The sequence below is a fragment of the Mercenaria mercenaria genome, chromosome 18 (assembly GCF_021730395.1).
Source record: "Mercenaria mercenaria strain notata chromosome 18, MADL_Memer_1, whole genome shotgun sequence".
Classification (NCBI taxonomy): domain Eukaryota; kingdom Metazoa; phylum Mollusca; class Bivalvia; order Venerida; family Veneridae; genus Mercenaria; species Mercenaria mercenaria.
The window spans coordinates 54,185,686-54,246,633 of record NC_069378.1 but is presented as its reverse complement, the minus strand read 5'-3'; the positions used below and the strand labels follow the sequence as shown (position 1 = coordinate 54,246,633).

Below are 60,948 nucleotides of genomic sequence, written 5' to 3'. Positions count from 1 at the left end.
TAGGATTAAAAATTTAAAAAGACACTTACTTTATTCCCCCCATCAACCCCGGGGCTCACGTTTTAATCCGATGGGTGATTGTCATGGTCATTTGTTACCCTGCTGTCAAAACCCAAAGTTCAAAGGATTTTTAAGCAAAAAACTTTAAAAAAAGCTTAACATTGTGATATTTATTTACAGTTTGAACATGACCAATACCATGACTGGGGAAATTCAGCAAAAAAAAAAAAGGGGTTTTAAATGTTTTGAAATTTTAATAAAAACATTTGAATAAAAATTGTAGAAAGTTGAATTTTGCAAATTGAAATTTCTTATACTGCGCATGCAAAAAATTAAATTTTAACCGTTGAAAGTCATACAATTTCTTGAAAACTCTTTGTAACACAGATTAAGGGGAAAACCTCTGGGAAACATTTTTGCAATAAATTTTTGTTTTCATGTTCCATTTTAAAAAAGGAAACCCTAGGAAATCCTTTTAAAAGAAATCATACGACAGTGTGGTCCCCATTATGACACGTCCCCACCAAAAACAACCCCAAAAGGAAAAGTTCTTTAAGTCTTCCCCCGACCATTTTTCAGAAAATGCCGGGTACTGTCAAACATTTAATTTCGGGGGCCCAAAAATTTCAGGTTTTAAATTTCATAGGAAAACTACGAATTCGCAAAATTTAGTCCCCATAAATTAAGATTTCACGTACATTCCCTAATTAAGAATTTTTTTTATTTCAAGTATTTCTTTTTGATATTGGGCATGAAAAAAAGGATGCCAATTAAGCGGGCTTTTTATACACCCGCTATACAGAGTGGGGGATATAATGGAACACCCGGGGCGGGGGCGGTCGGGATCCAAAAGAAAGTCAGCCTCAAAGTCACAAGTTTTCATCCAATCCACCAAAGCGTAACAATGTTTGGGGGAAAAATACCTGCCAAGTTGGATAACCAAAAAATCGCCCCAGGCACAAAAGAATTACATAGCCCGTGAATTACTCAAAAACTGCTTTTATAAAAAATGTCCACTCCTTAAGTCAAACAATTTTCCATCAATCTTCCACAAACCTGCAAAAAATGTTTTCCAAAAAACTCCCCCAATTTCAATAACCACCAAATCGCCCGGGCACTCTTGAGTTATGGCCGTGAATTGCCAAAATCTGCGAATTTAGCCTTGTCCTTCCTAAGTTAAAAAAGTTTTCATCCGACTTCACCAAACTTGCTGACAATTTTGTGGGCAAATTTGCCAAGTTTTGAAAACCAGTCAAATTGCCCGGGAAACCGGGTTAGGGCCCCCTTAAATTTAGGCCAAGTTTGATGACGGCGTTTTTTGGACAGTCTCCACCAAGTTTTTCAGGGTTAATGTAGTTAAAACATTTGGGAAAAAATTTTACGTTAGACTTGTCGAACAATCCCCTTTAAAATTTTTAAACATGAATTTTCTTAGAATTTTTCAGACCTTAAAATAATTAAATTGATACAACTGTAAAGGTCCAAGGTGAATTTTTTTTCTGCAGTAAAATGATTATTATTGTATCTTGTATCTGTTGTTAATATGTACATGTATGCCAATTTTGATTGTTTTAGTATTAACAAAATCTTTTAACAAAAAACCCGTACAACCTTTTATCTGCTGTTGGCAAGTGATTCGGGGCCATTTCTCAAACTTTAACAGGCGAAAAAGCAACATTGTTTAACTTTTTAGGGCGTTTTCGACAGTTTAGAAAATTTAAAAAAAAAATGTAGGAGTTAATTATCATGAACACAAAAATGTCTCTGCAGTAAAATTAAAACATCGTACTGGTGTTTCCCGCTAAGACTAATATTTTGAATCAAAATTTAACAGGCGGTTAGTTTAACAGCCTGTTAAAGTTTTGAACAACGGGCCCATGAGCCCAGAACTTTGCTACACTGTTCGCTATTCACATAATTTTCATTGAAATCCCTTTCTAAAATAAGGGACTGCCCAACTTGAAAGGATCGTCCATTTTAAAATTTTACAGGCCAGCTCTAGGTTAAAGACCACCTACAACAGAGAACATGGGGCCATCGACTGCAAGAACATTTATTTTTTAAAAAATAGGTAATTTTGCATAATGCAGTTTGATGCAAAAAAATTTTTCGGCAAGAAAAAAAACTGTAAAATTAACTAAAAAATGAGACCACTAAGGTAGTGGTAGTGTAACCCAATTTTTTCCATACAATTTTAATGCACTATTTCATGAGAAAAGTTTCCCTCAAATTTAAGTCTATCATGTGATATCAGAAAAAAATGCAATGAAAAACAAAGGTTTTTAAAAAATCGAAGACAAAAACACTGAGAACAAAATTTGAATCACCATTATGTGACTAAAATTTTTTTTTTTAGCTTCTTTGCCTAGTATAAATTTCTGTAACATTGTTTATCTCCCCTTGTTTTTTTCAAATTTAGAGGTCCAACAAAAAGAGGCCCCAAATTGGGAGAAGAAGCTCGAGTTTCGAGGAAGTTAACAGATTCTATGGATTCTGGTTTGTATGCTTTTGCAAACATCTTTTTTATTACAGACATGTAATCGATTGCCTATCCAAAAGAAAACCTCATGTTTCTAGTGTTAGAATCTATTCGCTTATCAATTTAGGTAGAATGTTGTTTGATGTAATATTCAAGAGGGGTCTGTCCTTATTTGCAAAGGTCTAACACATTTAAGCATTATGCCATGTGTAAGCGCACTGAGTTTCTACAAGCGTAAGAAAAATCATTCTGTTAGGCTTTTGTATACTGATCTGTTAGTATAAACATCCATTTTTTAGACATTTTTTCGCATACATGTGCTACACATTATATCCATTTATTTATGTTTGCATGAATAGGCCAACTAATACAGGCGAGTTTTATGTATACACATTCAAAACAAGTTCAGGTTTTTTTAAGTGTTTTATCTTAAACAGTAATTATTCAATGTAAAATTGTTATGCAAATATCCAATACGGGAAATTTTTTTTTTAAAAATAACGGAAATTCCAAATTGTAACAAAATACTTACCAAATATCTTAAAGTTGAAATTACCTATATTGTAGCATAAACAAAATTTCAAGTCCAAATTTTGGGGGAAATTTTTTGATTCTTGGAGAGGTTTCTTACTTAGAAAAGAGGAAAAAAAGAAAGGGGAAAAGTAAGAAAGGTGGTTCTTTTAAACTTTTGCACATTTTCTTTACTTTTACATTTAGTCAAAAGCACAAAAAGAAAAAAAGAGCATAAAAATAAATAATCAGAAACTTGAAAGCATATAGAGCAAATCTCCCCAACTCCAGTATAACTGAATGAATCTCGTTTACCGAAGGAAACTTTCTCCACGGCCATTTTGTATGTGAAAGCAAATTCATGGGAAAATTTAATTATCACCGATGAGCAGCTCTTGGATGGCAAGAAAACTAAAACTTGTGTCTAAAGACTTTTTATTTTAAACTAAGTTGTTTTAGAACTAACATTATTTTTTTTAAATGTATTTTAAAGGACAGATTTTACCCTGCTCCCGATGTTGTTTTTTACAAATAAAGCGATTCACTCTCTACACGAGTCACGCGAGAATACGCCATTTTGCCTTCTGTTTTTTTAAATACTTCTTTGATTAGAAAACAAAAATATAAGAGGACGACTTATTTTGACTTATTTTTTCAGTCGCGATGAGAGAAGATGAAAAAAAAAAAACAAAGCAGCAAGACAAAAGAAAAAAGAAGAAATGGCAAGAAAAAACAGCTGGGGTATTTTGAGGATTGTGTTTTAAAAATTTAAAAAAGAAAAAATAATTGTCAACTTTGATATTTCTTCAGGGTTTAACAATTGATAAAAGGGAAACTTACCTTTGGCATTGTGTTTTAACCTTTAATTTTAAAAAATTTTAAAAAATGGTTAAATTAACATTTCAGTTTGGGCAAAACCATTTATTTTTAAAGGGGGTTTTCACTAAAAATTTACTGACTGAATACCAGCCCTTTTTGGGTTAATGCTACGTCGTTTTCGAAATTTAAAAGATAAAAAAAGAAAAATTTGGGTTTTAAAACCCCCAAAAAAAAATTTGAGTTTTTGTAAAATTTATTTTTAAATTTTTTTTTTAATTTTTGAGTCCAAAAAAAAAATAAGTTCAAATTTTATTGTTTTTAAATTTTGGAAACCCAAAAAAATTACCCAAAAGGGTAAATTTCAATATTTTTGTATGAGTAGGAACCTTCTGAAAGAAAAATGGAAAAAAATCATACAGCAACGCAGTTCCAGCAGCAAACACTATTTCTCTTCCCAAAAGAAAAAAAATTCACTTAAACAGAAACTTTTATGAGAACTTTTAAAATTTTGGAATAATATGGGACAAAAAACTAGTTTATTGACAGAAAATCATATGCTGCATCCAAAAAAACAAAGTTTAAGGATGGGAAAGAGAAAAAAAAAGGCTCAAAAAAAACAAAACAAAACGCAAAACAAGACAAGAGGGGGAAGAAAAGGTACATTTTTCCAGTTTTCAATTCTTTTTAATTTTTCCTTTAGCCATAAATCAACAAGAACGGGACGAATTTTTAACATTTATTGACTTACACAAATTGACCAAAACAAATCTAAAATTTTTTTATTTTTTTTTATAGCCCTTCTAAAAATTCATCATTTGACGGCCCAAAAATTTCCTACATGAAAAAAAGTGATATCACAAGATATCTTAAAAATTTCTTTTCGGGTCAATGTCATTTTTCGGACCCCATTGCCCCCCTTTTTCAACCAATCAAATGAGGGAAATTGAGAAGGTATATAAATTTAAAAATTCTAAAACTGTCAGCACTGGTAAAAAACAAAGAACACGGTAAAAAAAATTGTTAAAAAAATTTAAAAAATGGTGTTAAAAACCCTCACAAAAAAAAAATAAATTAAAAATGCAGAAAAAATACACAGAAAATGTTTAAATTTCTTACATGGGGGGACACGTTGTTCGGGCCTTTGAAACCCATGAGACGACACCAGTCAGTCTGACATATCGCACTGTTTGCTGTCCAGTCAGATCTGCACTTTTGTTATTCAGCAGTTACCCCTTTTAACGTTAAGGTATTTCCCAAAATTAAAAATGGAAAAAGTTCATTGTAAAAATTTAGCTGGGTAAGGGTTATTTTCTAGAAAAGACGGAAGCAAAAGAAGAAGAAAAAAAAATACGAAACAAAGAGGAAAAACAAAAGCGGCGGTAAGAAATATATTGTTTCATGTCGTGTTTTTGTTCGCACCAAAAATTTTCGTAAGATTCGTAACAATTAAATCCAGGCTTTTGCTTATATTTTTGTATAGAAAACACATAAAATATTTCTTGTTGGTATTAAATTTTTGGTCAATTTTTTACAAAAGAGAAATTTTATCAGACAAGGTATCTGCATGGGTTTAGCTTCAAATAAAATGGCAAAACACTATCAGACACCCAGTAAATGGCTTGCCACAATAGCAAAACTATAGCAGAAGGACTGGGGGTCCAGTTTTGACACAAACCCCAAAAGCCATCAATAAGGAGGGGACAACCATAAGCGATATAGCTTTCTGCCAATTCCTTAATTTTTGTTCGTAAATTTTCATGTATTACTGAAATAAAGATGTTTAAACAAAGCCTTTTCAAAAAGGGTTTTCAAAGAAAAAAATCATTTTTTTACTGACATTCATAGAGGGAAATTGGGGTGACATTTTCATTTTTTTTGAAGCTGTGGCAACGAATGCAATTGACCACCAAAAAATATGAAAATGAAATGCATTCAGCAATAACTTTAATGCACTTTATTTTATTTTCTCAATTTATCCATCATTTGATATACCTGACAATCCTTCTCACAGCACAAATGGTTCAATTGCATTCCTGCCACGCTACAAAAAAAAAAACCCCCCCCTCTTCATTTTTTTATAACTTTTTAAAATTACAATGTTTTCCCACTTCGAAAAGAGGGGTATATTGTTTTGCAGATTCGGTCAGTCAGTCGTTGGGTCGGTCATTTGGCAACAAATATGACAAGCCCTTTCCGTCAGGGGACTTTATTGTTGGGTAATAGTCTTGTTGGAAATTTAACTGAAAGTTTTGTATTCATACATATCAGGCTGCTGCAGCAAAGAAGGAGAAAGAAGCTCAGAAGAAATTACTGAAGAAAGAAAGAAAAACTCTGAGAACAACAGTAAAGGTACAGTTTATTTTACCTGTAAACACTTAAGGGCCTACAGATTAATAAACCTGTGGAAGCTGGCATTTTTGAAGACTGGTTGTTCCACCAAGTTACTATAATTGTTAAACTAGTACCCTGAAATAATAACAAGATCTTCTCCTCATGAAAGTGGTCATAATGACCGTGGGAGAATACATCGGCATGCACGGGAAAAAGAAAAAAAATGAGCTATTTTTTATGCCCCTGGGATCTCTAATCGGTAGGCAAATATTGTCCCCGTCCATTGTCCTTCGTCCGTACAGGTGGGTTTAACCAAATGGGACCGTTTCGTCTAGCCAATACCCCTTTCTAAATGACTTTATACAAAGCAGATTAACCTGTGACCATTTTTCCCCATCTTCAAAACACCTGGCCTCAGTTTGACCTTACCTTGACCTCATTTGGGCTTAGATTACCCGAACTATAAGGGCAAAAACATGACAAGGGTGCCACGGGGGGAAGGATGCCACCGGGGGGGATCAGTGTTTATTGAACCAACCCTTTTTCCTTTTTTCCTTTTTTTTTGTTTTATGGTGAAAAAACCTGGAACCTACAATTTTTACTTCTATTTCTTCCTACTTTTACTACAGAATAAAAACTTTTTTATGCAAAGAACCAAAAACAGAAGTCTTATTTTAAATAAAAACTCTTGTACAACTGTTTTTACATTGTTTTCAAATTTTTTCATTGTTTTATAAAACTGAAAAATTAGTAAATATTGTTGTTGACTTAAAAACAAACAAGATTTTCGTTTTTCTTCCATTGTTAAATTCAAAGGGGAAAAGAGTTCTTTACCACGAGGGGGGAAAGAGTTAACAAATGGCTGAGCTTTATAAGCTGGCAAGCTTTTAAACTTACAAAAAAAGGATAAAAAAAATTTTCATTTTTACATTTATTTTTATGTAAATAAAGAAATATTAGGGTGAAATGTACTGGGATTTTCACATGAAAAAAAAATCAAAACATTTTTTCACTGGTAAAAAAACCAGAAATTATGATTAATCAAAAAAAGGAAAAAAAAAAGAACTTTTGACTTACATGAAGATCAAAATATCTTCACTCAGAAGCCAATCTACATTTTCACCCCAGGCTAGCCACACGTGAAAAAATTTGCATCTTGTATTCACATGGAAAGATATTTTAATCTTAACTGAAACAACCGATATCCCTATATCATTTGGGATTGCCAAATTTTTTAATTTAAGTGGAAAAATTTGTGAGTAGAAATTTTTGGGAAAATTTTGTGTGCAAAAAATTAATATAAGCTGTTTAAAATGCCCAGTTCACCAAGACACATCATTGTAGCCAAGGAAAATTTAAAAAAACTTTGCTTTGAAAGGGGGAAAAAAAAAACAACTTGTTTGACATTCAGTTTCGAGTTGCATATTTCTACTCCGGGAAACCTCTAAATCTGCAATAAAAAACCTTTTTTTACCTACAACATGTTTATCCCCTATATTTTTGTTCTTTATTATACAATTACAAACTCTAAAGAGGCCCTGCACAGGAGACAAGGACAAGGCAAAAGTCTTCCAGTCACAGGGAAAAATTTTTTTAGGTGTTATGAAGGGTATTTTTTAACCCTTTCCACTGGACAAGGGTTTATTCGCCTTGGGGACCAGTGAGAACGTATCAACCGCACACTGGGGCTTTTATCATATCTGCACTGTTTGCATTCAATCAGTACATTTTAACATTTTATTCACTGCCAAATTGAAAGATGTAAAAGTTATTATAGAAATTTTGCAGGGAAGGGTTTAAATCTTTTCATCTGATGGCATTAAAGTTTGAGACATTCTTTTATCTACATTTCCCCTAGTGGTTTTGTCAAATAAGAAGTAAAGCCCGCATTAATTTATAACAGGCAGACTCACGATTTTGATAATTTATTGTTTGGAAACTGTGATTTAACCGATCTCAAAAAAATTTCCTGGAGGTTTAAAACTGTATTCAAGGTTATTACCCCCCCCACAACAAAGTTGTAGGGGGTTATACTGGTTTTTGGTTGTCGTCTGTCTGCTGTCCCGTCCCGTCTTTTGCCCGTCCGGCCTTTCCGAGACGCAAACTTGTGCGCACCCTCTCCCAAAAACCCCTTTACAGAAAATTTTAAAAACTTCACACAAGTGCATACCAAAATAGTTGGGGCAGGGGCAAGAAAAGGGTTTTTTTAAAAAAAAAATTTGCAGAGTTTTGGACTTGTTTTTTGTTAACATACTAAAATACAAAAATACAATCTGTGCGCACCTCCTCCCCATCCCCTGCACAATTAATAAACTTTTCACAAGGATCAGTACCCAAAATATTTTTTGCATGGGGCAGTTTGATTCTTTTAAAAAAAAAAAAGCAGAGTTATGGGGGCTTTGTTTTTTTTGTTATAAAACAAAAACTAGACCAATCTGTGCACACCACCTCCTTACCCCTTGACACAGTTTAATGAAACTTTAACAAGTTTATCAAACCCAGTATTGTTCAAGGGCATGTTAGGGGCTTTCAGAAAAAAAATTTGCAGAGTTAGGACTTTGTTTTTTGTTTCTAACAAATCCTAGACCCAAACCGTGCGCACCATCCCCTCATCCCTTGACCAGTTTAAGAAACCACACAAGGATCATCCAACATATTGGCAGGGGGTTTAGGTTTTTTCGCGACAAAAATTCAGAGTTATGGGGCTTTGTTTTTTTGTTAACAACTAGTTTCATACAGTCTGCATAGCAATCTTGTGCGTGCCTAACACCAAACCCTTGCACACAATTTTAAGAAAATTCACACAAGTGACAGTACAACCCTATTGTCATGGGGGCGTTACATTTTTTAAAAATATCGCATATTATGGGACTTTTTTTTTTGTTACTATCTTTAACATACAGCGTAACATACAGTCCACATAATTAGCAATCTAATTTGCGTCAAAGCAATGTACGAAATCATTTTGGGGGTACATTTATCACCTTTATGATAGCTCATTATAACTTTGTATCACAAATTTTGTGGGAGTCAGGGTTTAAAAAAAAACCTTTGATGCGGGGGGTCGCGGGTTTGGGCCCCGGCCGCGTCATACCAAAGACGAAAAAAAAGGGACTAGACTCTTTGCTTGCGCCAGCATTTAAAAGATAGTCAGGCTGCACCCGGTCAGATAATTGACTGGGTGGGGATCAGCCACTGCTAGGCGGATATTCCATGAGGGGGCACTATAAAGTTGGGCAGGCTACTGCTCAAGCAAAACCCCGCGTTTAAGCTGAAAAATCGTTGAAAAAGGTTAAAAACCCCAACACATACACACATGAGGAAAACATGGGTAGTTTCTACAGCTGGATTTTATATACCCAGTGTGATCATCAATCACTGTAGGTTTGAAACCCTGAAAGTGGTGTAGAACCCTTTCATAAAAGGAAGCTGTAAAATGCCTTGGACATCTATGTTTTCTCTGCAATAAATGTAAAAAAAACCAGTGCCTAACCTTTTTGCTCGACAAAATCCCCAAATTTAATCAAATTGTTAAAAAAAACTCTGGAAAATTTTAAACTTTTATTTGTTTTTTTAAAGGTTAAAGAATTAAAAGACCAATTAAAGCAAGAAAAAAAACCAGGAAATGACTACAAAAAATTCAGGTAAAAATCTTCCAAGGGGGAAACAATGGGCAAGATGGATTCAGACCTGACAAGGGAGTTAATGTCTTCCCAGCAGGAACTAAAGATAGGTTAGAGTTGTTCCCCTTATAGATATTGTGTTTGCCAGTATTCTATCCAAAAACATATAACAATTCCAAGTCGCAAGTTCCTTTCATTTAAACCTGAAAGGATGATATCCAAGAATTTGCGTCCCCACAGAACAGCCTTTTTTTTTCAAAACACAAATTTCTTCCCCCTTGAAATTTAGTGATTTAAAGAAATTGTAAAAAAAAACAAGAAGAGCATATGACGCCATGAAACTTTTAGCATGCCTTAAAGGGGGTCAATCACATTTAAGCAAAAATTTTGTGACATTTTTTAACTTTTTGTATATTCTGTTAGAGATTTATTTTTAAGAAACAAAAAATACCCATTACTAAGTTTTGATCCCGTTAGAAATGTAACTTTTTGATTTTTATAAAAATTTGTAATTTCTCCCCCTTTAATGAAAATATTTTTAAAATGCTTGGGATTTCTTTTATTTCCAAAATTCCGGTTTTTCATTCGCATTGGATAGATATACCAAATATTTAAAAACTGAATCAAAAGGGGGTTTTAAAATCAAACTTCTGAATTTCAAATTTTTTTTATTCATCTTTGTTTCCAACCAAGATAGACAAAGGGAGGTAATAAAAATTTTTCAAACTTGCATTTCTAATGAAAATTTAATCAAATATGTAATTGTTTAAGCAAATTTTACGAAAAATACAATTTTAAAAATTTTTAATCGGTTATTTTTACTTTTCTTTTGGTAAAAATGTTTAACACATTTATACTTGTAAAAAAAACTCGATCTGGTTGGGCAAATGCAAAAAGGGAAAAACCCAAATTTAATAAAAAACCCAGGAAACCAAAATTTTTATTAAGCGCTAACGAACATAAATAGGTAAAAAACAGATGTTAAAGTTTAAAAACAAATCCGTTACTTTCCAAAACATTAACCCCTTTTAAAACAATATTTTACTTAAATGGATATGAAAAAAACCAGATTTGGGAAAAGTTTTCCCAGAAAACTTTATAACATAGTCTAAGAAGAAAAACTGCTTTGTATGTTTAAAGTAGATGTTTTTTGGCCCAATGCATTACTTCTAAAACACTTCTCATACACATTCGCTTTTCCCCACCATTTAATCTGAAAAGCATGATTTTGACAAATTCCCTTTTTTTTTAATGTATACAGAAAAACCTTAAGCCCGGGGGGCAAATTTTTGGAAAACATAGTCCACAAAATTCAATCCTAAAGAAAAAGTAAAAATTCCCATCTATTTCATGTGTGGGAAGCTGAAAACCATAAATTCTTATTCCCACAAAAAAAGACTTCTGGCAGAAATCACAGTTCATTTTCCGCCACAGAATTAATAATTTACATAATATGATATTCATATCATTTGTGACTTTTTTTCAAGGTGGGTTTTTATTTTCCAACCACAAGCAACATGTTTCTACCAGACAAAAAGCAAAATTTTCTTAACAAAAGCTAAAGAACTGCAGAAAAAAGGTTTGTAGACCATCTCATAACTTTGTTTACCAACAACAAAATCTCTTTCAACAAAACAAAAGAAACCAAATACTTCAAAAATGCAGAAATTATTTCTGTCCAGAGATGGTTGCATTCTTTCTTATGTAGAGAAGTTGTATTCATAGCTATCCAATTGCAATTGCAAGAACCAGTCAGTGTACTTTTATCATTAATACCATAGATATGGAGGCTATATTAGAGGTCCAGTCATCAGTCAGTTGGTCAGTCGTCCGTCTGTTATTCCATTTTGTCATACTTCTGAAACCATTCACTGGATTTTGAAATTACTACATGTAACTGATCATAATACAATGAGAAACACATGCACCAGGTTCAGAGTCATGTGTAAGGATTCAGGGTTCAAATAGATTTATTTTGTGTCTGCTCTGCAACTTCTGCACTATTAAATAGATAAGGCAGTTGTCCAATAAACAGTATGAGCCGTGCTATGAGAAAACCAACATAGTGGGTTTGCGACCAGCATCCGCGCAGTCTGGTCAGGATCCATTCTGTTCGCTTTCAAAAGGCCAAAGGAAAAAGAAAACTGTTAGCGAAAAAGCATGGACCGACCAGATTGCGCGGGATGCCAGGGGGCGGATCCATGCGGTTTTCAAACCCCTAGTTTTTTTTTCTCATGCATTGCTCATATCATAACTGCATGGTTAAAAAATGACACTTTTTAAAATTGCACTAACTTATTTTTCCAGTTTTCCAAAAAGGGGGGTAATAAAAAAATGGATTTTAAAATTTCTTTTTATGATGTTTATTTAAAAATTCAAACTTTTTCCAAAACTTTAATAACAAATAAAGAAAATATGAAATAAGAGAAATTGAATTCCCGCAAGGAAAACCAACAAGTGGGGGTTTTCGACCAGCATGGATCCAACCCGCCTGCCATCCGCCACTGTCGGGCCTGCTGTCGCTTCAGAGCCTATAGCAAGAGAAAACCATAGCGAAAACAGGATCCTGACCAGACTGCACGGGTGCCAGCTGGTCTGGATCCATGCTACGTAAACCCACTATTTGGTTTTCTCATGGCCAGCTCAGTTCTGAACAAAAAATATGTGGCAGGAGATTAAACAAAGATTTTTTCCTTTACCAATACAACATTGAAAAGCAAGGCAACAGAACAGGCTTTCCAGAACTTTGAAAAAGAACAGAAGAGGATAAACCAAGCGAAGCCAAAGGAAGGGGTGCTCAGTGAAAGGATGGAAAGTAATCAAACCTATACATAAATTTTGTTAATTTTGTTTTAATTTCAAACCTATCCTGTTTTTTAATGAAAAAGAAAATGATGTCATATTTTTAAATCTAAACCAAAGCTATTCTTAGAATTTGTTCTTTAGACCAAAAAAACTTTTTTGTCCCTCAATTTTCCAAAAAAAAAATACATGGTAGTGGGGGCAAGAAATAGAATCATCCCATGTGTCCTTCTCACTTTGGGTACAGCCAAAACTCATCCATCAAGAGATTTTAAAACTTCCCTACATGAAAGATTTTTAGAGCAATATCCTGACCCCCACCCAAGGTCAAGGCACATTTTTGGGAAAATGTGAAAAGGGGGCCTTACGTTCGGTCAAAAACTCAGTTTTTTTAGGGGATTTTAAAAATAAAGGGCATAAAAGGCGCATGATAAGACAAATGTGAGGCACAGACACATGTCCATGTCTCAAAGTTCAAGTTTACATTAGAGGTCAAAGATTTTAGGTAATTTATTTATATGCACAAATGTATATTCAAATTACTTGCACGAACACCACTGGAGAAAAAAATTGTCACCCCTTTAAACACAGTCCCAAAAAACCAAAATAAAAAATCAGTTGAAAAAATTTAAAATTTGGCTTAAACCCCAAACCCAAACCATTTTGGGAAAGACTTATTTTTTATCCACTCTGCCATCAATCCCTTTAGGTAATTAATTCAGTTGAAATGAGAAAACGAAAAAGAAATTTTTTTTTTTTTTAATTAAAATAATAGACTTCATTATTATAATGTACCTTTTCAGAAATTATGAAAAACCCGACTAAAACCCTATGCCTTTTTCTTTCATTAAAATTAAAAAAATCTTAAGTAAAAACAGATCTTACCCCAAAAATTGGTCCCACTTTTCTTTAAAATTAGAAAGTCGTAACAATAATTCAGCTGTGGCCCGAGCAGCAGATAGAGAAATGGGGGCAAATCCGCCCCTTGGACGACAGAGACAGAAAAATGTTGAAAAGTCTCAAGACTTACCCTGCTAACTCCTAAGGTGGGAAAGAATACTGGGCTTTCCAACAAGGATAAAAAGACGTAGAAACGATATAAGGTACATTTTGCACACACAGTTTTTTGGGTGAAAAAAAGGCAGCTCAATACATCATGCAAGGGTTCTTCAGAACAACATTGAACGAATGTAAAGATTATTAAAGGAAAGAAAAAAACGAATTTATTCACAGGTTAAGATCGCAAATGTTTCTGGCAAAACCCGTTACCAAAAAAAAAAGTTTCCATTAAAAATTGAGTTTCCCCTCTCATCACAACCGTAACAGATTATTAAAATACTCAACAATGACACTGAAAGTTTAAGAGCCAGGTGTGGTCTTTGTTTCAAGTTATCTTACTATAAAGGTCTTGGAATATCAGAGTAGATAATAAAGGTTGAGATTTTATAGGGCTATGTGCAGCAAATTTTATATATATATATATATATATTAAAGTGGACATTCTTCAAGTAAAAATCTAGCTGAAATAGATGTGTGTGTAAAAAGGGCAGAGAAAATTATAGCTTTTACACCAGTATGCCAAACTCTTCATCAGGACGAAATAATAAGTTTCCAAATATGACTTTTCTTATTTTGACTGAGGCAGCCTTTTTAAGAAAAGTCAAACTACATATAGGAGTTGCTTCCCTTCAACTTCAGAAATCTCTATCTATAGGTAAGGGAAATCACTGCATAGAAGATTGAAGAAAAGAACTATTATTTTATTAGTCAGATTTCTTTATTTGTAAAGCATTAACTTCAAATACTTACATGTATACGGCATTATCGTTAATTTAACACATTTAAATGCACAGCAACCGAAAATTGCTTTTATGAAACATTCACCAAAAAACACACTATGTGCAGTAAGATGAGCATTATAATGCCACTTTAATAAGCATCTGCTAAAAGTGTCAGGTAAAATAATCTGAAATTTCACTTTTTGAAATGTATATAGATAAAATCCTATTTCTCTAAATAGAAACACATTTACATTTTCAGGAATTGGTTGAGTTAATCCGAGCCAAGAAGGCAGCACAAGAAGCTGCCAAAGCAAAGAAATGATGACAGGAACAGCCAAAAATAACCTACTTTAAAGACTCTTTCAAGTGTAGAATTATTGAAAAACAGAAATTTTTTCATTGAAGTTGCACACTAGTATTTAAAATTTGTTATACCCCCTCCTGGACATGTTGAGCAATATATTTGTCGTGTTGTTAGTATGACATATGTTTCGTTTCTGGACTCCATTGAGGGATCATGAAACGTGTATCATATATTCACCTCTCTAAGATGATATGAAAAGCTGGTGTTGTATTGTGCAAGCCAAAGGTGAAGGTCACAGGTAAAGGTTTGAGACTTCAATGTTGTGCACAACACATTTATCCTTTAACACTGGCATGATTTCAAGGTCAATACTCAGTTGTCCATATAATGTACATTGTATATTGTACATTATATATGTTTGTATATGTTTAATATTTCTTGTACCTCCATAGAATTTTAAAATCCATTTGTTCCGTGGTGCCCAGAAATCATTCATGGAGTGTATCTTTCCAAAACCTTGACAACACTGGACAGACAGAATTTGTTAACAGGGAAGACTAATTTGTAATGCTATTAAATTATGTTTTTTTAAATTAGTGATTCAACTGCGAACTATGTACGACCTATTGCAGTAAAATATGTTGAGTGTTAAAATTGATTTGTGCAGAATAGTTAATTTTCCATTGATAATAAAAAGAAAAAAGTGTATATGCATCTTTTCCTTAAGTAACTAACAGAAAATTCCATTGAAAAAAGCCTGTGACAAATTAAATATATGTGTATGTTAGCTTGTTTTGGAACAGCTGCCATCTGCAGAAATGACCTCTACATGCTGTCATCCAGCATCGAAATTATATTACAGAGATTAAGAAGCACATCTGAATACAATTAGCTTAAATAAATACCAGATCTTCACTCTTGAATATAACCTTAAAACCCAGAGTCCTGGAACAGTTTCACTATAAATATCCCGAGTCTTGAACAGTTTTCACCAAAAATTATCCTGAGTCGTGTTACAATTCACACATAATACCAGGAGACCTGGAACGTTTTCACACAATAAAATATCCAGGAAGTGAACCGTTTCACACATAATATCCCAGTGTTTTGATAATTTCACAATAAATATCAGGAGTCCGGAACAGTTTCACCCAATCAAATAATCCCAGGAATCTTGGAACAGTTTCACCAAATAAAATATCCCAGGAGTCCTGGAACAGTTTCGCACAATAAAATATCCCAGGAGTCCTGGAACAGTTCCACACAATCAAATATCCCAGGAGTCGTGTTACAGCTTCACCCAATCAAATATCCCAGGAGTCCTGGATCAGTTTCACCCAATAAAATATCCCAGGAGCCGTGTTACAGCTTAACCCAATTAAATATTCCAACAGTTACAGCTTCACCCAATACAATATCCCAGAAGTCGTTTACAGTTTCACCCAATCAAATATCATTGGAGTCCTGGAACAGTTTCACCCAATAAAATATCCCAGGAGTCGTATAACAGCTTCACCCAATCAAATATCCCAGGAGTCCTGGAACAGTTACACCCAATCAAATATCCCAGGAGTCCTGGAACAGTTTCACCCAATGAAATATCCCAGGAGTCTGGTTACAGTTCACCCAATCAAATATCCCAGGAGTCTGACAGTTCACCCATCAAATATCCAGAGTCCTGGAACAGTTTCACCAATGAAATATCCCAGGAGTCGTGTTACACTTCCACCAATCAAATATCCAGGAGTCCTGTACAGTTTCACCCAATAAATACCAGGAGTCGTGTTACAGCTTCACCCATCAAATATCACAGGAGTCTGGAACAGTTTCACCCATAAATATCCAGGAGTCGTATTACAGCTTAACCCAATTAAATATTCACAAGTCCTGGAACAGCTTTCACCCAATAATAATATCCAGAAGTCGTGTTACAGTTCACCCAATCAAATATACATTGGAGTCCTGAACAGTTCCCCCCAATAAAATACCCAGAGTTGTATTAAGCTTCACCAATCAAATATCCTGGAGTCTGGAACAGTTTCTCAATCAATCCGGATCGGAACAGTTTCACCAATAAAATATCCAGAGTCGTGTTACAACTTCCATCAAATATCCGGAATCCTGGAACAGTTTTTATCAAATAAATATTCCAGAGTTCTGAACAGTTTCACCAATCAAGTACTGAGTCTGTTAAGCTTCAAAATCAATCATCAGGGGCTGACAGTTTCACCAATGAAATTCCGGTTTGTGAACATTTAATACGCCATGATCTGTTACAGCTCCACCAAATCAAATATCAGGAGTACGTGTTACAGCTTACCCATTAATTCAACATCTGAACAGTTTTCACCAATAAAATATCAGAAGTCGTTACAGTTTCACCAATCAAAATCATGGAGTCTGAACATTTCTCCAATAAATAGTCCCAGGAGTCGATAACAGCTTCACCCAATCAAATATCCCAGGAGTCCTGGAACAGTTTCACCCCATCAAATATCCCAGGAGTCCTGGAACAGTTTCACCCAGGGGTAAATAAAATATCCCAGGAGTCTTGGAACAGTTTCACCAAATCCCAGGAGTCGTGTTACAGCTTCACCCAATCAAATATCCCAGGAGTCCTGGAACAGTTTCACCCAATAAAATATCCCAGGAGTCGTGTTACAGCTTAACCCAATTAAATATTCCAACAGTCCTGGAACAGTTTCACCCAATAAAATATCCCAGAAGTCGTGTTACAGTTTCACCCAATCAAATATCATTGGAGTCCTGGAACAGTTTCACCCAATAAAATATCCCAGGAGTCGTATTACAGCTTCACCCAATCAAATATCCCAGGAGTCCTGGAACAGTTTCACCAAATCAAATATCCCAGGAGTCCTGGAACAGTTTCACCCAATGAAATATCCCAGGAGTCGTATTACAGCTTCGCCCAATCAAATATCCAGGAGTCTGGACAGTTTCACCATAATACCCAGGAGTCTGTACAACTCACAATCAAATATCCCAGGAATCCTTGAACAGTTTCACCAAATGAAATATTCCAGGAGTTCTGGAACAGTTCCACCAAATCAAGTATCCCTGGAGTCGTGTTACAGCTTCACCAAATCAAATATCCCAGGAGTCCTGGAACAGTTTCACCAAATGAAATATCCCAGGAGTTCTGGGACAGTTTCACCAGATCAATTATCCCAGGAGTCGTGTTACAGCTTCACCAAATCAAATATCCCAGGAGTCGTGTTACAGCTTCACCAAATCAAATATCCCAGGAGTTCTGGAACAGTTTCACCAAACCAAATATCCTGGAGTTCTGGAACAGCTTCACCAAATCAAACATCCCAGGAGTTCTGGAACAGTTTCACCAATTCAAATATCCCAGGAGTTCTAGTAAAGTTTCACCCAGTCAAATTTCCCTAAAGTCAACACATTATGTCTGCTCTGGGTAATATGTGGTTGTTCGCAATATGCAACATTCTGTTTCAAAATTAACCAATGTATGGTTCACATGTTTTTTTAAAATCAGTCATTGTTGGTCTGTCAGTCAGTCAATATTTGATGAACCCTTACCTCTACATTGGTAAAAGTTCATAGAATTGATTAATAGTATTGTTTTAGGCTTACTATGGTTGATTGTAGTCACTAGATGATGCTTAGTTACTTTTTTGGTTAAAGGTCAAAGTGCACATTGAGACTGAAAAAAGATTTAAATTGGAGAATGCTTACACGTTTTTGTGTTTTCTGTGGCTGTTTCAAGAACATTTAGTTATAGCCTCCAGTAAAATCAAATTCTGAAACGGGCAACTTTCTAGAAGGAGTGATTTTTTCTGCAGCTCTGCTCTTCAGTGGTTTGAAATACAAAACGTTGGAATGGGAAGAACTGAGTGGTTCTTTATGGAGGTGCTAGAGAGGAGAAATAAACAAAGAAACTTGTGCTGGAATATTCAACTTTTTGTCCTACTCAGCGATCATTTGTTGTCAATTTTGAATGGAAATATTTGTTTCAGTATACCGGCTTCCCCAGGTTATTGAAATAAGACCTTGATTTTTTCCGATTTCCAGGAGTTCAATTTTAAAGAGGTTCCAGTTAAGTGCAAGTAGAGTCATGAAGTGCAAGTACAGGCTTGAAGCGGTTGTAGAACCATGAAGTGCAAGTAGATCCATGAAACACAAGTAGAGACTTAAAACGAAAGTACAGTCTGGAAAAATTAAGTAGTCTTGAAGCACGAGTAGAGCCATGATGCACAAGTACAGTTGTGAAGGACAAGTAGTGCCATGAAGTGCAAGTACAGTCATGAAGCACAAGTGAAGCCATGAAGCCTAAGTAGAGCAATGAGGCACAAGTCGAACCATGAAGAGCAAATAGTCGCGAAGCGCAAGAAGAGTCGTGAAGCATAAGTACAGTTGTGAAGTGCAAGTACAGCCTTGGAGTGGAGTAAGTACAGTCATGAAGCACAAGTACCGTTGTGAAGATCAAGTGGAATAAAAAAGCCGAAATAGAGTCATGTATTGCAAGTACATTCATGAAGCACAAGAGGAGCCACGAAGCACAAATAGTGCCATGAAGCATAAGTGGAGCCATGAATCGAAAGTACAGTCGTGAAGCTCAAGTATAGCCATGAAGCACAATTAGAGCAATGAAGCTCAAGTAGTGGCATGAAGCACAATCAGAGCAATGATGCTCAAGTAGTGCCATGAAGGACAAGTACAGTCATGAAGTATAAGTTGAGCCATGAATCGAAAGTACAGTTGTGAAGCTCAAGTAGAGCCATGAAGCACAATTAGAGCAATGATGCTCAAGTAGTGCCATGAAGGGCAAGTACAGTCATGAAGTATAAGTGAGCCATGAATCGAAGTACAGTCGTGAAGCTAAGTAGAGCCATGAAGCACAATTAGAGCAATGATGTCAAGTAGCCATGAAGGAAAGTACAGTCTGAAGTAGTTAGCCCTGAATCAAAGTACAGTTGAAGCTCAAGAGCCAAAGACATTAGGCAATGAAGCTCAAGTAGTGCCATGAAGCACAATTAGAGCAATGATGCTCAAGTAGTGCCATGAAGGGCAAGTACAGTCATGAAGTATAAGTTGAGCCATGAATCGAAAGTACAGTCGTGAAGCTCAAGTAGAGCCATGAAGCACAATTAGAGCAATGAAGCTCAAGTAGTGCCATGAAAGGCAAGTACAGTAATGAAGTGTAAGTGGAGCCATGAAGCGAAAGTACAGCCGTGAAGCTCAAGTAGAGCCATAAAGCACAATTAGTCTAGGAATCGTATGGATGAACAAAAATTAAAACCAAACCATTTTAATAGGAATCGCCGTTTTCTTCGATCCATGTTTCAAGTGTGTACTTTTTTACAACTTGAAACATTGATTTGAAGATAACGGCGGTTCCTATAAAAACAGTTTGGTTTTAATTTGTGTTCGGCCATACGATTCCTAAACTTGCTTTTCCTAGCGACAACATTAAAAAGCAGTACAAAATGTAATTATGAAAACATAATTAAACATTCTGAATAAAATGAACGTCCGTTTAATTATTGTTGCATAGTATAAATGCAGTGTTCTCGTAGACTTCTGTACGGAAAAAAGCCATGATTGTCTTTCATTAATTTTGAAAACTGTAGAATCTTCCATAAAATAAAAGTTTTAATGAAATATCTTGAATAATTTCGTTTAACATCTTGTCTAAACATACCGGAAGTTCTCGTACATGTATTTTTCATCCCCGTCGATACGAGATCTGATACATTACCATAATTTAGGGAGAATATCCTGAATTAGTTATGTATCAGCATGTTTGAAAATTAAAAAAAAAAGGAAAGCATATCTGATACATTCACCATAATTTAGCGACAACATCGTGAATTAGTTATGTTTCAGCATGATTGACAAAAATTTAAAAAGAATAGCCACTTCGTATTGACATAATCTGATATCAGATTTTGCGAAAATGTTCAAAACAGGCTCGGTCTTGATGACTGAGGTCATACAAAGATTGAATTATTCTGAACATTTTGAGTCTCAGTTGAGTTTGATTATGAAACATTTTCATTGATATCAAAATTGCATGTTAAAATTTAAATTTTAAATTCATGACTATTTTCAAGTAACTATTCAGTAAGGATTATCATGTCTCAACTGGAATTTCACCTTATAGGCTGATAAAATTTCAATCTAAAACTTAGCTGAAACCGAAAATTGATTTTTGAACAAAGGTCCGCGGGACGCGTCCAAGGTCAAAGTTTCGATCATATTCCAAAAATGTTTTATGGCCAGTACATTGTATAGAATTGTCAACGAAATTATATTTTGACACAGCCAACTCCAATGACAATTTGAGCACTTCTTTGTTGTCATTTGATAAACCAGCTTAGTAGTCGAGACTAGCCTTTTATCATTATTGTCAAAGCCTTTTTTTTAGTCGAGTACCTTTTCGAATATATGCCTATATGGTACATGTAGAAGCTGTGCTTAGGGGAACTTTGTACAAAGATTTAAACTCGTGAAATCTCAAGGTCTATATTGGTTTAAAATTCATAATGTAGCCGTCATGTATATCACGATAGGGTGAACGGGAAACTGAATGAATTCAGTACCATATAAATCCGACTTTGTAGGTTTTGAAATGGTTAAAAATATATAATAGCACATTTTTTTTACTGCGGTGCATTTTAATGTCAAGCATCGTATCGCGCATATTCAAAATTGTGCGTCGTACAGTAGCAGTGCAATAATACGAAACTTCATGTTTCCATGTACACTTTAGGCCTATATATTCCTTGATACCAAATAGTCAATTATAATAATTAGTAATAACTTGTTATATATGTTGCTGTGATCCCGTAGGGGTTTCCTGAGCTAAAATAGGTGAAGCTCTTGCGGCGCAGGGGAAGAGTGTCTGTCTCCTCACCAGGAGGTCATCGGTTCAAAGCCTGGATTATAGGATATGTTGATCGTTGAGTCAACAGCCGTTTCCACTGCTAGCGAGTACTGGCTAGAATTTCACGAAATACAAATATGTTGCAGCACTTCTAATAAAAAAGAACATGCTTTCGATAAAGATAAAACGTAAAAAAGATATTAGAATTTCTAAAGAATTAACAGTCATTGTCTCTCACTTGATTTACAGACGTCCAAAATCAAGTTCTAATTATTACAAATATTGACAGGGCCAAAATTCGAAGTGTACCCTGCTACTTTATACCAAATTCTTGTTTATTTATATACCTGTCCGTTACTCTAATGTCGCGTTTAGGTACTTTGATAACCATATTTTTTTTTGTACATTAACGCCCATTTTTAGTACTGCATCATTTGTATAGGTCAAAACACGGACAATCCCAACTATCAGATTAATCATCTTTATAGTGTTTTGAATTGTACCATTCCCCATTTAACATCATTTATTAATATTTCATTCCGCGTCAAAGCGATCTGAAATCTGCAGGGAACTCACATTTCGGGATAATGAGAACATTGCAAATACTCGGAATGCACTATGATATTTAATTTGTGAAAAGTCGCCGTTTAAGAGAAAATAGAGACCATTTTCCACTTGTTTATTGCGATTATATTTATTAATCTTGTTGAATGCAATTGCTAAAAGCATTTTCACATCAAATCCAATTAATGTTTGCTAAATGGTGGACGTGACGTAATGACCTACAGCGGTTAAAAACGTTTCGAAATGTTGTGTTGCCTTGACAATGTTCTTGGAGCAGCATTAAACGGATAGACACATGGTGATTTATTATTTCAGTTTTAAGTGCACTGAAAATGTTCTTATATTATTGTATTAAACTTATATTTCAATAAGTTTGGAGGAAGATTATTTGAAAGTAAATCACAAAACATGTCTTAGGTACATAATTCAGACAATATTTGAATGGTGATAAAGAGGGCGGTATTACAATAATGAACAGACTAGATTTCATAAAAAACAGATATATTCTATAAATTTAATATTTAAATCTAGATGATAATTGTCATACATTCTGTTGAATTTGAAAATGAGTTACAAAATAGATTTGATTAAGGTGATATGGGCATGTTTTGTATGGGTACTTCAAGAAAAATTAGTTTACAACCTTCAAGAAAATACAACTATGAAACTGGCTACAAGTGCTTTAGAAAGAGCGATTTTTCATGCGGATCCAATCTTGAGTGGTCTGAATGATACTGCGTGGGAATGGGAAGAATTTTCATATACCGAGTGGTTTTTAATGACACGTGCTGGACGGGAAATAAACATAAAGAAACTTATGCTGGAGTATTCAGCTGTTTGTCCTATTCAACGGTCATGTGATGTCAATTTTGATGAGAAGTTTCTGTTTGTCGAAGATACAAAGGGTATACCAGCTTTCTCAGGTAGGTGAAATATGAATCTTGCTTTTATATAGCTTTTCATGGGTCAATGCTTTAAGAAACTCCCTAGTTTTATATGATAAAAATTTTAAAGAGAATATTTCATGTAACTATGGCTTTCGTACTGGATTCATTCATCTTGTTTTATAAATAATAAATTAATACGCTCTGTCTAGAATTGTAACGGTTAGCCCACATTATGCGAAAAAAAAATTGAAATGAAGGGGTGAAAGTCATATAAAATACAAAACAATTGCGAATTTATTGATTTAAACAATGAATTCCAGAAAAAGAGTACATAAGGATGACTACCCGTAATAGGCCTTAATTTCACCAACAGCGTACATACAACTTGATAATGTTAGCTTTGAAAATGTAAAACGATAGAAATAAAGTGCATATTGACAAGTTATATAGTGACAGAAGTTCTCAAAAATGTCCTTTAGATTACCGCCCCTTATAATTTTGGTTTTTCATGAGTTATCTCCCCTGAAGACTAGAACAAAATAATTTTCTCCTTTTCGCTACGTGGAATTTTTGATATTTGTATCAGAATCATATAATGCAGCTTTATACCGCAAAATTTTCTTAAAACTCAAGTTCAGATTCTTATAATCAAATAAATTATATATTTCCCATAGGCATCAATGTTAACTTCAATACCGATTATCTCCCCCCCAAAAATGATAAAATGATTTTTTTCGGATTGGGATTAAGCGCACAAGATTTTGTTTTGTACAGCATTTGGCTTTTTACTCACTTCAGATTGTACAGACTGCACATGTAGTCGCAGCTGTGTTGAAAATGGCAACTGTTGCCCCGGGACACACTTTGGATATGTTGACCAAAATGAATGTATCAGCACAATTCTGCACCCAAAAGAGAAGATTGAATCTATTTACATGGTTGGAATATGTCTCGATAATTACAATGGAAACACCAGTGTTATTGAATTGTGCGAATCGATGGTCCGCCCTTGTACTTCCAGAGAATCCGGGCTTATTTACAAGAACAAGTATTGCGCACAGTGTAATGCAGAAACCGACTGCTTTAATTGGAAACTTAACGTGGACTGCGCAAGACACAATTTGTTCCTAGAAGAGTTTGACTCATTAGCTGATATGAAAGCTGCTTTAAATCAGTCAGATTGTGTAATTCAGTATGAACGACCCGTCGGTACAGATGTTGGTTTTCTTTGTAATTGGCGTGATTTTTTGAAAGAAGTCCGTATTGACAGATGCAACGTAACGGGGTTTTGGCGTCAGTTTGATGCTGACATAAACTGGGCTTGTGAGAGCTTTATAGTACCCTATAAGGAGTTTAGAAATGTCTTTTGTTACATATGCAATCCTAGCCATGGAAACTTACAAAATGTGTCATTGATCGATTATTGTAAAACGCATGAAAACACATCAAATTTATTTAATGTTTCTTTTGCATGTAAAGATTTTCCAGCCTCGGATAGGCTAAAACCATTTAAAAACATTTATTGCTATGCATGTAATTATGGACATATATATTTAAAGAGCTCATTGACTAAAGTCTCTTTCTTGAGTGAAATATCTGAAACGAACAATCACGTTAATCTGTCAACGCAGATGAATTTATCACTTGCATTTCCATATGAGAGTAATGTTAACGATGTCAAAACGTTTGTGCACGAGACATTACGAGACGCATTTGAAATTATAGACATAAATAGCAAGCCACATAGAATTACTAAAACAAACTACAACGTTTCAAGTATTGACAAAATAATAAATCACTATATAACGGTCTGTGGAAAAGGAACGCTTTGCAGGTATGATGGCAATACGGACAAAGTGTACGGTAATCCTGTTTGTGGCCGATGCAAGTGTGAAAATGACTGTGCTGAAAATGAGGCATGCTGTCTTGATACTATACTTTCTAAGGAACCATTTTCATGTTTGGATCAAGAGACATTTCCTATACTTCGCAAGAACGATACAGGAATAAGAAATCGTCACGAATGGCTGGCAGGGCATGAAACATATATGGTAATAGACACATGTTTAAATAAATCCCATCAATTATCATATAACTGTTCTTCCCTCGAGGGTACCTCTGATTTCTTTGCTGATATACCTGTTAGTACCAGTGGTTCCGTTGCATACAGAAATATTTACTGTTATGCTTGCAACAACAACTATATCAAAGGCATCACTTTGGCGTTTCAGGCATACTGTGGGACATATATAGAACATGAATTATTCACGGACTTATCGCAGTTGCTTAAAACAATTATGTTGTACTGCCATACGGTGTCATTTGTTCCTGTAAAAAGCAAAATATGTGCGGAAGAATACGACGCGTTGAAAGCTAGCTTAGCCGGTGGTGAGAAATACGAAAGAAGTGAAGAACATCCGTCAAATTTCGAATTCAGAGTGATACAGCATGAAAGTGTATGGGTAAGGGAGATGTATGACCCAGTTAAAGATGTCTATTCTTCATGCAACATGTCGGGATATCTGAAAGAATCTGATATTCTTGTCAGTGACATTTGCGAGAAAGATTCGGTGACTTTACTCTCTCTTCCTGAGTACCGTATTGAGAACAGGGTGTACAAAAATTTTGCTTGTTTTCTTTGTAATCCGGAGTTTCATTTACAAGATATGGAGTCGGACAAGGTAATATCTGACTGTCGTTTAAATAGTTCTGTAGAATGGTACGAGAAGGATGAAAATCTTGAAGAGTTGTGCACGACAACACCGGGATATGATATATGGCTTCCTTACAAAAATATGTACTGTGCGGAATGTAATCTTCCCCCGTGGCAACTAGTAAGTCGCTTCGATATTTTATTTTAGATACACTACTTAAATTATGTATTTCATATACAATTGTCATCATTTTTATGGACCAGAGTGCAAAGGTTTACTTGTGTAAACTAGTAGACCCGAAATGACAAACGGCAATTTCCGTTCAATTACGTAATCTCCGCACGTGATTTCGGCATTCTCTGATTGATACGAAAATAATTTATAGCCAAACGAAGCCGAAATGGCCACTGGCACCAGATCAGAAAGAAAATGCCTCCGTACGTGTTATACCCTATCCCTAGGTATTCTATAAGAACCATGGTCGTGAACGGGAAATTATACTAACCCGTTTCAATCGTACATTTCTCAACTTAAACGCGCAGTTCGGTGAATGGGTATGTAGCATATTGAACAAGCGATAATTTATCTTCCATCGTGCACCAGTCACATTGTCTCAATATTCCATATTGCTGAGATTATCAACATATTTTATGCTTTCGTCAACGTTACAGAAAAAACTTGCTTGACCTTCCCTAATGAACATCCGGTCTAGAGGTCACGACAGTGTGCACATGTTTGGCGAAACGTAAACAAACAAAAACAGAATTTAAAAAAATCACAATTTTACACTAAAACTCGAAATGATGAATGAAATTCATCTTGTATACGATATTTAATTTGAAATCGTACATTGGTCTGCATCTGTTCTGTTTATTTTATTCATTTTGCACATTAATGCTGCATTTTCACATTTTAGCGAACACGTGTAGTAAAGTGACGATTGACATACATTTTCACAACAGCCAATCAGAATGGTTTTTTAATCTAGAACGGAACTTCACCAGGGAAGTTCAAGCAAGTTTTTTGTGTTACGTTGAAATTACTATAAACTACGCGTTGTTTTTCTAAGATAAGATGTATTAAAGAAATGTGACCGGTACTCAATGGAAGATAAATTACCACTTGTTTGATATCCATAGTACACATTTACCGCACTGCGTGTTTTAGGTATGAAATGCGCGATTGAAACGGGTTAGTATATTTTCCCGTTCATGACCATGGTTCTTATAGAATACCTAGGGGTAGGGTATAACACGTACGGAGGCATTTTCTTTCTGATCTGGTGCCAGTGGAAATGGCGCACGTTGATAGAACTTACACGATATCGATTGTCATTTCAGATTCACTGCCTTAATATTTTTGGTACTATCTTATATAACTTTTATCCAAGTTTTGATTGTTTTCGCTGAAATAAAATAAAGAATTGCAATCTAATTTTTGCGAAATTACTTTCTCATGAGATTTCGAAATAGACTGAACACCAAGAGCAAAACCTGTATAGCGAGAACTTTTCGATGCTAAAAATAATTTTCATGTCTCCCACATGTAATGTAATTTAGTGTTGTCCAACTGCCTATCAGTCTGTCTCCGTCTGTCTGTCTATATGTGTGTCACAAAGTTTGTCGACACAACTCCTCCGACACTTCTGGACGGAATTACACCCAAGTTCTTAAAAGTAATCATGCCTAAGTATGCATATCATTGGCATTTTATTCGGTTCGATGATTTTCAGCGGCATTGTGGCCCTTGATTTGCTAAATTTTACGTTTTGGCCACTTCTCATATTATTTAGCGGCTTTCGATAAAGTCTTACGGAATTGTACCAAGCCCCATCTTGCATATTATTGGCATGTTTCGATTCAGTGATTTTCAGTGGAGTAATGACTCTTGTTTTGTTTCGTGTTTTACCTATTTTGTGGGCATCTGGTTCTATACCGTTACCAGCTGTATACAGTTAGGCTGAATTTCACTAAACCTCACGTGTGATGAGTGTGAAGTGTAGTTGTGCGTAGTGTTGTCATGTTGTGATTAAATGGTTTTACGCGGAGTCATGACCATTGATTTGTCAAATTCTTTTATTTGTGCCACTGGTTTTCCGCGAATACTTGACCCTTGGTTAGTCAAATTCTTTTATTTGTGCTATTTCTCTTATACCACTGGTTGGAGATGCACCGAAGTACTCAGGAGTTACGACTGTCAAGTTAAGTTGCGTATATTGTTAGAATATTATGCTTCAGTAATTTTCTCTTGTGTTAGACCCCTAATTTGTGGCATTTTACAATTTCTGCGTGGTAAGTGGTGGGAGACATGCGTTTTTCGTGAGAAAATCTGAAGTTATTCAGTAGTAAAAAAAAAACAGATATTTGTGTGATAATACACTTAAGTTAAATGTGTAATTTAGGGAAGAACAAACATTCTGTTTCTTTTTTTTTCTGAAACGAAACAGAGTTTCATTTTTACACCAAATTGTTAATATATTACAAAAAGAAATAAAATTTCCTAAGCCATCAAAAGGTCATTGATTCTTCTGTCTGTTGTGGATTAAAAAATCCGTCAACCCTAGAGCTTCTAACAGAAATCTGGGTAGGGTTTTTCGTGGCTGAGTAGTTAAGCCGTAGTGACGTATGTGGGTTCATATGCCCGATTTGCATTGTAAGTGGATGCCATTTTGCTGGATTACGGGAAGTCGGTGGTTGTATCTAGGTACCTGAAATAATTCCGTAAGGGACACATTTGGCCGGCCTTCCTCTATTCTTAAAACATGACCTAAATTGTATCGGTGTGACTTAATCCTTACCCTGCTAAATTTCTAAAATGGACAGGTACATCATTCAGTTTTGGTAGTACTTTTTATTATTTGAAGGGGTGTTCTCTGAAAATTTACTGACTGAATAGTAAACAGTGCAGGCAATGATCAGCCTGCACGGATCTTGGTCAGCACTGGTCGCAAAGGCAGAATCATTTGCCGCCAGCAGGCTAAAGGTTAAACACAACTTTGTGTTTCGGTCATGACTGTATTAATTGGCAGTGTCGTACTTCTCAGACTTAATGCTACATTAGGAGACTTTGAGACCTACTTAACGTTATTTTGTTTTATTTAAACACAGGTCGACGTTGTGGTTGATTTCTACGATGTGTTAAGCCCTCCAGGCTACAAATACCTTTTCTCCATTTCACCAGAAGACTTTGCACAAATGGATGCGGCTGCCAAAGAAGACAATGTGCCGAAATGCCCTAGAGGAACTTATGATTATAATTTGGTAAAGTCTCATCTTTATTGAATTGACAGCTAGGACTTATACTATTTAATTTCAATATGCCGAAACGTAAGATGATACTTATATTTATTCTTTGAGAATATCCCTTCTTTATTAAAGTGACAGCTAGGACTTATACTATTTAATTTCAATATGCCGAAGTGTAAGACGATACTAACAATTATTGTTTGAGAATATATCTTCTTTATTAAATGGACAGCTAGAATTTATACTATTTAATTTCAATATGACGAAATGTAAGACGATACTTATATTTATTCTTTGAGAATATCCCTTCTTTATTAAAGTGACAGCTAGGACTTATACTATTTAATTTCAATATGCCGAAGTGTAAGACGATACTAACAATTATTAAATGGACAGCTAGAATTTATACTATTTAATTTCAATATGCCGAAGTGTAAGACGATACTAACAATTATTAAATGGACAGCTAGAATTTATACTATTTAATTTCAATATGACGAAATGTAAGAGGATACTTGCGCTTATAATTTTGGAATATCTGTTCTTTATTAAATTGACAGCTAGGATTTATACTTTATAATTCCAATAGATGATACTTACAATTTAATTTAGGAATATCTTATCTTAATTAAAGTGACCACTAGGATTGATAAAATATAATTTCAATATGCGGAGACAGCATATTCGTAAAACCGTTAATTACGCCCTTTGTTGTTTTTTTAGTTTAACTAAGCATCATCTTAACTAGGACCATTCGCCGCTTATCACTGAAATGCAATGTCTATCACTGAAAGTTTTATGTACTTCTATGTACGCCGCATAATGAACACATCTGTGGATGTCTCTTAATTGCATTTTAGTACTTGTAACGTGTACAAATATTGAGTTCTGCTCAGGGAGCCAGAGGGCATGGGCAGTAGCATGCATTTCACTTTCGTCCACGAACGGGCTCGTTCAAACCGTGCCTGCAACATTTTCATTTGGACAATGTCGTGTTGGGAAACTTTTAGAGTTTCCATTTTCTCTATGCAATTCATTTAAATTTATTCTATCAAGTGTAAACGTAGTTAAATAAATCAGGGATGCTGTTTTTTTAAACGTATTTGTTTTTACTTTCTTTCAGAACGAGTGTCGTCCGTTGTACTGCAATAAAGGCTATCAACTTCATAATTCTACTTGTAAACCACTCCTAGAAACGGCTTCCTATCATTTATATGAAATTTCATTGAAACTGTTCGTCAGAGAATTAAATAGATTGCAGGAAAACTCTAGCGACAACGTAAAGATATACCTCGGAGAATTGTGTTCAGATATTAGCGAGATGATAACAAAACCATTTGGAGAAACAACCGAGTTTTATATACGAGAGCAACAATGTCAAGCATCTTCACCATGCAGTTTTTTTCAGAATATTAGTTATATCGAAGGACCGCTTGTAGACTTAACTCACACTGAATATATAACTCTGTTTCTTGTTGTAGCTATAGAATATACAGAAACAATAATGACAGTCAGGACTACTCTTATTACCGCATTAAGCCAGAGGTGTAACATAACGGATCATTTCGATGTTGATGGTAATTCTTATTCAGTTGTTTTAGATGCAATTCAAACACCCAAAACTGATTGGTTGGACCTTAATCAATCTTGTACAACTCCACTCAAAAATGTTAAAGAAATGTATGGCCCAGATATTCAGTTATCTTACTATACAGTCGACAGATTCTTGCTCTGTGCCTATGTAAAACTGAATTTCAGTGAGGCAGATTTTTATCAAGGTGCCCTTTTTGTGTTTATTAAAGATACAAATGTTACATTCCCTGAAAGTGAATATAAAGTTATCGATGATTATATCATTATTTGTATAGATGATTACAACAGGAAAACCAGGAAAACGACTGATGAAAATCGTATACAGAAGTCTGACAGTATTATATATTTACTGAATACTTTTACATTAATTTGCACAGTTATTTCCCTTGTCTGTATTTTCCTTACTTTCGTCACGTACTGCTTGTTCTCAACATTGCGCACAGTACCAGGAAAGAGTCTAATGCTTTTGTGCTTTTCCCTGTTTTGCTCCCAAAGCTTTCTTCAGTTCGGTATCAATGGTACAAGTAAGTCCATGCTGTGTGTATTCACAGGGGTTTGCATACACTATTTTTGGACTGCCTTCTTTTGCTCTATGCATATTTGCTCTTTTCACATGTTCAAAGTTTTCTATTTCAACGATATGTTACATCAATTACCAAACACCGGCAGCAGATTATTCATTAAATATTTGCTTTATTTCATTTTCTTCCCAAGTGCGCTCGTTCTGATAACGGTGGTAATTAGTATTCTCAACTGGGATACATCTTTCATTGGATATGGCGCAAACTATTGTTTCATTTCCGATTTTTACATCTTTGTTGGCACTTTTCTGACCCCAGCATGTTTAATATTTCTGAATAATATTATCTTCTTCTCTTTAGCTTTTCACAAAATAAGATCTTCACAAAATGTTCGAAGCACACGAGACAAAAGTCATTTCTATATTTTTCTGAAACTTTGTACAATCGTAGGTATTACTTGGCCGTTACTAATCGTTGATAATGTGTTAGGTGTTTCTTGGTTTTCATTTTTAGTTTCTGGGATAAATTCACTGCAAGGTGTTTTTATTTTCGGCTCTTTCGTATTAAACAGAAGAGTCGTCCATTTGTATAAGTCTGCCTTGACAAAAACATCAGTTAAAAGATCAGCAACCAGATCAACATCACGTTCAAGCTACAGCGGCATTACCAATACCAGACTGTAATTGCCTGGCAAGTTAGTGCGTTTTGAGCTGTGAGATATGGGCTTTGCGGAATAAAGAGCTCAATTTATCATAATGTAACTCTAAAGTAAGCAATTTACTCTATAACCGTCGGAAATCAAGGTATCAAAAGCATAATTTGATAAGCATTTTGTTAGTTTTTCTGCCTTTACTTAAAAAGTGGCATTGTTTCCTTTAAAATATCTAGTTTATTATATATATTATTTACAATATACCAGTTATAATAACTACAGTTTTATGTTTGTTGGATATCTTTTAATATATAGTTTGGATTACAAAATGTAATCTTAGACGTTTCAAATTTTTGAGTTAAAAACAAATATTATTGTTGACGAATTGTAATAGACATGTAATTCTCCTTGTAATCACATGTCTCAGGACATACATTTGTTTCTTAATCATTTATATTGCTATATGTTTCCATGACAACAGGTTAAAAAAGCAATTCTTAAACGTGCTAGGCAAGGTGTTTCTCACAATACTTTGAAAAACCGGAAAAATCTCGAAAAAGAGTTTATACCCTGGAAGAAAGAACTGTCCTTTAATTTTGTTCCTCTGTATTTTCCCCAGAATTTTCTCTCTGTGAGAAAGAACGGTACTTACCCTGTATCCTGTGAGAAATTATTATGTCTCCCCCAGGAGACATATTGTTTTTGCCCTGTCCGTCCGTCCGTCCTTCCGTCCGTCCGTCCGTACGTCACACTTCATTTCCGAGCAATAACTGGAGAACCATTTGACCTAGAACCTTCAAACTTCATAGGGTTTTAGGGCTGCTGGAGTAGACGACCCCTATTGTTTTTGGGGTCACTCCATCAAAGGTCAAGGTCACAGAGGCCTAAACATTGAAAACCATTTCCGATCAATAACTAGAGAACCACTTGACCCAGAATGTTGAAACTTCATAGGATGATTGGTCATGAAGAGTAGATGACCCCTATTGATTTTGGGGTCACTCCGTCAAAGGTCAAAGTCACAGGGGCCTGAACATTGAAAACCATTTCCGATCAATAACTAGAGAACCACTTGACCCAGAATGTTGAAACTTCATAGGATGATTGGTCAAGAAGAGTAAATGACCCCTATTGATTTTGGGGTCACTCCCTCAAAGGTCAAGGTCACAGGGGCCTGAACATTGAAAACCATTTTCAATCAATAACTAGAGAACCACCTGACCCAGAATGATGAAACTTGATAGGATGATTGGTCATAAAGAGTAAATGACCCTTATTGATTATGGGATCACTCCGTCAAAGGTCAAGGTCACAGGGGCCTGAACATTGAAAACCATTTCTGATCAATAACTAGAGAACCACTTGACCCAGAATGTTGAAACTTAATAGGATGATTGGTCATAAAGAGTAGATGACCCCTAACGATTTTGGGGTCACAGGGGCCCGCACATTGAAAACCATTTCTGGTCAGTAACTTGAGAACCACTTGACCCAGAATGATGAAACTTCGTAGGATGATTGGTCATGCAGAGTAGATGAACCCTAACGATTTAAGGGTCATTCTGTTAAAGTCACAGGGGCCTGAACATTGAAAACCATTTCCGATCAATAACTTGAGAACCTCTCAACCCAGAATGTTGAAACTTCATAGGATGATTGTTCATGCAGAGTAAATGACCCTTATTGGTTTTGGGGTCACTCCGTTAAAGGTCAAGGTCACAGGGGCCTGAACATTGATAACCAGTTCCGATCAATAACTTGAGAACCACTTGACCCAGAATGTTGAAACTTCATAGGATGATTGAACATGCAGAGTAGATGACCCCTATTGATTTTGGGGTCAGTCTATTAAAGGTCGAGGTCACAGTGGCCTGTTCATGTAAAATCATTTTTGGAAATAACTTGAGAACCACTTGACCTACAATGTTGAAACTTAATAGGATGATTGGACATGCATAGTACATGACCCCAGTTTTATTTTGAGGTCACTTGATCAAAGGTCAGGGTCACAGGAGCCTGAACAGTGACTTGAGAACCACTAGGCCACGAGTGTTGAAATTTAGCGGGATGACTGGACATGCCAAGTAGATGATCCCTATTGCAGCCAACCATCAGTGTCTCTTTGACTTTCGCTCCTGACCCCTATTGACTTCTTGCCTATAGGACTTTGCATTGGGGGAGACATGCGCTTTTTTACAAAAGCATTTTCTAGTTTTCCTCTGTGTTTATACACAGTGAGAAAGTATGATCCCCCTTGTTTGTACCCAGTGAGAAAGTATGGTCCTCCATGTTCGTACCATTTGACAAAGTATGGTCCTCCGTGTTTGCACCCTGTAAGAAAGTATGGCCATCCGTGATCATAACCTGTGAGAAAGCACGGTCGTTTGAGTTTGTACCCTGTGAAAAAGTATTTTCTTCTATGTTTGCACCAAATGAGAAAGTATGGTCCTTCGTGTTCGTACCCTGTAAGACAGTATGGCCATCCGTGATTATACCCTGTGAGAAAGAACGGTCGTTTGAGTTTGTACCCTTTGAAAAAGTATTTTCCTCTATGTTTGCAGCTGGTGAGAAAGTATGGTACCACCCACACACACACTTTAAAACTATGGACCTTTGAGATTGTACCTTAGAAAACGTATGGCAGTTTGGTCCTCCGAGGTTTTAGCATGTTCCGAAAGGAAGTTAATACTGCCCTTTAAAGAGAGTCTGGTTATAACAATTTACTGTAGTCACTAGTGAATGAATATCATATACACTTGTCAATAGCAAACTTTATAATCATAATGAATACTTAGTAAAATGGCCTGAAGTGGTTATTAGCACGACTAAAGTTGTATTGCTTGAGAGCGTATAGTAGCGCGAGTGCAATGCAAGTTTAGGAGTGCTAAAACTGCCGTTATATGAATTGTTTATTTTATACATTAACACAATAACGATAACTCGTTTATTACATACAATATCGACATTAACAATGTATAATGGGTAAAATGACGTCATTCATCACTGGCGGGTTATAATGCCCGCTTCCGTTTAAATCTATCTTACGGGAGTAACAGGATTAACACAATAACGATAACTCGTTAATTAAATAATATATTGACATTAACAATTATGCGTAATTGATAAAATGACACCAAAATGACGTCATTCATCACTGGTGGGTTATGATGCCCGCTTCCGGTTAGATTTATCTGGCGTGTGTAACAGGGTTCTTTCCTTTTCAGTTTTGTTACTATGTATAGTAAGGTATTTAATAAATATAATTATGTATAATACTGTTTAGGCTGGATTGAATTGCCAATGTCATAAGTTGTATATATATATTTGTAATTGAAGCTATGTTCTAATTATATTTTTTTTCATGCAGAAATAAACTTGTTTCCTTGTATACTTGATTGCTTTATGAAAGTAATTACCAGTATTTTGCTGTCTAGATATTTGACAGGACGGTAATTGATATTAAATATCACCCAGCAAGTGCTTTACTAACATTTCCGCATAGCTGAACTTAATTATAGTAATGGTTTATGTTTTTCTTGTATTTATGCATGTATAACATTTGTAAAATACAAATTGAATAAAGAGCAACACTTCATGTCTGATTTGCGAGTTAATTTGGCAAATATTAGTCTATGAATAAAATCTAAAAATGATTACAATTCCAATAAAAGTTTCCTGTTCATGGTTTTGATGATGTTTGCAATTTATGTTAAATTGTCACTTAGAACGTCAGACTGACACTTTAAACTTCAAGAATGTTATGATAACCAATCTTATTATACATAGTTAAATGTCTGATTTGTACGTTAATTTTGCAAATATTAGTCCAAGAATAAAAATACTAGTAGACAATATAAAAAGTGGAAAACGTCCTTAAAATTCATGGTTTTGATGATATGACTTGGCATCAAAATTTCAAAAATATTTTTTTTTTTTCAATTTGATGTACTAAGAAACTGAATGTTTTAGCAACTGAAAAAGAAGTTATAGCTGCTTAATAGATGGTATTTGCAATTTACGATAAAATGTCCTTTTGAATGTGGAACTGACAATTTAAACTATACAATGATAACCAAGTTTTATTATGTACAGTCTAACGTGTATAAAGCAACAATCAAATGGAGCGACAAAATGTGACTGCTTATTAATAAGAAAAGTTGAAACAAGAACCAAAAGTCATTTTTGAAAATTAGCTAATTGTATGATTAAAAGAAATAGCTACTGATGATGATGTGTTAAATTTTAACAACAAATATTTAAAAGACCGGCGAATTTTAAGTAATTGTCAATTAATTAGATATTGCAAATTCAGAAGAAGAAAAGACTTTGTAAGTGAAGCATTTAAAGCCAGACCGTGTCTTCTATTGAATTATTTTTATACATGGTTTCGATTATCTGCTTTAGTATCTATTTAAAAGTTTTAATTCTTTTATGAATCACTTACTATTTTTAGGTTGTTGGCGTGAAAGTTTAGTTGTTCCTAGTTTCAAAAGTTGAAATAAAACGAATCTAAGTAATTGCAGCGGTATCGCTCTCCTTTTTGTATTAGTGAGATTTTCTTACAAATTTTGAACAACAGGCTAAATAAATGGGTGGGAATTCAAGTGTATACTATGAAAAGCAGGCTGATTTTCATAAAGACACAAGTAAAGTAAAGATACTCTAATGATGAAAAATTGTATTGTGCTCGGGATCGTTGGCTACACGAAAGCTTCCGCTTTTGTTCAGGGTTACTTGATGATTGTCGGTATTAGGTGGAAACTTTAACACGATTTAAAGTCAGGACAAGCCTGTTTTAGATTAAAACATTTCGAAGAGGAGCAGGATGCATAGAAGCGGGAACCTCGAAACTGTTTATTATTGAACGCTAACGGTGAGACTTGCGGCGGAGGGCTACGGTCACAAACAAGAACTTGTACAAATCCGAAGCCATCATTACTAGGAAAACAATGCGAGGGTAATTCCGAATGTTATAGCCTCTGTAACAAACAAACAACAGACGTGTCCTGGTAACTAAATATTTACATTTTTTCCGTCCGCTTGTTTTTCAGGATTAATTCAAAATTGAAAGCTACTAAACACATAATACGGTAAATAATACAAAAAATAGGTAGAACCTTTTTTGCTCTTTGTTATTTGAATTGAGAAGTTTACAAACTATAGGGCGGTAGTGCTTGTGCAACATTTTTTTCAGAATTGCTTCAGTTACTTAACAATTATTGCCCTTTAATTGCTTGGCACGCCATAAAATTCCACATAGCAGAGTAATCCGTTAATTGATGTTACAAAAATAGAACGTTTTAGGGTTGTGACGCGTGCTCAGTTTCATCAAGATCTCTTTAGTATCTGCATGCAGAATTAATACCCCTTAATCATTTATATCTTTGAAAATATAGTCCCCTCATTCAAAAAACCTATTTGGCAGAGGACATATTCATATAAATTCACTGAACTTTCTTGTCTAAAGATACATTTCACCGTCCTTATTGTTCTAACCAAATACAAGAATTCATCTTATCAAACGTTGTTTATTTATTCCATTCCAGAGCATAAGGTAGCTTTCACGGCGTATGGTGTAAAAGGAAGCTCAACTGTCATATTCCCGAGTATCTTTCAGAATTATGGAAACGGATACGATAGTTCAACACAAAAGTTCACATGCAGCATTCCAGGAATATACATTTTTTTTTTCAGTTCAGTTATCTAAAAAGCATGGAGGAAGTAATGATTTAGTTCAATGCTTCCTCAAAAAAGATTCTATTTCTGTTATAGGCGCTATTCAGGACCCATATAATTTTAGTGATCATGATACTGACTTAATCGGCTATTCTTTAAGTTTGTCAGGAACATTCCATTTAACCAAAAATGACACTGTCAGTATAGGATCATGTAGTGGAATAAGTTACGTTTTCACTGACAACAGATCCTCTTTTACCGGAGTGCTAGTGACACCCGATAATTGAAGATTTATTTTGTGTACATGAAACTTTCTTCAGCTCTTGTTCTTGCAATATTTCATTTCAATACTTCTGACAGTACAGTATCTTGTTTTAGCAAGGATGAATTAAACTTCTTGAATATTTTTTTTTGTTCGTTTAACAACAGCGGGTGTTAAGTGCTGTGTGGCTGCCGTAAAATGTCGCCCTGACTTCATCTCAGTGTTGTTGTATTTTATGGTCCTTCAAGATCATTGATTTCATTTTTTTTAGATTTGAAGATTGAATACTGCTTAAGCCGGTGCTAGGGAGCGTGGGCAGTGTTGCATTTTCCATTACTGCTCATGAACAAACTCAAACTGAGTCCGCAATTTTCACTTTTGCCTTGTTCTCGTTGCTTCCGAGGGATCTGCTTTCCAGATTTTATTTGATATTGCAAAATAAAGATTTATCTTCATTTCCTCATACTGAACACGTGGAGGAAGCCATTAACACCAATATATATATATATATATATATATATATATATATATATATATATATATATATATATATATATATATATATATATATATACACTGCATAGATTTGTATTTAGCCTTTCAGTCTCATTTCCGTTGTTTAGACATGTAACAGAAAATGTGTAAGGATAACACAATCAGGTGAAGCTGTAGTTTATCAATAAGTAAGATTTAGAAACACAAAATATAGATAACGTTTTTCTTGTATGGAGCCGAAATCTTGTCTACGTTTATCTATGGGAAATACAAAATATATTACAGAAAATATAAATATTGTTATTTTATGAGTAGCAATAAATATTTTGCCCCTCAGATGGATGACTTCTCACGAATCTCTTGATGGATATTTACCATAATTGAACACGCACGGGATTCTTACTTGGAGCTTTTTCATCCAACATAATGAATTACGTTTATAACTGGCAATATTAAAAATACTAAACCGCTAAAGCATAAGCAGACACTATTGAATTCCTTCCAAAAGATGAGTAAGGTTCATCTAGCAAAATTCGATACACAGCCCATTCAACAACATGACCCCTTATTTTCAAATTCAGGTAATACACAGTGCATGTTAAATGTCAGTTTTCTTTCTAGATATTAATAAATAACAATACAATTAAAAACTCAGTTATAGAACTTATATCAGAAGACGTATACATTCTATGAAGAAAGACAATACAATAGATTTTCAAAGGGTTGAATTCAGTCGGTTATTACCAGAGTTTTCATACCTGACCTCTGTTATATGTCAACTTTTCTTGTCAATTTGTAGAAGATGTTTCGTTATAAATGTGCGCAAAAAACGATCAACATAATGTCTTTTAGGTAATCAAAGTGAAAAAAATATAAAAAGTGAGCTTGATGGGTGGGGATGAAGCTTGCATCCTAAAAAACTGAAACAGGTCTATTGTCCAAAGCTATATAATCATTTGAAGAGTTTTTAAAAAGATGTTTTCAATGAAATATCTAAACCCTGAAAGTTCCATAAGGCTTTATTTTGATGTTAAAACAGAGGAAATAGCTGTCCATTCAGATGGTATGCATATTTACATGGTTAGAAAAGCGTTATTTATAATACTGCACATGAACTTTTACAGTTACAGCCATCAAGGAACAATAAAAAAACCCCAATAGATTCAATAAAACTTTCTACCTTGTTCATCGATATTCAAATCTTTGACCGAATTTAACTGGAAATAGCATCTAAAAAGAAATTAATATATTCTATGTTCATAAAGAAAAATGTGACAGCCACATTTTAAACAAAGGCATTATGAGCCTTTAATAGTTCAAGATATAAACCCTTTGTAAATACAACATCAATTCTGCACCGCTTTTTAACCATCTTTCTAGTTTTGACTCGATTGCTTTATCATGTGTATTGTACGTCAAAGTAGTGATACACCTACGAAGCCGCCTACAGTCGTAGTATTAAATTAAACTTGAGTAATCCTTATCGTAAGAAACGAGATTTACTCTTTAAAAGAAATGAAAGTTAGAAACAGATAAAAGACTACTTCAACAACCCCTGAAATATATTTCTGTTTCCAATGATATACGCCATTTAAAAAAAATGTCCAAACAATTATACAGACGCAGTAATCGGACACATTTAAACTACATTTTGTTTTTGAAAGTTTTTTTAACGTTTAGTGCCGGTGCAACACTCGCTCTAATCTTTACGAGCTTGTATAAAATAGTTCCTGATTAAGAGCACTAAATTGTAGTTCACCACATTTCTGAAACATGTTTTCAAAAACCTGATAATCTATATCATTCAGAGATGAATAAAAGGAGAAAGAAGGTACTTCTCTAACATAAAAGGTATCAAATGAAATACTTTCGAACCTATTATCTTTGATCTCTAAGTGTGACAATGACCTTTAAGATATGAGGCAAGGGTCTTGCACATGACACGTTTTCTCATTTTTAAATCCCTTGACGAATGGTAGAGTTATGTACCTGACAAGAAACAGACCATGTTAATCTTTTAACGTCTAAGTGTGACTTTGACCTTAGAGCTAGGAGTCTGGACGTTGTCTTATTATGGGGAACTTTTGTGCCATCTAATTTCAAAATCCCTTGATAAATGACAGAATTATGGACCGGACATGATACAGACCCTGATAACCTTTGACCTCTAACTGCGACCTTGACATTGATTCTAGGAAACTCCTGTGCATAACACATTATGGGAAATATTTGTGCAAAGTGATTTTAAAATCCATTCATGGATAGCAGAAATAAAGACCGGACGGACGGACACACGGACAGAGGGACACAGCCTATGTTTATGTCCCACTTTTAATCTTCGGAAAGGGCGAGGGACAATAAACAATGAAAGCACACATCTTCGAGCAAAATCACCTCCTATCTCGGAAATGTAATTACCTCGCTATGCCGCTCGTGAAAATATCATATCTCGAAAAAACAAACAAAAAAACATTTCGATGTCACATATAAAGGAATAAGACAATCTGATATTTCTAAATTTCACTGTAAAAAATGTAAAATAAGCTGTTATTTTCTTGTAAGACAATAATTTATTCCTTTTCTTCAATTTTGAGTTACAAAATCTGTGAAAAGATCCTTAAAAACCAAAGAACACAACCAAGTAACATGACAGAGAGCTCGGCTTTAGTCTGTCTATGTAAATGTGAAACATACATCAAGACTCGTATTCATAAAGCCTAATATTCGCGCTATTAAGGTCCATGTCCTTCTTTAAATACTTTGAACAAACTTAACTATAGAAAAAACTCAATTAACTGATTTTGATAAACAGAGGGTGTGTCTTTACGGTTTAAAGTAAAATGTAAATTTTTGCTGAATGGACCATGTGACTGAACAGTGTCAAGTCTGTAGAATTATTTCAATTTTGAAAACAACATAATTATTAGGAAAACTTTCGAAATGGGCTACTTCTGATTTTAGTAAAAGTTTCTGGTTAATGTCCACCGACGTTGAAAAGTTAAATTCATACAAATTTCACGTAGAAACGTGTGACGTGTCTGTAAGTTTATACATTTTTGTTTGTTTTTCAGGAAAAGAAAACGTTTATTACTATGTAAAATCAATTTCTCTTCATGAATATATTATTCAATTTGCCCTCAGATATAATGTTAAAGTTACTTTCTCTCCTAAACACAATGTATAAAGGTACTTTCTCCTTCATAACCTAGTACAAAAAGGCCAGTCTCCGAAAACATGATGTAAAAGGTCACTTGCACTTTTTGGATATAGTGTAAAAGTCACCTTCTCCACAAAACATAGTGTAAAAAGGCACTTTCTCATCCAGAACTTAGTGCAAAAGATCACTCTCTTGAGAACATAATGGAAAAGACCACTTTTTTGTCATGTAAATTAACAGATATATTTATGAATAACGTCATATTTAGTTCCTGAAATACGTCTTGGGTTAAATTTGATTTTCTTGTTGTAATAAGCTGTGAAAATGAGTTTGCTGGTTGCAGATGTATGATTTCAAATAGGTGTTCCTTCACGATGAGGAGGATGTAGGAGGCACGGTGGCTTCTTTCTCGTTTCTACTTGCTTCTCTTGCTTGATAATTGCCACCACTGAAAAATATAATAGCTATTAGTCTACATGCATTTTTAAAACACGCATTGAAATCATATCTTCATAGCTAAGGCGATTCAAATGAGAACACGTGAAACTAAATTTTAAGGAATAATGTAACGGTTATAAAGCCTTTCTACACGATTTGCATCAGATTCTCTAAGTCACAGCGGCGCCAGTGTCACAATGTTCACTTTTTGAAAATCGTGAACAACTACCTCGAGTTTTGCAATGCTAATTTACATATCTATGCAAGAGTTTTTCTTTACAAAGGTCAAACTAAGGATACTTACAGCTTCTTTAAATGAATGAAGATTCCGAAATTGATCAGCATTAGTGATACAACTATAAGCAGACCTGCGATAATAATACTGGTATCAGTCACTCCTTTTCCTGTATCTGTCTCTACAAGGAAATATACGATTCATTTACGTCATTAAATTGTTAAATTATGAAGTTCTGCTACAAAAAAAAAAAAAAAAAAAAAAAAAAAAACAATTCCCATTCAAGCTTATATATGGTACACTAATGGCACGTTATAATCACATCAGAAGTTGCAAATTCAAGATTTGTACTTAGATATGCATGTGAAGTCAATTCCAGTATATTTTAAGTAATTCTTTAGAAATGCATTTTCTTTCATCTGAGTTGTTGCTTACTGTACGTAAATCTCTTCAGACATCAGCTCCGTTCCAACCATAATATACGCCATTTCCAAAATAATGCAAGATTTAGTGTATATTTGATCAATTCCAATTTAGTGCACGATATACGTTCCTAATTAGGATCCCTCACTTGTGTCTAGATAAAGTGATAGATCTATCTACCTTGATATCTATTCATTTTAAGCTTTTCAGTGAAATATACATCAGTGAAATAAAATTGATACATTCACTGTTTCAAAACAATGAAAATATCATTTTTCTTTTTCACTTGTAGATCCACCTAACTTAACTTGAATGCGAACGAATGGGAGTTGTAATTAACAGAAATGTCTTTGCAAACTATAGAGCTCTAATGAAGTTATATTTGGCGTTTGCAATATGACTTCTTCTCGGCGATATATGACCATTTTGTGTCGATTCGCCGTAAAACCCAACTCACTCACTCACTCACTCACTCAGTGAAGTTATAAATGTATATAAATACCTACACGGACATAAAGATATGCTCCATAGTAATGAAATAAAAAAGACAGATAAAAACTTCATAGAACTAGATTTCTAAATCTATTTGAAAAACTTTCAACATATATTGTGACGTCACGACAATGTGACGTCATTATGCAATGTACTTGACGATGCGCATATAAAATGACTATTATTCGGTTAAAACTACTAAAAATAACAAAACATGAAAATTTTTTTGTTTAACTTTTAACATCGAAGAATATTTCACTCGTGAACACCATTATGTATATTTTCACTCGTGAACACCATCATTTACATGTGGTGTTCATCCAGTGAAATACATTACGATCTGACAAAGCAAATAACCTCTATAAATGTTTGAAATATCATAGTTGTAAAAGAAATACCTCCCATAGATTTTGGCGTATTATTAGACCTTCCGTCGTATTTCATGCAGTTTATATCATGACCTGACCAAGTTCCATCTTGTTTGCATACTCTCACACCGGTAACCGGATATTCAGGTTTGTATCCTGCATTACATGTTTGTTCACAAATGCTACCGATGGTGTATGGTGGAGAGCATCCGAATACTAGTACACCAGGCAGGGGAGGTAATTGTTGACATTCCACAGCTGATGGTATAACAACATATTAGCATGTATTCGAATGGAATAACAATTGTTTCATTTGTACAAAAATAGGTACGAGATGGCCAAATAAGAGAAAACCTTTATCTCAAAAACAACTGTCAACAAATATGAAAGTTTGTAATTGTAAGATGTCCACAAGAAATAAACAATTGTTTGAATTCTATTTTAAATGAATATACACAGTAATTTTAGGCTGTTTTCTGTTGAATGCCTGGAAGTTTTTCTATTAACTGATGCAGACTTGAAAATACCTCATTCCTCTTTATATGCATGATACGTTACTTTTAATTAACTTATATCGAATCATGCGTACACTTCTCTTTGCAAACAAGATCTTGCCCTGACCACGATCCGTCAGGTTTACAAACTCGAACACTTGTTCCATGCATTCTTTCAAAGCCCTCACTACATGTTTGCTCACAAACAGAGCCGGTGTTCAGAGGATGGCTGCATCCTGTCACTAAAGTATTTGGTGACGTAATAGGAGGACACGTTTTTACTACAAAATAGCAATTAACAAAATGTTATGTATTTGTACTATAAAATGAAATAACCTTATATATAGTATATCTGGTTATGTTTAGTTTACATTTAAGAATATTTGTACGAGATATCCATTTGTGACATGATGAATCTACCGTTTGATTTATGATAAAAAATCTTCGCATTATATTCAGCAAACATTTCAGCCAAAAGAGGAAATAATAAGGTAGAAGTTGCATGTTGCTAACACTGTATTTGTATAGATTATTTGCATACAGCGAACACTGTTTGTATTTATTTAGAATAATAACTTTGAATTATTTTTTATCAAAGCTGTTCCTTTGACACGCTTTTTACAAGTGACGCATCATATTTTAGATTTTACGGCACTAGGTTAGACAAAAAAGTCAAAACAAAAATAAAGAAAAAAACCAATAATAACTAACGGTGACATAATAGATCGTTCCCTGTCCACATCGTCTTATTACTTTGGTCAATGTTACATTCTATGTTAGCAACCTCTGTATTAGAACTTAACTGGTACCCAGTGTTGCAGGCAATTTTGCACTTTGCTCCGTAATAATCTAGGCACCAGCCCGACAGTATATAGCCATGTTCAGGTATTGAAATTGCTCCACATCGATGCACTAAAATAGAGATCTACCTATATATACTTTATATAAAACATTTTGCTCGTACATTATCTTTAATCACTGATCGTAGGAATGCGATTAGTTATTCCGTTGGAAAGAATATGTGTGCTTTGAACAGAACTTTCCACTAATAATATTATTGTTGAAAATATATCAAGCGGTATTAATTAACCTACCTTTTATAATAAAGGTGAATTCACATCCCGTAAAATGACCAACGTGATCAACGGCAAATATGTTTACAGTATATTCACCCTCGTGTAGTGTGATACCGCTTTTCATGGACGAGTAGACGTCTGGTGCAATGCCACTATTGTCAGTTACATGCATTTCCGGCCATTCAATTGTGACCGTGTCCTTGCCCTTGCCAGCAGTAAAAACTTGCCAATCATACGGACAGTTATGGATGACAGGGCGACTCACATCTAAAAATGTTTTAAACGTCTTAAAATGAACTGAGTTAAACTGAATTCTCTATTAACAATCTTTAGTTCCAATAAAACAACAGTCAAATAGTAAAATTCTTATGTTTAACTACAGGTTTAGTATCTACGCCTCCTGATCTATATTTCAAAATAATAGTATTGCAATTTTCGGGAACAGATTATTTACAAACAAATTTAAAAGAGTTCAGTTGTTTCTATATCAAAGAGGGAATAATGCAATATATAAAAATGTTATATTTTTAGAGTAGCTTGGTGTGCTAGACCATTAGTTAGGCAAAGAAACACTTTACATTTTATATAAGAACCTTGATGATAAAGAAAGAGATAAAAAGAAAACAATGCAAAAAATTTAGGTTATTCTTTCATGCAAGTTTTACATGCCATGCCTTTTTGTTTCCATTGCGTACGTTAGAGATTCACCTGGAGGGGATTACTTTTATTTACACTGTCCCGTGTCTTTGGAACATGGTGGGGGTAAGAGTGAGGTTGGGTGCGCACCATAAACCGGTTTAAGCTCCCCAGTGGTGTTTTTGCCACTGACCGTTCCAAGGCGGTGCCCCACTGTGTTCCTTTGTTTGTTCGTTTTGTCCTAATGTGTTGGCTTTGTGTGTGCGCGTGTATGTGTGTGTGTGTGTTTGTGGTGTATTGGCTTTGTGTGTGCGCGCGTGTATGTGTGTGTGTGTGCGGGTGGTGTGCACGTCTGCGTGCTGTAGGTTTCGTTTTGGGGAGGCTGCGTTCTTGGTGCGTGGCATTCCCTGTTTGATATTTGTCTTTGTTTTTTAATGTAACAAACGGGTTCGCCTTGCAATGTCGAAGGTTTATCATTTGTCTACATTGAGGCCTATTCACAAACAGTGTACAACCAAAAGTAGAGTTCTTACCAATACATCTATGAATTTGATCGCTCCATTGCCCATTCTCCTCGCATAACAGTTCAGTTTTGCACCCGTCATATACAAAGTCATCCATGCACTCGACTGTACAAACCTTCCCAACCGGTGAAGGGTGTGTCATACAATCATTCGGCGAAATTGTAGTAAAGTTTTGAGGATTTAATGGTTGACAGTAGTCAGATGGATGTGCTATGATCATATTTAAAAAAAAAGTACATTTCTTATGTATCATGTATTAAAAAAAATCAACACACGGTGGTTGCTTTGCTTGTGATATTTGTAGAGTATATTCATGAATGCCTTTTCAGTTGAATTTATTAAACTAGTTGAATACATTTTATGATATCTCCTATTGGCTTTTCCAGCTGAAGAATCTAATTTCTCCTTTCCGGCCCTATTAAAGTCAAAGGCAATTCGACGGACGTCTTCAATATCTTTAACGACGTTAACGTGAGTGTTTTTACACTAGTGTGGTAACAAAATGATGTTTCATTTTAAACATAATTATGTTAAAATGCATTTAATCCTCATGACAATATTATTTAATCTGTTTTAAAACATATTTCCTTGTTTTGAAGCACAGGCCCTAACAAATTAAAGGATAACAAAGATCATGTGACCAATTTTCTTACATTTTAACACAATGTTCTGCATATTTAGTAAAAACGTTTCTTGCCTCACAGAACACAAGAAGTGCCAAAAACACGTATATATTTATAATATAAAGAAGTTAGTTTCTGAGATACCTTGAACGTGGTAGCGGTATTATGTGTCTGAATAATTAAGCGATTTTAACGTTTCCTTTGACATTGAATTTAAAGTGGAAAGGACGAACGTTCGCATTCCTACGACTCCAAAGCGAAAGTTGAAAAATAGAAATTATATGTAATAATTTGATATCTTGGTATGATAAATTCAGATTGTGTGAAAACAGATACATACCTTTAGTACAATACGTATTGTCTTTAAGATGAAATCCAGTTGGACATAAACAGGCGAATTCACCCTTTGGTCTTGGAATACATATATGACTACATCCACCTTTATTCTTTGAACACGCATTCGTTCCTATAACACAGTAATGAAGATGCATGGTGTTTCAGAATAACACTTTACGGAACTGCTAACGCCCCTTCAATATGTTTTAAAAAATATCTTACGTAATTTAACCTTTAGCCTGCTGGCAGCAAACTTGTGATTCTGCCTTTGCGATCAGTCCAGACTAAGATCAGTTTATACATCCGTGCAGGCTAATCATGGTCTGCGCTGCTCGCTATTCAGTCAGTAAATTTTCAGTGAATACCTTATACTAATAAATGGTAGTGCCCTAATTAAGTGATAGGCGAGTTCAATTTAGAAATTTAGCAGGCTAAGGATTAAACGGTATATCTAACAAGTTTCGTACTCTTTAGACAAATATTTCGTTAAGAAAATACTTATGTATTCGATCCACAAATAAGCAAGTTTTAACTGAAAGTGCTATTAAAAATAACAAATATTGATGCCTGGTCAGCTTATATAATTTTGGTATCATTTGAAAGTGTAATGTCTACTGTTTCGGAGCCAGAAACAGGACTGTAATAACTCTTATATTTTTATGATCATCTTAACTACTTATTCTTGTTCAGCAGACACAAAACTTTCAAATGATACCACCTTAACTTTCAAAACAATCTGTCCGTTTGTTAAATGTCTTAAAAATATGATTGTTTTTGTCTTGAAAACATCCGTTCAGTGAAAAATACTGTTTATAAGAACAGAGGTGTAAATATTGAATTTTCCCAGATAAATAGTCATTGAACCCTTATCATGCTGGGCACAATTGATTCCGTCTTTGCGTGCAGGCTGATCATGACCTGCACTGTTCGCTATCAAGTCAGTATCTATATGGTATGCACCTCTTAAGTCTCAGTCACACTACTCCGTATAGCGTTAACGGACGACTAACGTATAACAAAATTTTCAATCCGTTCGTGTCAGTTCGCATGCGTTTCTTTTCCGTTTCTCGTGCAGTGCCTGCGACGTTCGTTTCATCCGTTGGAAGGTTTTAAGCATGTTCAAAATTTAGAACGTACACCACCGGATAAAGTTGTCCGTTAGATGTACGGTAGCAATGCGCTGATATGCGTTTTGTTCGTTACTCGTGCTTTCCCTATTCTGTACTTGTATGGTTCGCATCCGTTCTTGTCCGGTGGACCTGATTCACGGCCGGACTACTTCCGGACATGCAACGGATGTAACATATGTTCAACGGACGATAACTGACAAGAACGTTTTGTCAGTTTGTCATGCGTTGCGCTTAAGTTTTACGCGATACAAATCAGTTACTATAGTACGGTGATATCCGTTAATTGAACGTTGTTCGTCCTGTATATGTGCGTTAATCTTGCGGTCATTGTGCGTTTTATGCGCCCCATACACCGATCGCAAGAGCACCGAACAGCAGCGGGGGATACCTTTCGCCCCCGGATAACTTTCTGCCGCAATTGTTCTATACGTTTGGCGTCCGTTAACGCTTTACGGTGTAGTGAGACTGACACATTAAAACAGTTAATAGTACAGTCAAAATTGAAAGATAGACAAGTTCATTATGAAAATTTAGCAGGGTAAGGGTTAAATATATTCTAAAGAATTGGCAGGATAATGAAGTTATTATGTTGTCGTCATGATTCTCTTTTCTCGTCAATTTATTAGTATAAATTTCGTGTATATTTTTGCATGACATTTTTGTGGTATCTATAAAACATACCCGTATGGCTTGTAATATAATATTGTATGAGAATATTTTTGGTTCTTATGTATCACTTACTAAGACAATCTGTGTTGAAGTAAATTACTATGATATGAAAACTAGGGTGTTTTATTTTGGTTATATAACTTTTTATGAAAGTTTGGCTTGCAATGCATTAAATTCTGAGATGATTTGGCTTGTACTTTAACATTTACTAGGATATTTTAAGGTTTATTATACCACTTTTTAGGGTATTTGTGGTTGTAGTGCATTACTTCCTAGGATACAGATTTTTGAAATATAATTCGCACTAGGATATTTGTGGCTGGGTTGTAGTATATTACTTGCTAGGATACAGAGGTGGGAACTATAACCCTTACCAGGACATTTATGGTTGTAGTGCATTACTTACTAGGGCATTCTGGGGGTGAAATATATCACTTACTAGGATCTTTGTGGATATAGTATCTAACTTGCTAAGATACAGATGTGTAAACTATACCACTTACCAGGATATGTGTGGTTGTTGTGCATTACTGGTGAGGACATTTTGAGGTGAACTATATATATCATTTACTAGGATATTTGTGATTGAAGTATATTACTTACTAGGATACATTGGTTTTTGTTTCAATCGACTTATGTCATTCAGTCTCGCAAAAGATCCATTGCCCACAGCTGTACCATTTTCCGCACCGGATACGGGCAATGCCATTACAGATCTAAAAGTTGACACGATGCTATTATAGAATTCTGTTAAACTTTGTTACTTTCCGTGCATTCCGGCAATTTTAATCTAATCTGACTGAATAATATACATTAAGAGCAAAAGAAAATAAACATTTTGTAAACATACGATCTAATGCCGGTACTTGTTTATCAGAATAAGCAATTAGATATAGTGCGTGTACATAGGTAACTTGCCGTTTCAAACACAGATCAGTGTCTCTAAGGCTGTGTTGTTAAACATAGACCCTTTCCTATAAAGCAGTAGAGTTCAAGGGGCCTCCATGACCAAGTGGTTAAGATCTCTGACTTCGAACCACTTGCCCCTCACCGATGTGGGTTCGGGCCTCACTCGGGATGTTGAATTTTTATATGTGAGAAAGCCATCAAGCGGGCTTAGGGAAGGTCGGTGGTTCTATCCAGGTGCACTCCCGAGATGAAATAATGCATGGTGGGGCACCTGTGGTCTTTCTCCACTATTAAAGCTGTAAAGTCGCTGCATGATCCATAATTGTGTCGGTGAGACTTTAAACTCAACAAAAGTTGTATGGGTAGTGCATGATGGCGTAGTTACTCTAAAATATGTCGCATAAGAGTGTTCCGGTATTCAGAGGATTTTGCACAGATTTGTATGAGGTATTTTCCATTGTATCTGCCCATATTATGTTTAAGTTTTTTTCTTCTTTTTCATTTTTAAAATCTACATGGTATATCTCTATTTTATATTAAACATAAACAGTTTTAGAACAAAATCATCACTTACATGTAAATGATACTTTAAGGTTGAAAAATATTGTTTCTATTACAGTGGACATATGAGTATACTGGTCCTAAAAATTATGTGAATATCAGTATTTAATGATTAAAGATATCTATCTTTTTCATATTCCAAAAAATTAACAGTTTTATGAAAAATCAACTATACAGCAACAAATCAAAAGAGAGTGGTTGTGTCAAACTTTAAGCTTTCATCGCAATCGAGCTAAAACAAATTAGTATGATCTAAATTAATAAACTTCTCTCCCATAGATTTAGATATTTTGCACTTAATAGCTAATATACAAAATACAAACACAGAGATAAATGTTTCTCACGCCTACTTGGTAACATTTGTGTTTGCAATTTGGTAAAGAAAAATGGTCACTTTTTGAAATAACGTTTTTTAAAAACAGGGTGATACATTACACAAAAAACACTTACTGTCCGCTTTCTGAGAATTTGTTTGTGTAATATTCCTTTGTGGTCATGGAAAATCGACCACTTTTCAGAATTCACAGTTTCCGGTATTCTGGATGCTGTTTGGATCAAATGTACAAGATAACAATTTAGGACTTTGAAGAAACTCCGATTTTCAGAGAATTTCGGGTTTTTAGAGAGTCTTGTTTCCGAAGTTTTTACTGTATCTGACAGTTTGTATATACTACCAATATTTCCAAACAGTTCGTAAACTCAGCAGGTCATTTGAACTTTCTAAAGTTTAAAACGTGACTATTGTTGCTAAAATTTAAAGTGATTTGATAAGCAGTTAAATACCTTTGTTGCCAGTCTGTATAAAATAATTTATCTGAATACAGGAGCATTGAGAAAAAGTGCGCCCGGGCGTCGTAATACAATATTTTCCTTCCTGAACCGTCTATTTTTGACCTTTCGATGTAGTGTGTCCCTGCGTCTCCCCAATACATTAACTGATCTGTCATAATTTAATTATAATGCATATTAACATATCACACAAAAAAGCTCTTTATTTTATCAGAGGATGTGACTGGAGGTAGCAAAATGTGAAAAACAAAGATAACTGGTTATAAACAGCCCAATTTTAAATGGTCTCAAGGCTGAATTGTGCACATGACCTAATATAGCATTTCGATATTCGTAAAATCTAATGAAATACCCTAATCATTTTTGTTGACTGTTCTCTAACATCTAAATATATTTTCAAACTGAAAAAGAGAACGTTACTTATCGAGAAAACAATACACGGAATACCCTTTTTTGTATCTTTAGCCATGCAAAAAATGATTGCAAGGAACGCAATTCTTTGGCAATAACTACAGATACAAAAATATTCAATTCAGCTTATATATTAGAATTGCAAAATAAACCTGCAAAATCTATTGCCAAAGCATTTGGCCACAGGATTCCAGTTGTTATTAGCGCCTTTCGTTCACTTCCGTCATAGTTCGCTGTTTCTATTTTTGGAAATTTTCCCCAGTCCGACCAGAAAATTCGTCTATATGAAAAATATAATAACATGGTCGTTGTGGCGAACAATAATTATTTTCTCCAAGTTTACCTATGATTAAGTTGTTATTTCTTTGAATTTCTCTTATTTTTCAAAAGCGTCCAGACATCATAACAGATCAACAGCCTTCCCTTAAGTCCCAAATTCATAAGTGTTTCTTGAACAAGGGTGATGTGTTCTTTAGACATAAAATATTTTGTTCTATTAAGACTATTTTTTTTCTCCGTTGGAGTGCTGCATAATGTTTATAATTATATCTAGAAAGTAAACCCTATTATGTAGGTGGGTATATTTATTCTATAGATACCAACGAAGCAAAAAGATGCAGAATTGCGTTTGTTGTGGTATTCGCGATATGAAGTACAATGTTCAGTATTTTTCAAAGGCGAAAAAAGTGTCTCTCTTTTGCTGTTCCATTACTGCATATGTAAAATTCCGCAGGTTAAATGCGATTTACCCTTAATAAGACAGTTTTAATGTTTTAGAAATTAAGACATATATTTTACTTTTTTATATTTACCCTTTCATAGGATCGAGCACAATCGCTCTCGGCTGGTCACAATCCTTACTAACTACTACGGCATGGTTGGAACCATCTAACTCCATTAACGCTATAAGATGGTTGCCTACATCAGTGTAAAACAGGAGCCGTGAAATTGAATCAATTGCAAGACCGTCGGGAATGGAACCTGCAGATATATGTACATGTAGCAGAAATCTATATTACTTATCTAATTATAAAAGACATATACAGATGCTTGTACCTGTTTATAAAATGGCTACAAAAGCAAATCACAGACATGTGTATCCTTTACCTGTTAGATTGAAAGTCACACCAACACAATTTTAGGTTATATGGTGAATTTCCCAGTATTTCCCGGTTTTGGTTGGTAGAGGAAAACCTCATGGGTCCCTACCATCATTTTTTTAAGGGAAAGAATGGTGCCAGAATAGAACTAGCGACCTTCTGTAAGTCAGTTAGTCAGCTGAATAAAACTTCTTTCTCATATGATCGAATTCTACACAAATGTGAGGTTTCGGACGGACCCGCAACAATGAGAGGTAAGTCATTTAAAGTCAACGACCATCACCAATTGTCCCCTCTAGGGATGTACATTTGGAGTATTTCATGTGTCGCTCTTATGTTAAGACAGGGTGACTTTACATGAGAAATTTGTAGTATTGAATATGTTGAGTTGATTCTATTTTTGGACAGGAGGTATTTTGAAACGCGTGCTAGTATACAATTTAATCTAACCCAAAGGCATATTAAGATCCAGCTCAAGGGGAATAAACAAAATATAAAAATACTAAATATAAAATGCTTAGTCATAGATAATCAGTTTAATTAGTAAGGTCAAATTTCATGTCAGGTTCGTGGCGTCATTTGTGACGTTAGTGTCTTTTTTGTGTCAGGGCATTAAAATATTAACGTCGATTTTTTTTCAATTCCATTCAACATAAAGAAAAAATGTAGACGCGTGTGCAAGAAAAAGTTGCAAATTTACATGCATTCTACGCGGTATGATATTGCGCTCCTATATCACGCTATATTTTTGCTCATGCATTCATATATGCATAAAATGTTTAGGGTAATTGTTGATGTCCATACTTACTGTTGTCTAAAACGCGCAATGTGACGTCATCATGTCCGCTAAGGGAAGTACTCCTGATTTCTTTTAAACTAACGTCACTCCAATAGATAAGTTCATTTAATTCGTTATAATGAATAGCTATTGGGTTTAATATTCGTTTCACAGCCACGGAGTATGGTATTCCTGTTTTCGAAGACACCCCGTACAACCCTCTGTTTTGGGTGTCTGTAAATAGTATAATGGAATCGTCCAACGAGCAAAAACATCCTGTAAGATAAGCAAGAGGAGTAAATAAAGAACTGTGAATGAATGTGAATATTGGTATGTAAGGTTTTAAAAGTATGATATTACTGAAGAAACGGTATGAATCTACACAGAGTAAAACAGGAAAGAAGGCACTCCCAGGGCAAAATAAAACAATGATAAATATCTAACAGGGAATGTCTGTTTTTTTTTTTTAAAAACGCAGCCTCTCCAAAACAAAACTCACAGTACGCAGAAGTGCACACTACCAACGCATACAAACAAACACACGAGGACAAAATGAACAAATAAAGAAACACTGTGGACACCGACTTGGAACGCCCGCTTAGCTCAGTAGGGAGAGCGTTGGTCTACGGATCGCAAGGTCGTGAGTTCGATCCTCGGGCGGGGGCGTATGTTCTTCGTGACTATTTGATAAACGACATTGTGTCTGAAATCATTAGTCCTCAACCTCTGATTCATGTGGGGAAGTTGGCAGTTTCTTGCGAAGAGCAGGTTTGTACTGGTACAGAATCCAGGAACACTGGTTAGGTTAACTGCCCGCCGTTACATGACTGAAATACTGTTGAAAAACGGCGTTAAACCCAAAACAAACAAACAAACAAACAAACGGTCAGTAGCAAAATCACCATTGAGGAGGTTAAAGCAGTTTATCAGTTTATGCATATTCTAAGGAAATGTAAACGATTTATTGAACTGTGAACAATTAATTGAATTGTAAACGATTAATTGAACTGTAAACGATTGACTGAAATTGTATCTTAAAATATGATTTGCGGTAAATAGTAATGTTCTATTGAAAGTACGATAAGTTCTGGTCCTTTGATATTTTATTAGACAAAGGAAGAAGAAAATTAGATTTTAGAAATATATAATTAGAAAAAGAACATTTATTTTCTTCAAAATATGTGATATCGTATTAAAAATATTTTGTTTTATGATTAAGTGCTTATTTCTATTATTAGCTCATATTGAAAGTTAGACTCGCATGTATTTTCTTACAAATATTAAGATTTTATTTTGCCCTTGCCTTCTATTTCAATGATTAATTGAAAGCAGTATTGTTAATTTATTCAGAATAAAAGTTCAATGTACCTCCCAACAGGTATGTTAGTCCACACAAGGCATGAAGTATAAACTTCATCTTGTTTTAGTCTAGATCATTTAATTTCTTTTCTTTTCTTCGTCGTACTGAATTAAAAATACATATTCCGTAATACATACCTCAGGACTATTTTAAGGTGCGGTAAATTAAAATACAAACAACGTCATAGTATATTTATTTCGGGTAACCCGAGGTTAATATTTGTAAACCCAATATTCGCATACTGTATTTAACTTCCTTATACAGATATTGAAATGTACACAATGTTCCCACAGCTTAGTTAAATATTTGCCAAACTTGTGAGTAATTTGTCATAATACATTTTAATAATAAAATCTGGAAAGTAGATCCCTCGGAAGCACCGAGTACAAGGCAATTAGTGAAAATTGCAGACTCGGTTTGATTGAGTCTGTTCATGGGCAGTTATGGGAAAAGCAACACTGCCCACGCCCCCTAGCACCGGCTTAAGCAGTATTCAATCTTCAAATCTAAATGAGTTGAAATCAATGATTCCGAAGGACCAGAAAAAATAACAACACTGAGATGAAGTCGGGGCGACTTTTTACGGCCGCCACACAGCACTTAACACCCGCTGTTGTGAAGTAAATAAAATCTGGAAAGTAGATCCCTCGGAAGCAACGAGAACAAGGCAATTAGTTAAAATTGCAGACTCGGTTTGATTGAGTCTGTTCATGGGCAGTAATGGAAAAAGCAACACTGCCCACGCCCCCTAGCACCGGCTTAAGCAGTATTCAATCTTCAAATCTAAATGAGTTGAAATCAATGATTCCGAAGAACCAGAAAATATAACAACACTGAGATGAAGTCGGGGCGACTTTTAACGGCCGCCACACAGCACTTAACACCCGCTGTTGTGAAGTAAATAAAATAAACCGTGCAAACACATGACTTCATCTTCTCTTTAACTTAAGCAATATCTATGTTACCAAACTACAAATGTATGTATCTGTCTTCACGTAGGTTACAGTATCATTTACTTTACCTTTAGTACATCACTGTAAATGTTGTTTAGCAATACAATGATGTTTGTAATACTTTCTTTTCCATGCCCCTTATCTTAAAATGCACACGCATTGGTACTTTACGAAGATTTTAGTGTCCGTTTGTGTTTTTAAACAATCCGTTCCAATTGCCTTTTCAACCGTTGTATCAGTAGAAAAATTTCTCTTCCTTCTTTACGAAACTGTTATTTATCTACTTAAAGTAATTTGTCCTAATGTGGTATCAATACCTTTATTTAAAGGAGTTCATCACAATATTTTGTGCGCAGCCCAATCGCGCAGCAACCATTAACCACTGTAAAGTTCATAATTCGCCGCCGAAAGTGCGTAATTGTCGGATATGCAGCACACTCGCGCAAAAAATATCGTATTTACTGACAATATAGGTCGTGCATCCATATTTTACCTTTAAAAGTGATGGTGTTTTATTGGAGGAGTAGTAGGAAGTGCTCGATCGAATACATTGTGGAAAGCCAATTTGAAAGTAAACTATTTCGTCCAGTAATGTTGCAGCCGACTCCAAATCAAATAAAATTCCAGAAAATCTTAACGTTGATCTATTTTTCTACTTCAAGTTCAAATGTGACTTCCTAAAAATGTTGTTATACTTTTAAGTGCCCCATCCCGCATTTCACGTAGTAAGACAAGAGTTATGGTCCTTGACAGTCAAATTGTACATAAAGGGTCTAAACATTTGTGTCGCATATACCTTAAAAGTATATGCGCCAAGAGTCATGAAACCACACAAGAATTAAATTCAGTATGCGAAGTTGTGCACCAGTGCTTTTATTTGAGGTTTCACTCAGTAAAAAACAGATTTATGTCCCCTGACGTGGTCAAATATATATGAAAATGGCATGTGAAAGCTTGTGTAGCACGTTTCTCAAAATGTATTTGACCTAGAGGCATGAAACCTTAAAGGAGCATTATTCCGCATGTGAGTAAGAAAAATAGTTATGAAACTGATTATAACATTGTGCAATTTGTTTTGTAAGAAAACAAAATGTTCATAATTTTTAGGTGGGTGGGGTAATGAAAAAATACTTTTGTGGGTGGAGTGAATATTTTTTAATTTTTCTTGAAAACAAGCACGGGTTGATATTATTTTTTTGGTTTAGATTTTTTTGTCTTAGTTCTAGCTTACATAATATAAAATTTGGTAAAATTCTGTCCGCTAGATTTTTCATATCATTAAGAAATACTTCGTGTTTTTCTCAGTTTCAGATACTGTCGACATCTGTCAAGAGTAATTTTTCTGAGTTAATATATCTATATGTTGACATTGTATGCATAGTTATAGTGGTTTCATTTATTGTGATGCATAAACAGTAACATCAGAGTGAAACTTTGAATAAATAGTTGTTTGCAGTAGTTTTATTATGACATGTGTGTATTGTTTCTTCAGACCAAAATACCGATTTGGTGTTCCTAATAAACTTTGAATATTGAAAAAAGAAGCACGGGTACCTATCATTTTTATTTTTTATTTTAACTTGTCATACGTCAATCTATAAATATGCAAAGTTACAAAACATTCTGTCCGCTAGAAATAATTGTGAAAAACATCTTTAAGTAATAATCTGTAGCAAAACTGTGTTTTAACGCTATTTATGCACGATGGGCGGGTTATACGTCGAGCGTAATCATTTCACGAGGGCGTAGACAGAGTGAATTATTTCGCACGACGCATAATCGCCTGGGTGTATAAATAGTGTTAAAACACGGCTTTGCTATAAATTATTTCATTCTGATACGTTTTTTTTTTATTGTAAAAACTTAGTTCATTAGTTCAAATGTAATAGAACTGTTTCTTCGCAGATGTATGGCGCCAAATGGTAGGTTGTCAAGCTCCTTTTGTTAATGCACGCCTGGACCAGGAATGGTAATACGACTTGCGAAAACGTTCAGTTAAAGCGCGAATGAAGAAGAATTATTCTACACGGCGAATTACCAACTCAGTGTGACTGTGTGTAAATCAATCAAAACAGTTTTTATATGCAACAAATCGTTTTAGACGTGTTTTAAAGTAAAATATTTGATTAAATTTGAAAGCGCTATTTCTCGATGCGTACATGGCGCTAAATATCACGTCGATGTGACGTCAACATAATATCATTTTGATGATTTAAGCATTGCCGGGTCATACTGTAAACCTAGAAATGTTTGCGGATACTATATTTCGCGTTTTTCAAAACATGAACATTTTCGCGGATACAAATCTTCGCGGAATCATATCCATCGCGAATCCCGCGAATATGAAGTCGCAAGTGGACATATTTAGTATAATAAGGTAAGTTTCACTGCATAGTTGCATTTATAGTATCCTCGAAAGCATTCCCTTTTATTGTACCCTTCACTTATAAATGCACCGTAATCCTTTTCATCCATATCGACGGTTATTATTGACAGTCAGTAAATTGCTGTTATTACACTGTCAATTGTTAGGCGATTAATCCACACTTAGCAGAAATAGACACAACATTTTACTTAAAAATAATATATCGTATTGGCTGCCGACTGGAAATTGCATGTATATGTCGTTCGATAGATGCATATTGTTTTTATCCCCTGTTTGCCTTACGGATCGATATTGAAAATGCTGTTGCTTCATAAATAAGTAAATTGTTAATCAATTGAAATAATGTGGATTTGTGCACTCATGTTATACAATTACGATACTAGAATATGAATTATTAATATCCAGGTATGTGTAAGCACAGAACCATTTTATAGCGATCTATTTAAGCTGAATCTAGAATCTTTCGCGTTTCTGTTAGAACAGAGTTTTTCGCGACTATTTAATTTCACGGAAATATACTACCCGCGAAAGGAGCTAATTCAAAAAGCGCGAAAACAATTCTAGGTTTACAGTTTTAGAATGCGATATAGAATGATTTACGAATTCATAAATATATGTTTCCGTTGTTGAACTGCTTTTTTTATAATTAAATTCTTTTTTTTTTCAATTTGTATCTGAACAGAGTATTTTTTGAACCCTGTACATTGCTTACATTATTTCGTATCTCTTTTAACGTTTGAACACATATAGGTAAACGTAATATAAAATAAACTCAAGTTTCATAGAATTAAAATACATAAAACATATGAGAAAAGAAATGAAGATGCAGAAACATAGTTCAAAATTTGACTAAAATTACTGACTTGTATTACCTTTAAGTTTTAATGATATCTTTAATACATTGAGATAATTTTCAGGAAAGGCACATACTTAAACATTTCGTAAACAATACATTACGGATTTAAAGTCTTTTGTAAATGTGTTTGGAATTCCGTCGCCCTATACTTTAGCTATTTAACTTTGAAAATAAAACAACGGTAATTGAACTCGAGACAATTATTATAAACAGATTATTTTTCAATGGATTTATTTAAAGATATTTACTTAAACTGTTCGATACTGTCTTCAGTAGTAAACCATATATGCTTTTATTTTAATCTAGATTCTTATTCAGTCTTTAAATAGTATACATAAACTATAAACTGCAAAAAGATAAACTTAACACTTTAGACTACTACATTTCATTGCTCAGATCCAATTTTTTGTACAATGTAGCTCAGTTTCGCATGCTTTCTTTCAATAACACTATAAAGGACCAGTCTCTGACAAGTGCATCGGGAAGTCAACTCTTTTGATCCGTGGTTAGAGCATTAGACTGGCACGTGATCGACCCGGGTTTGAATCACGCCACAGACAATTGAAGATTTTCGTCATTAAATGATATGCTCTTTGATTTGTTACGGCTTTACTGGGGTTGATATTGAGAACCTTATCTAAGACAAATGCTTGAAACTAACACAACGTTCAGAATGGGTACTTTCCAAGTGTCAATATTGAGAACCATATACTTGAAACTAACATACAATCGAAAATGGGTACATTCACTGGTGCAAGTATTGAGAACCATTTCTTGCATACCAGATGGGAATTTCTGGTGATTTCACCGGTGCTGGAAAACTCCATCTTACACCCCGGGGTGTAAGATGACTCTCGTGCTGTAAGTGACGTATAACGAACTACATATGTACAGAAGATGTGTGTAGTAATAATAATAGTTTACGTAAAACGGGATAAAAATTAAATACCTTGATAGTTCCTCTTTGTTCCTGATATAATATTTCTCGACTCAAAAAATGTTATTTTACGGAAATAACATAACGTTTCATATTGCAGATGATAAAACAAAACCGGAACTATTACGTTGTTTTCGTCTCTGTAACGTCATTACGTACTTCCTGTTTACGGACGTAAGGTTCCCGCGCTTTGTTAATACGCTACTATAAGAAAAAAGTGCTATAAGAAAATCATTTGTTTGAATTTATATGGTATGAAAGAAAAAGATTCTATCATTTGCTGTAGGTGCAGATGGGAATATCCGGCTCTCGGGTAACTGTTCACGCGGTAACTCGGTGGGAGCCTCTTTACCGCCTAAACAGTTACCCTCGAGACCGGAAATTCCCATCTGCACCTGCAACCGGTGAAAGAATCTTTTAATCTCAGGCATATGCTTTAAATTTACACAACGTCGAGAATGTGTACTTTCCTGGTGTCAATATTGAGAACCATAGATTTATGATGAAAATTAACACAAAGTCGAAAATGGGTTCTTTCACTGGGTCAATATTGAGAACCTTATCTAATGATTACAAATCGAAAATTCATTTATGAATGGAATAAAATGCATTAAAATTATCAACAACATCTTTCAAATTAACCATTAAAACGATTTAGCCAAAAATATGCAATTAGAAAAGTTTTGAAAAAAAATATACTGGGGAATATTATCTATGGAACGGAACTGTGTAATATCATTGGTTTTATATTTGTGACTCGCTTAAAAGAAATGACAGTGATTTTGATTTAATACTTCATTTAATGTCGTAATTTAATGTAGAGCGAAAGAAGAAGTTATTTCAAACCGCAACCAAGAACACCGGATCGAACTGAAATGTATATTGGTTTGAAACATTAGCAATTACTTTATATACTTTATGTAATTTAAAACATAAAATCAACAAGTTCATGTATATTACCATTACAAACTGGCTGTTTTATAACAATCAACTGTTACTGCATAGCATTTAATCATGAATTAAGTTATATATGCAAACTTAATATATTTAGTAAAGTTAATTACATTTAATGAGGACTTTAAACATTATAGATGATTTTACACGAGTTATTGGTTGCTATGCTAACCCGCGGATGTTTTGATTTTAACGCGCATGCGCTCTTTACGGGTGGCAAAAGAACTCTCAACGATAAGAAAACCTACATAAAATTATCATTTTATTACGAATTGTTTTGCCAT

The 60,948-nt window shown here is 34.7% G+C and overlaps 2 protein-coding genes and 1 long non-coding RNA gene across 4 annotated transcripts; 2 read left to right on the top strand and 1 right to left on the bottom strand.

Annotated features, from left to right (window-relative positions):
- The first annotated feature begins 13,889 nt into the window (after positions 1-13,889).
- On the top strand, positions 13,890-14,822 carry LOC123538493 (uncharacterized). Its single transcript, XR_008368347.1, has 2 exons — positions 13,890-14,278; positions 14,605-14,822. It is a non-coding gene; the product is annotated as an uncharacterized LOC123538493 (long non-coding RNA).
- Positions 14,823-20,355: 5,533 nt separating this feature from the next.
- LOC123538682 (uncharacterized) lies at positions 20,356-35,024 on the top strand. Its single transcript, XM_045322970.2, has 4 exons — positions 20,356-23,007; positions 23,770-25,805; positions 28,733-28,885; positions 29,994-35,024. The coding sequence occupies exons 1-4, from the start codon at positions 22,650-22,652 to the stop codon at positions 31,665-31,667; spliced, it is 4,221 nt and encodes a 1,406-aa protein (XP_045178905.2). The 5' UTR covers positions 20,356-22,649; the 3' UTR covers positions 31,668-35,024.
- A 4,046-nt stretch (positions 35,025-39,070) lies between these two features.
- On the bottom strand, positions 39,071-54,836 carry LOC123539293 (uncharacterized). Of its 2 annotated transcripts, XR_008368351.1 has the most exons (15): positions 54,587-54,836; positions 53,249-53,494; positions 52,153-52,321; positions 51,493-51,620; positions 50,924-51,080; positions 49,274-49,386; positions 46,876-47,001; positions 45,922-46,122; positions 44,771-45,019; positions 44,388-44,588; positions 43,772-43,957; positions 43,213-43,440; positions 41,969-42,080; positions 40,228-41,674; positions 39,071-40,110 (listed from the first exon to the last, which is right to left on the bottom strand). XR_008368351.1 is itself a non-coding variant. In XM_053530045.1 (14 exons), exons 1-14 carry the CDS (start codon positions 54,633-54,635, stop codon positions 41,596-41,598), a joined length of 2,244 nt encoding a protein of 747 aa, XP_053386020.1. In that variant the 5' UTR covers positions 54,636-54,836; the 3' UTR covers positions 39,071-41,595. The 2 variants fall into 2 exon arrangements, 1 of the variants encoding a protein (XP_053386020.1); XM_053530045.1 differs by having other exon boundaries at positions 39,071-41,674.
- Positions 54,837-60,948: the final 6,112 nt, after the last annotated feature.

Coding starts and splice junctions, on each gene's coding strand:
- LOC123539293 (XM_053530045.1), bottom strand. CDS start 54,635: ATGAAGTTTATACTTCATGCCTTGTGTGGACTAACATACCTGTTGGGA. Junction 49,387..50,923: donor TATACAGACTGGCAACAAAG/GTATTTAACTGC, acceptor GTCAACTTTTAG/ATCTGTAATGGCATTGCCCG. Junction 45,020..45,921: donor TCAAATTCATAGATGTATTG/GTAAGAACTCTA, acceptor AAACATTTTTAG/ATGTGAGTCGCCCTGTCATC.
- LOC123538682 (XM_045322970.2), top strand. CDS start 22,650: ATGAGTTACAAAATAGATTTGATTAAGGTGATATGGGCATGTTTTGTA. Junction 23,008..23,769: donor GGGTATACCAGCTTTCTCAG/GTAGGTGAAATA, acceptor TACTCACTTCAG/ATTGTACAGACTGCACATGT. Junction 28,886..29,993: donor GAACTTATGATTATAATTTG/GTAAAGTCTCAT, acceptor ACTTTCTTTCAG/AACGAGTGTCGTCCGTTGTA.